Source organism: Electrophorus electricus, chromosome 19 (genome assembly GCF_013358815.1).
Source record: "Electrophorus electricus isolate fEleEle1 chromosome 19, fEleEle1.pri, whole genome shotgun sequence".
Taxonomy (NCBI): Eukaryota; Metazoa; Chordata; class Actinopteri; order Gymnotiformes; family Gymnotidae; genus Electrophorus; species Electrophorus electricus.
Genome location: NC_049553.1, coordinates 2771514 through 2843602, shown reverse-complemented (window position 1 = coordinate 2843602; position 72089 = coordinate 2771514). Strand labels below are relative to the sequence as shown.

Here is a 72089-nt window from a genome sequence, read left to right as displayed (position 1 = left end):
TAATTTGTAAGTCTTGTTTAACATAGCACTATATGCTATGTCACTATTCTCAGGAACTAGAATGTCTCTTTATTGCTTTAAATAGCAACACTGCAGTACTTTTTCCTCTAATATGAAACTACAACATAGCAGTTCCTCTATTAACTATTGGACCAAAAAAGCAGGTGAAATGTGAAGGTGAACAGCTATTAGGCTTCATCCTTACCCACCTAAGATTATCATTTATCTTCCCAAGCAACCACCAGGTACACAGCACAGTAGTTGTCAGCGTTGTCATGTCATGTCTTCCATGTATGCTCTAACCTGAGGTAACCGGAAGCCATTGTGTAGCCACTCCACACCTACAGCCCACTTCGAGGCTACAATTATTAGCTCCATCTCCACTCTAAATGCTATCGGTGAACTGGAACAACCAGCCTTCATGACCATTTCCAATCTCAGCCAGGATGTAACCAACTCTGCTGGATGTAATCAACTCTTACCACCAATTGTGTATTTTGCCAGTTTCCACACTCTTAGACTAAAAGAAATCTTATCATCCACATTAAGAAGACATATAGGCTGAAAATATTCTATACCCATGGAATCCTTTTCTTTAGGAATAAGGATACCTCCTACACTTCTCCACTCTAATAATCCCTTTCTACCAGTTTACGACCATCATCTTCCACAAAAATATCAAGACATCAGATGCCTTTTCATACACCTTGTGCAGAAACTGCCTTTGCATGATACAACTTGTCTTGAATCTCACTCCATTTTGGTGGGCTAGCATCCATTTGCTATTCTGTTTAACCTCCAGATGAAATACGTAGTGGCATCTCCACCCTCAAAATACCCCTCTAATTAACTTTTTCATACTTTTCAACTCCTTATTTCTCCTTACTAAATAAGGTCACATAATTTAAAGAATTCCTAAAGAAGGATGCACTAGTACACTCCACTCTTTCTGTAGTGTTTTAATATTCTCTTTCCTCCTCCAATGCATGCCTTCATTGCTTTGTAAGAGACCTTAATTCCTGAATCAGACTGTTTCTACATGCCATCTTGATTTCAGTACACATTGTCCATTTTCCTTTTCCTGGAACCTACCAAATCTTGCCATTCCATATTCATAAATTATTTTATAAATACATTTCACTGGTCTACTCATGACCTCGCCATATCACAGCAACAGCTTTGAGAACCCTTTATAACCATCTAGACATACACGAGAATGTTTTATAAAATGTGTCCATTCTTAATCACATAATCTAATATTGTATACAGTCAAGGTGTCTGCTATGGTTTTCATGATAGAACTACTCTTTTTTTTATTAAATGCTCTTAATTCTGAAATACTGATCGACCAATGTATGCTAATATAAGTCAATTATTGGTAGACATGATTGAGATTATTTTGTTATATAAAAATCAGTTACTGATATAAAATTATCAATTTCAATTATATCGATTTCAAACTGGTCAAAATGATCATCTTGGTCATTCTACTGTTAAACATGCAAGGCCATTAATTTGAAAAGTATGTTTAATCCAAAATTTAAAACGGTTATCAGTTACTGTAAGTAACCCCCACCAAACATGTCCTGCATCTGCTGATCGGTTCTGTTCCCAGTTAGGAGGTACTGTAACCTGCATTCCTATATGCAAAATTATTTCAGAAATGTATAGTTTGGGGATAATTGCCTAGGATTTCAGTGCTTCAGAAGAGACCACATCAACAAAATGGGATTAATGTCAGGACTTTGACTTGGCCATTCCAAATAACAGATGTTTCTGTTATTCTGTTTGACCTATGCTATTGTTGATTTACTCATGTGCTTTGGATCATTTTGTAAGAGCCAACAGGTAAAGTTGACCTACAGGATTGAGTTCAACCACCACATCACACGCAGACCTTAGTTCAACATTTAAAATGCTTTGTAATTAGAGCACTTTGTTATGGATTACCTGACATGATTGTTTTCAAGGCTCACCGTGCCTAAAACAAAAGTCTAGTGGTTTAAAACTTGTTAAATAAACTAAGCTGACATAAATAAACCAAATAAACTAAGCTGAACATTTCGTGTGACAGCACTACAGGACAACATAACTCTTCTAAAAAATTTTTTGTGCCTCATTTTGGCTCGCCTCTTTACTGCTTTAAATAGCACCACAGCAGTACTCTTTCTGTAATGTGAAACTACAACATAGCATTTCCTCAAAGCTACTGGACCAATCAAATCTGTTTATAACTTTAAAACATCCATTCAGAAAACACAAAGCCTCTTTTGCTGTTGAACAGTTGAACAAGGTACTGATTCATTAGATTTTACTATCTCAACGTCTAAACAGTAAAAATGTTTAGTCATTTTTTCTCTCTTTGCTTCTTCATAACTGGTAAGTCATATTTTAAATAAACAATATGTTTATCCTACAATCTACCTGTTAAGTACATGGTACATATAAATAACTGGTGGATTCTAGCCATTAAAAATGTTCTTTTTTTTCTCTCCAGTTAAAACCTCTGCAGTCAATGAAATTCAAGTACAAACAGTTAGGCAGGGACTTAGTGTAGCAATTAAATGTGGCCAAAATATAGTCCAAGACAGAAAAAATCCCAAGCATTTTTTTGTTTGGTATAAAATGAGTTTAGGAAAGGTGCCTCAGTAAATTATGAGAACATTTGAGGATAGTACAAAGTACAGATTTGCTCGAGCATTTGAAAATGGCCACTTCACTGTTTCTGTGAGTGAAGTGATGTTTGACCTCATTATTAATGATGTCTCAGAAGATGACATTGGAACATACTTCTGTGGAACAGTGAAGGCAAATGTTGTAGAGTTTGGATCTGGGACCCTTCTGCTATTTCAAGGTAACTGCTTGCACAGGTTTGCTGTTTGGCTACTTTTTTTTTTCATTGCAAGTAATGAGAGAGAACCATGAATCAGAATTCATGATTCTCTCTCATTATTTCCTGTTTTTACACATTTTTCAAGCTGAAAAGATCAAGTGGCAGCTTCAGACTGAAATGGTTTTCAAGGACAGAGAATATTCTACAGTCCAGTGTTCACTACAAGCTGTTACTGAGAGTTGCTCAGGAGAACACAGTGTCTACTGGTTCAGACATGGCTCAAACAAATCTCGTCCAGAAATCATTTACACTCATGGAAACAGGAGTGATCAGTGTAAGACAGACTCTGATGCCGGATCTCCTACATGGACTTGTGTCTACGACCTTCCCAGGAGTTACACCAGACATTCTGATGGTGGAACTTATTACTGTGCTGTGGCTGCATGTGGGGAAATACTCTTTGGAAATGGAACTAAAGTTGATGTTGAAGGTATGAATTTTTATAAAACAGGAGATCTCCTAGAATAACGAAATAATGACTACATTGCATAGTTTTAGTTAGAGGGCACCTTTGCCCCTACATTGTGTGATATTGATCCACAATATTTTTCATGATTTCAGAATATAATCTCTGGATTGTTATTGCACTGGCAACATCCAGTATATTTAACATTATTATGGTAGTTTTGGTTGGAATTCTATTTAAAAATCAACAGAAAGGTACGTTTTCTCTTTCACTACTGCTATTTTGTAACAATCTGCTAAATGTAAACACTTACTAAAGGTAAGTATTAGTAGGTTATTACCAGGAATATTACTAATAGTCCTATTTTTTCATAAAGGTGCTTCCAATTACAATCAAAGTCACATAAATCAGGTAATTGAGTAATCTGTCATGCCAATTCATGCGTTCATTTTCTTAATAATATACATGGATCTGTCCACAATAATGTATTTGTACAAAATACAGAATTATATTTTTAGCTCTGTGTGTATTTTGTCCTGTGAGTAGTTTGTAACGGCTCTTGTTCTGCCTCAGGCTGAGGACTTTGATGTGTCAAACTACACGGCTGTGAGATTTACACAGAAACCTTTGCGATATCCAGAGTCAAAGACAGTCAAGATGTTGAAATGCTTAATGATATGAGTCAAGTTCTTTGAATGGTTCATGTAAACAACTATATAACAGCTTCAAAGATAGGTAAATAAACTTATAACCCATTGTGAGAAACTGTTATCAGGGAGTAACTATCATTTTAAGGCATCTAAACTGTGGTATGCAGTGTGCCTAGACTGCACAGAGACCTGAGGCTCACCCAAATAAGAAATGTTGCTCTGTGAAAACTTTACCAGATATTCATGAAACCACACCCTCAATGAACTCTGATCTTACTTTTAGGTGCTTTGATATATTGTAACAACTATATTGAATCTATAAATTTTTACTATGTTGCACGAGGAAATTTAATATGAGATTAATTTAATGTGTGAGTACTTAACCAGTACACCTAAATAGCAAACTAAAAATCCATGATGTCAATTGAAACATACAAGCATATCTGACAAATTTTGCAATATTCAGAAAACACGTGCAGTACTGTGAATTTTTTGCTAAACACACTAAGCAAATTATTCTGCCTGTTATTGTTTTCACAGGTAATGTGTTTTCTGATACAATTTACACAAAGCAATAGAGGCATGATATGATGCATAAAATATCCACATTAGGGTCACGCATTTGATATGGTTCAGTGTACTTTTATCTAACATGCAAGATGACCAATTATAGAGTGTGAGCAGGCCATCTGAGGCTGAGACTATTACTTCTTATCGTAAGATAAATTAACATTATCACCCACATTACACACATCTGATCTTACCTTACTTTTTGGAGTGACAGAAAGGGTAGTCTGGCAAAACAATCAATGAGTCACGTCAAGTCAAATTTATTTCTAGAGTACTTTTTACAACAGTTATTTTCACAAAGCAGCTTTATAAATGTCTGAGTTCAAGCCCCAATGAGCAAGCCAAAGGGGACAGTGGCAAGGAAAAACTCCTTAGAACATGAGGAAAAAACCTTTAGAAAAACCAACACTGCTCTGTTCTCCATCTTGCTTACTGAAAAAAATGTCTTATGTCCACCTAGAAAACATATAGGATCTTTTAAAAATGGAGAATAATATGAATCAGCTACAAATGTGGCCTGTGTACCTTTCTGCCAGTAAATTTATGTGAAGCTAGTTTTAATAACTACCATTATGTTTAGTTTTGGTTTAATTTTCTTTTCTTGCTTTTCTCTATTCACTACTAACCTACATCCACAGTTTCACACACCATTTTAATATGAATTATTATATTGAGTAATGCCATCAAGCAGGCTTGAAGAGATGGGTAATTCAATTTTATTCCAGTTTAGGTAGGTCAGGGCTCTGACTCTAGTGTTAGCCAAAACCAATAGTTATTAGCATAATGTAGAATAAAGCTTCATTTTTACACTAGATTGATTCTACTATTTATTTTCAAGAACATCATCATAAATGCAACACTTCTAACCTCACTACATCATAACCTTAACCAGAAAAGTGAATTAATAATAGGTTCTCTGTAACACTAACTTTATACATGTAATGGCAATGGTGTAGGGGCAAGTATCTTCTATTCATGGTAAGAAAAATGAATGTTCTACAATAGTGTCTACAATGTAAACGTTAACATTAACATTACCCTTGTCATTGTTTTGTGTGTCATCATTGCATCAGTCACAAGAAGTCTGAGATTCAAAGACAAAAAAGAAAAAAGGAGGTGGAGTTTGTTAGTTTGAAATTTGGTTTGGCAGGGCAGTGTATGCTACATTTTGCCATTTTTAGTCCTGGTGAGTGAATTTGTGGTTATATTTTACCATGATTTTATTCAAAGTTCACCTAGTAATGTGAATTTGGTATTAGAAAAGTTGCAGGACTAATAAAAAAGCCCCAGGGCTACAGCTCCATAGCCACAGGCTAGGCAGGCCACTGGCTGTATGGTTAGCAATATGTTTCAAAATGAGTTATACGAGCATGTACAAACTGAGCTGGTGTGTTGGGATAAAGTGTCGCCCCTTGAGGAGTTCATTTGCATGGTGATTTGTTTCAACGATATTCTAAAGTATGACAATAGAAGACCAACGTCCCACTTGCAAGAGCTAGTGGGGTTATTATTTCATTCCTCATTATTCTGCCTTTATTTTCATCTTTTACCTCAACACATTATAGGTTACATTTGATTTATGAAGTATAATTTATGAAGTATATACTTGATTTATGAAGTATAATTTATGAAGTATAATTATTTTAATTAAATTTAATTAAATCTCTTTATATAATATTCTGTTTTATTCCTTTACATTTAGTTTTCTATTTAAATCAACAAAATTTAATATTTTATATTTGGTGAAAACATTCCCAAGTTGATAAATATCTCATTGTCATGGTTGGCCAGCCATCCAGCAGGAGGGACACGCCCACTGCTACTAGGGATTACACCACTCACTCACACTGCTCTCAATCACCTGCTTATTAAATGTTTTCACCCGTTACCTATTTTCTTCTCCACCTATTTAAACCCACAGATCCAAGAAGATTGCGCTGGACTACAGATCAGAGAGTCTCTACAAATTGCTGCGCTGTCTTTGTGAAAAGGGATTGTTTTTTTGTTTATTTTATCAGTGCTTCTCTTAGTTATGCTCTTATAGAGAATAAAGAGCACTTGTTTGCTACCCCACCTCTTGCTTCCTCTGTGCTGTCTATGTCACACTCCTGGAGATACCTAATTATATCCAGAAGTCTATGTGAAGCACTAGAATTGTCACCATGTTTGAAACGTGCTATACAAATAAACTTGCCTCACCTTGCCTTGATGTTGTTTCAGATCATAAGGTTTCTGTCCCAATTAATGTTTTGAATTAGAGATCCTTCACTCCTCTAGCTCTCATAAATTCTGGTGAAGTCAGCACTTTCATAGACGAGAGCTTAATGCGAGAACTACACATTTCCTGTATACTCCTCTCTCATCCTATAAATATTAGAAACAATGACAGCAGACCTGTCGGTAAAGGCTATGTTACGACCCTGTCTAGATGGTGAGGTCACAACAGCACTTTGAAAAGATTGGTAGCAGGATGGTAGGTGGGATGATTTATCACTGGACTAAACCAGTAGACGAGGTGAAATTTTGTGTATTTAAATGGTGAACAAAGACATACATCTATATACAAACACTGAATAGCTTCAGGAGTGGTTATTTGCCAACATAGCAAACAAAACCCACACTACCAAAAGAAACACCACAACTAACTACACTTTACAGGACAAAAATAAAATACAATCCTACACTAACTCCCTGACAATAAACAGACAATAACCCCAAACCCAAACCAACAGGCACCACTTCCTACAATCAGTAATTATATGTAAACATACAGAAAAACCTTTCAACTATCACAGGGATCACAATCATATATAAACACAGGGAATACTAACATACAAATCTACACATACACAAGCTAACTAGGCATATCAAGACAAGGTAAGCACAGCAAAACACTAACACAAAAAGGAGCTTGGGCAACCGCCGTTTTCTTGCAGCAGTGTCCCTATATAAGTCACAGCAAGACCAGCAATCACTCAATGAGGAGCGGGGCTAGCGACAAGGTGCACAGACAGCCCCAAATCCCGAACTGAATAAGGAGCACACTGCAGCACTCCTGGAGTGTAACAGTTATATTCTTCATAACATAATCCACCTTCACAAATTGAAACCTGATCATTTTTATCACATATACCCCAATGCATTGAACATCAACCACAAAATCCAGTGGACTCATGGTCTGCTAGAGTAAGCATAACCTAAAAGGTAAAAATCACTGACCAATTTTTCCCTCAACCTACATGGATTTCAGGGATGGGTTTACAGAACCAAAGCCACCTCAGCACCCACATCAACCCTGGAATTTTCAGTTGATCTCAGTGCAAATACAATTCCTATTAGGGCTAGGTTCTAGCCTCTCTTTTTCTACCAGAATCTCAGGCCATGGAGGGCTACATTGACGAAGCCTATAAACAAGGCTTCATTTGACCATTCACTTCCCCTTTGTCCACAGGGTTTTTTGTTAAAAAGAAGGATGTTGCTCTAAGGCCATGCATAGACTGTTGTGAAGCTTCACCTGCACATTATATATAACTTCATCTTCATAAGGGAAAGAGTGGAAGGAAGAGTTCAGTACAATCTGAAGCCACTTTGAGTACCTGTCTATACTGCATGGAATCTCCACTGAAAAGTGGAGAGGGCCAATTCCCACAAGATTACATCTCCTTCCTGGATTATATCTGAGGGAATACAGATGGATGACCACAAGATAGAGGCAGTGCACTCATGACCCAAAAAGCTCTCTGTGAAAGCACTGTAACACTTCCTTTTTTACCAAAAGTCCATCAGTTTTAACCACAGGTCCATCCAAAGTTAAATTTGGATTGCTGTTCCAATCACTTCCATGTTGCAGGGAAAGAAGTTGGATTGGACCCCCAAGTCAGAGAAAGCGTTCTCTATGTTGACAAAGAGGTTCAGAATGGCCCCTCTTCTCAAGGACCTGGATCCCTCTTGACCATTTATGGTGAAGGTGGACATCACTGTGTGTTGTCCCAAAGACAAGCTGAGGTAAGTGATCTCCAACTTCATCTACAGAATCCTCAAATGGAATTGATAATATCAAATCAAGAATATCAACTATCCATTTACTTTCAGAGTACAACACCATGTTTGGCCTCAGCACAGTTAATGCAATAATACTGTGGGACCTGTAGTTTTGACCTCTGTCCACCACCAATTACCAGTCTTACACGTCACCCTATCTACTCATATTTATAGCTTGCGTTCACTCTCCAACATGTTGCCCCTCTGGCACAAACTTAATTGCTTTATTACCACTACCACTCTGTGATGTATTAACTTATAGATGCTTATTATCAAATAAACACTCTAATACTTTAAACACTTTATTTATTTCTCCACACTTTCCCAGTAAATCCATTGGCCTTGTTTTCCATGCAATACTCTGCTGTGCACCATGCATCTTCTTCTTGCTAAAATGATCCTTCATACACCTTCTTTCAGGCAATGTGGCCTTATTAAATGCTTTTCTGGAATCACTTGACCCAAGGCCTATTTTTCCATTGCACTCATCCAATGGCATCCTTTTACTCTAAGGAACTCTTGGCTAACTGCTCCACCAGTTGTGAATTCCACTTCCTCCCTGATTTCATCACTAGTGCAACTGTTTTTATCACTACATCATTCAATCCATAAAAAAATTAACTCAAGAGCCACCTTAGCACATTTAAGTTCCTCAGTTAAGATTGTCAGTGGTATCTCCAGCACTCCCATCCAATACCATGCTATACTACATAAACAATGCAGCCTATTTCTAATGTATTCAGAATCCTCTACAGCCTCTCTACTACTGTAATTGGGACCTCATACACACATTAGTTAGTGGCCATATAATATGTGACAGTATGCCAAACTGGAAACACCACTACCACAATTTCAATTTGCTTGCAAGATATAATTATTTATGCTTTTTAACAAACTCTAGCACTTATTGTTTATAGCACTTATCATTGTTTAAGATAGAGCTTATGTATTTTGCACTTCTAGGTATCAGCATTTATCCCTGTATTCTACAGTATTCTAGTTCATTGGTATGTTTAATTCTAACCTACTACACTGTACTTGGATATATTCTATGAGTAAATAACAAAGCAGTTTTGTAAGTCGCTCTGGATACGAGCGTCTGCTAAATGCCATAAATGTGAATGTAATTACTCAGTACTATTAATAGCCTTCAACAATTCTTCCTTTAGCCTGACAACCTGCTCTTTAGCATTTAGTGCTGTACTGTACCATCTACCTAAACTCATCACTTCTCCTTCCATTAAGAAATTTTCCTGCACAAGTTTTCCATTAACAATTATTAGACTTCTATATTTGTTAGATTTAACCTTCATCCTTGCGTATCTAAGATTATCATTTATCTTCTCTAGTGACCACCAGGTACACAGCACAGTAGTTGTCAGAGTTGTCATGTCTTCCATGTATGCCCTAACCTGAGGTAACCAGAAGCCATTGTGTAGCCACTCCACACCTACAACCCACTTCGGGGCTCCATCTCCACTGTAAACAGTAACGTAAAATGGAACAACGAGCCATCATGCCCATTTCCAATCTCAGCCAGGATATGCTTAACCATTAGTAATTTTATGTGCAACCTGTAAGAATTCACATGCTTTACATAAGAAGTTATGTGGCACTGGACCAAATGTTTTAGCTAAATATAAGAAAACCACATGTAGGTCCCTATTCTATTTCTATCCTGCCTGAATCAGATGCCAAATCATATTACTATTCTCCAAACAACCTGCAAATCCAGAAATGCCTGCCAGTTGTATTGATATACCAATTAGTTTATTTGTCTTCAAGTATGCTTCCAGTCTCCACAATGTAGGAAAGAATCTTACCTTCCACATTAAGAAGATTACTAAATAAGGTTTTAACATAATTGAAAGAATTCCTAAAGAAGGCTGCACTAGCACACACCACTCTTTCTGTAGTGTATTAATACCCTTTTTCCTCATCCAATACATGTCTTCATTGCTTTCTAAGAGACCATAATTCCTGAATCAGACTGGTTCTGGTTTAATTCATATGATTATGTAGCATTTCATTGGGTGGAGGGTTTTGGGTTGAAGAAGCAATAAACTGAGAATAGCTTTGTTATAAACATAATATTTGTTTTCCACTATTCAATTGGTATATTGTTGAGTGCTAAATCTTACCTTCAGCCAAGTCAGCTGTCAAAGTATAGGCACATGTTAACTGGCAGCAGGATGAACATAGCAAAATGCAAAAAATAAAATAAAAATCACATCAATAGACACAATTTTAATAGTAGTGCCTGACTTGTTAACAATTTCAACATTGTTGGTGAAACCCATGTTAGGCAAAACATTGTGTTCTAAGTATACAGTGTATAAACTCAAAATATTTATTTTACCTCACATTAACTCAGAAAGATGATGCGTAAATGTAAACAAATCAACTTAAGTTGATGTTATTAGCTTTTATCCCATTCAGTTGAAAAAACAAACAAAAACTCACAAAACACCACAAAATTCCGCAAGGTAACGTCAACTAGGGGAGAGCCTATTAAGGAGTGTGTTCCGGTTCCTTGATTTGACAGCTGTTTTTCCAAAGCCTCCAGATTGTTTTTCTTTTTCTTTTGCACCTCTTTGATGTCCCTTGGACTTTGAGACGAAGCACACTTTTCCTTCTGACTCAGCTCAGCATTGTGATCAGCAGTCTTAAGCAGCACATTTATATCCTGCTCTATTCTCTTCTTTTTTGCTTTTATCTCAATTATCTCCTCCATTAGTCCTTTCCTCTTCTGTGTTTTCTGCTCATCTTGCTTTAGATGTATTTGGTTATCAAGATACATGTGATATTTCTGGCTGGCAGCAACTGCAGATAGGAGTAGATTCTTCATGCTGACTATGTTGAGTAGCCCTCCAACATTATTCACATGGTCATGAACGATCCACTGAGAAATTAGTGAATGCTCTTTTAAGGTTCTCCACGATTACCATCTTCTTACCTGAAAAACCTCTGTCAACAGCGAATGGACCATTTGAGAGGACCAGGAGTTTTATCATGTCCAACAGATGGCAAAACTGTTGGATAAATGTGTATCGTCAAATTCATCCAACCTTCCACTTTGTTGGTTGAAGTTCCTGAAGGATTCTGACTCCGAAATGAGGCTGTGGTCATAAAAGTCACAAAACTCCCACAGAATGTAATCACAGCATTTTTCTTAATTGAAGCCAGGGTCACAATCTTTACTTCAACCCTCTCAACTCCCTCATTCTATATCCCCATTGTTGTGATTCCGGTTCCCTCCTCTGCATCTGTTTTTAAATTACCTGCCCTATTTAAGTCAAGATCTTCAGTTTTGAAGTCACCACCATATTGCTACTACCCTCTTTGGATGCCTGTCAGGACTCTTGTTTGCTCATAACAAACCTACCTTGTGATTATGAGTTTGTCTATGCATTTGGAATATTGCCCAATAATATATATGCATTTCCATCCTGACTCTCTGGTCGTTTCTGACAATAACAGACCCATAAGTCATGAATCTTGTCTTCACATGCAAAGATGATACTGAAAAAATTGTGTGTGTTCTTTGATTGATCTCAGATTTAATAAACAAATCAATTATGTGGTGAAAAGCAATATTTTCCAATTTAGACCTTTTGTGAAGTTTAAGTGTTCTGCAATCATCGGGAGGTCATTCATGCAATCGTTTCTTCATGAATTGAATACTGTAACATATATTGGGATCAACCATTCCCTATAGCATAGCTTACAGATAGTAAAGAACACTGTAGCTAGGTTACTTACTAGCACTAAGTAAAGAGATCATATTACACCTGTCCTATTTTCCACCTTCTAGCTACAGTTCAGTTTAGCATTCAGTGTAAATGCTTTTGTTTCTTTTTAAAGCACTTACCAAACCAGCTCCCTCTTATATCACTAATTTATTCTATTCAACCATGCAGCAAACCCCGAGGCCTTCTTCACAGATTTTGTTGGCTGTTCCAAAGGCATGCTCTAAGCTTAGATGTGACTATGTATTTGTTGTCTATGCCCAAGAAGACCTTACCATTTACTGTTCACCAAGGCTCTTCTATTTCTGCTTATAAGGCAAGTCTTAAAACCTACTTGTATAAATTTGCTTTCATGAGAGGATAATAATGTGTAATTTTGTGTTTGTGAAATTAAGTCTTGTTTAACATAGCACTATATGCTATATCATTATTCTCAGGAACCAGAATGTCTCTTTATTGCTTTAAATGGCAATGCTGCAGTACTTTTTCCTCTAATATGAAACTACAACATAGCATTTCCTCTATTAACTATTGGACCAAAAAAGCAGGTGAAATGTGAAGGTGAACAGCTATTAGGCTTCATCCTTGCCCACCTAAAATTATCATTTATCTTCCCTAGCAACCACCAGGTACACAGCACAGTAGTTGTCAGTGTTGTCATGTCATGTCATGTCATGTCTTCCATGTATGCCCTAACCTAAGGTAACCGGAAGCCGTTGTGTAGCCACTCCACACCTACAACCCACTTCGAGGCTACAATTATTAGCTCTATCTCCACTCTACATGCTAACGGTGAACTGGAACAACCAGTCATCATGCCCATTTCCAATCTCAGCCAGGTTGTAACCAACTCTGCTGGATGTAACCAACTCTTCAAGTATTTTGCCAGTCTCCACACTCTCACACTAAAAGAAATGTTATCATCCACATTAAGAAGACATATAGGCTGAAAATATTTTATACCCATGGAATCCTTTTCTTTAGGAATAAGGATACCTCCTACACTTCTCCATTCTAATAATCCCTTTCTACCAGTTTATGAACATCATCTTCCACAAAAAATATCAAGACCTCAAATGCCTTTTTATACACCTGATACGGCACTCCTTTAGGTCCTTGTGCAGATACTGCCTTTGCATGACACACCTTGTCTTGAACCTCACTCTATTTTGGTGGGCTAACATCCATTTGCTATTCTGTTTAACCCCCAGTTGGAATATGTAGTGGCAACTCCATCTCCTTTGACTTATTGTTATCTTTATAAACAACCTCAAAATACCCCTCTAATTAACTTTTTCATACTTTTCAACTCCTTATTTCTCCTTACTAAATAAGGTCACATAATTTAAAGAATTCCTAAAGAAGGCTGCACTAGCACACTCAACTCTTTCTGTAGTGTATTAATATCCTATTTCCTCCTCCAATGCAAGCCTTCATTGCTTTCTAAGAGACCTTAATTCCTGAATGAGACTGTTTCTACATACCATCTTGACTTCACTACACATTGTCCCTTTTCCTTTTCCTGCAATCTACCAAATCTTGCCATTCCATATTCATAAATAACTTTTATAAATACATTTTACTGACCTACTCATGACCACAGCATATCACAGCAACAGCTTTGAGAACCCTTTACAACCATCTGGACTTACATGAGAATGTTTCATAAAATGTGTCCATTCTTAATCACATAATCTAATATTGTATACAGTCAAGGTGTCTGCTATGGTCTTCATGGTAGAACTACTCTTTTTTTTAAATACTCTTAAATCTGAAATACTGATAGACCAATATACGCTAATATAAGTCAATAATTGGTAGACATGGTTGGGGTTATTTTGTTATATAAAAATAAGTTACTGATATAAAATTACCAATTTCAATTATATCGATTTCAAACTGGTCAAAATGATAATCTTGGTCATTCTACTGTTAAACATGCAAGGCCATTAATTTGAAAGCTATGTTTAATCCAGAATTTAAAACGGTTATCAGTTACTATAAGTAACCTCTACCAAACATGTCCTGCATCTGCTGATCAGTTCTGTTCCCAGTTAGGAGGTACTGTAACCTGCATTCAAATATGCAAAAATTTTTCAGAAATGTATAGTTTGGGGATAATTGCCTAGGATTTCAGTGCTTCAGAAGAGACCACATCAACAAAATGGGATTAATGTCAGGACTTTGAGCAGGAATGAGGTCAACCACCACATCACACGCAGATCTTAGTTCAACATTTAAAATGCTTTGTAATTAGAGCACTTTGTTATGGATTACCTTACATGATTGTTTTCAAGGCTCACCGTGCCTAAAACAAAAGTCTAGTGCTTTAAAACTTGTTAAATAAACTAAGCTGACATAAATACACCAAATAAACTAAGCTGAACATTTCGTGTGACAGCACTACAGGACAACATAACTCTTCTACATTTTTTCTGTGCCTCATTTTGGCTTGCCTCTTTACTGCTTTAAATAGCACCACAGAAGTACTCTTTCTGTAGTGTGAAACTACAGCATAGCATTTCCTCAAAGCTACTGGACCAATCAAATCTGTTTATAACTTTAAAACATTCATTCAGAAAACACAAAGCCTCTTTTGCTGTTGAACAGTTGAACAAGGTACTGATTCATTAGATTTTACTATCTCACTGTCTAAACAGTAAAAATGTTTAGTCATTTTTTCTCTCTTTGCTTCTTCATAACTGGTAAGTCATATTTTAAATAAACAATATCTTTATCCTACAAGCTACCTGTTAAGTACATGGTACATATAAATAACTGGTGGATTCTAGCCATTAAAAATTTTCTTTTTTTTCTCTCCAGTTAAAACCTCTGCAGTCAATGAAATTCAAGTGCAAACAGTTAGGCAGGGACTTAGTGTGGCAATTAAATGTGGCCAAAACATAGTCCAAGACAGAAAAAATCCCCAGCATTTTTTTGTTTGGTATAAAATGAGTTTAGGAAAGGTGCCTCAGTACATTATGAGAACATCTGAGGATAGTACAAAGTACAGATTTGCTCGAGCATTTGAAAATGGCCACTTCACTGTTTCTGTGAGTGAAGTGATGTTTGACCTCATTATTAATGATGTCTCAGAAGATGACATTGGAACATACTTCTGTGGAACAGTGAAGGCAAATGTTGTAGAGTTTGGATCTGGGACCCTTCTGCTATTTCAAGGTAACTGCTTGCAAAGGTTTACTGTTCGGCTACTTTTTTTTTTCATTGCAAGTAATGAGAGAGAACCATGAATCAGAATTCATGATTCTCTCTCATTATTTCCTGTTTTTACACATTTTTCAAGCTGAAAAGATCAAGTGGCAGCTTCAGACTGAAATGGTTTTCAAGGACAGAGAATATTCTACAGTCCAGTGTTCACTACAAGCTGTTACTGAGAGTTGCTTAGGAGAACACAGTGTCTACTGGTTCAGACATGGCTCAAACAAATCTCGTCCAGAAATCATTTACACTCATGGAAACAGGAGTGATCAGTGTAAGACAGACTCTGATGCCGGATCTCCTACATGGACTTGTGTCTACGACCTTCCCAAGAGTTACACCAGGCATTCTGATGGTGGAACTTATTACTGTGCTGTGGCTGCATGTGGGGAAATACTCTTTGGAAATGGAACTAAAGTTGATGTTGAAGGTAAAATCTATAATAAATTATGATACTTTTTATAATGGATTTTAACTGTATACCTAACTATAATGAATGGGAAAAATATACCATTGTCTATGAATGAATCTGCTTTTGACCTATCGCTTTTGATAATTTTAGAAAATAACAGATGGATTGTTACTGCTTTGATAATATGTAATGTGAGCTCTGTTATCATCATCATGGCTCTGTGTGGACTTCTATATAAGAATCATCAAAAAGGTTAGATAAACTACAATGTAATTAAAGATTTGTCTTTAATGTTGGAATTATTTTGATTTAAAAATTTTTGATATTGTCACAAATATTTGAACATTATTACATTTTTTTGAAAGGCTCAGTTAATGGTCAATCAAGTCCCTCAAATAAGGTAAATTGTGAATTAATTGGCCTTCAAATAAAAATAGACTTAAAATCTACAAAATTACTTTTACTATACTCTTATTTTCTGCTTGGTTTATAACACCTCTCCTTCTCTGTCAGGTTGAAGACACAGATGGCTTGAACTATGCTGCTTTGAGATTTGCTCAGAAACCTTCCTCCTCTGGAATTTCCAGAGTTAAGGACAATTCAGATGTTTATGCCCGGGTCAGAATACAATAGGCTATTGATATGTTTAAATTTACATTCTGTAGGACAGACTTCAACTGGCAATAAAACTGAACTTCCTTTTCATACTGTGGCTCTGAATCTAACCCACTTTCTGAGACGCATACTTAATCCTAAACGGGGGTTACAGCCACATGCAGAAATGCATAAACTGCAAAACAACATGTACATTCTACAGCACAATTACGGGCAGTATATTAAATTTACAGTATCTGAACTGTACATTTAATTTACAGCTTGTTACTGTATTATGTTATTACAGTATTTTCTTGCCTACTTTTAACTGGCAGCAAAGACTTCAGTATAGCTCTGTACATTTATAGAAGCTAAATAAATTTTACATTCTGTTACTGTATAAACAGTAAAATTACTACATTGCATTATATTGCACTTTACTGCTATGAGATTAATGTAATTTTACAAAATCTGTGGTTATTTTTAAGAGACTGTTGCTGCATACTTACAGGCAAATTACTATCACAACTGACATTACATTATTCAGAAACTATATCTTCACGGCTCTGATGACTAAATTAATAATGTAACTGCTGTGATAAGTATTTTGAGGCAACAAGCATGAAAACAATTAAGATTACTAAATAATTTTTTTTAAACTTCACTTATAACTAATTTAGATTTTCATGCAGATCTGTCCTCTCCACAATCAATTATATAGTAAAAAAAACCTTTTCTTGAATATCAAGACTTTTGTCTTATTTCATATTCACATACAATATCTTTCCAAACTCAATGCATGGGTTTTTAACACTACATAATTGTTAAAGAAACAGTTTAATAAATCTAATTTTCCACTCACACTAGATGTAGTGAAATGTGAGCTATTTGGGTGACTATTTCTTCCAGTGTTTGATAGCAACACTATCTTTGCAGCTTCACTTTTAAACTAAAGAAGCAAACTCTGGACTCCAAACATATCTTGGCTGATCAACTACATTTAGGTAAATTGTGCAAATTGGATTATTGGCCAAAATGGTGCTTTACAAATAACCAAAAAATAAGGTCTCTAGGAATGTATGAAACATTTTATACTAATAAATATTATTTATGGACAGGCTGTCTGGTCCTCTTGCTCATTACTTTGCCTCTGCTTGGCTTTGATCCCCTCTTTGGGTTCATCCTAAAGAAATGTATGGGGGAAAAAGAATGAAACATACACTATTATGAAATAAAAACAGGAGCACTGGCAAGTTAACATTGGGTCTGAAGACCCATCTATTTGCAGAATATTTAAAGGACAACTGACACTGTTCCCATATTGACTGAGTAATTTAGTACTTATTGTAAGGTATTGCTTATGTACCCTAGCACTTATTGTTTATTGCACTTATCATTGTTTAAGATGGACCTTATGTATTTTGTACTTCTAGGTATCAGCATTGATCCCTGTATTCTACAGTATTCTAGTTCATTGGTATATTGGACTCTGACCTACTGTACTGTACTAGGATATTGTATGAGTAAATGACAAAGCACTTTTGTAAGTTGCTCTGGATAAGAGCGTCTGCTAAATGCCGTAAATGTAAATGTAAATGCTATGGCCTTTCAAAGTAGAACTGCTCATAATATATTTGTACTCCAAAATACTAATAAACCAAAATATACACTAATATAGGTAACCTATTGGAAGACATTGTGTTTTTGTTGTTGTTGTTAAGGCTATTATATGCAATTTCAAATTGCGATTTTCAAATTGCAATTTCGAAATGATCATCTTGGTCATTGTAGTGTTAAACAATAATTGAAAAAGTATGTTGAATCCTGAATTTAAAAGAGTTATCAGTTACTATAAGTAATCTCCACCGAACAAGTTTTGCATCTGCTGATCAGTTCTGTTCATGTGTAAGGAGGTACTGTAACCTGTATTCCTCTATACAAACTTCTTTCAGCAATGTATAGTTTTGCTTAGTAATGTATAGTAATGTATAGTTTTATTTAGGGATAGTTGCGTAGGATTTAAGTGGTTCAGATGAAAGCAATAAAATTGAATAATGCTCAGGGCTTTGATTTAGCCATTCCAGATAAGATATGTTGTTTGAGATATGTTTTCTGTTTGAGCTATGCTATTGTTTATTTATTTATCAGTGTTTTAATCATGTTTCAGTAGCTAATGGGCAATGCTGACCTACAATGAGTTCAACCTATATATCACACTCAGATTTTAGAAAATATTTACTCAAAGAATACATCCTAGACAGTACCGTAGGTTAGAGTCCATTATACCAATGAACTAGAATTTGTACTAGAGTTTCTTAGTCAAAATCAGTGTAAAACAAAAGACTATTGATTTGCATGTTAAACATATTAATACCTTAATACCCTGTGTTAAATTGAACCAAATAAACTGAGCTGAAGGTTTTATGTAACAGCACTATAGGACAACTTTTAAAAATATTTTCTGTGCCTCATTTTGACAAACCTCTTTACTACTTTAAATAGCAACACTGCAATATATCATCTGTAATATGAAACCACAACATAGCATTTCCTCAAAACTACTGGACCAATCAAATGAGCGCATGACTTCTATAAGCTTAAAATATCTATTCAAATAACACAAAGCCTCTTTTTCTGATTCACTAGATTCTACTAAACAGTAGAAATGCTTAGTATTTTTTTTCACTCTTTGCCTCTTGATAACTGGTAAGTCATATTTTTAATAACCAGTATGTTTATGCTACAGTATCAACTGCATATAAGTAACATGCATTCTTTACTCTCCTGTTAAAACCTCTACAATCATGGAACTTCAGGTACAAACATTTAGACAGGGACATAGCGTGGCAATTAAATGTGGCCAAAACAAGGTCAAAGATAGCAAAGGTATTTTCATTTGGTATAAGATGAGTTTACGAAAGTTGCCTCAGCAGGTTGTGAGAACAACTGAAGATGGTACAAAACACAGATTTGCTCAAGCATTTGACAATGGCCACTTCAGTGTTGCTCTGGGTGATGAAACGTTAGACCTCAACATTAATGAAATCTCAGAAGATAACATAGGAACATATTTCTGTGGAACAGTGAAGGCAAATGTTGTAGAGTTTGGATCTGCGCCCCTTATGCTATTTCAAGGTAATTGTGTGCAGAGATTTACTGTTCTGCTTCTTTTCCTCTTTGGCCTGATTAATGGTTCTCCATTGTTACTTTGTTTTTAAAAATTTTTCAGGCTGAAAAGATCAAGTAGCAGCTTAAAACTGAAATGGTTTTTAAGAACAGAGAATATTTTACAGTCCAGTGTTCACTACAAGCTGTTACTGAGAGTTGCACAGAAGAACACAGTGTCTACTGGTTCAGACATGGCTCAAACAAATCTCACCCAGGAATCATTTAAACTCATGGCAACAGGAGTGATCAGTGTAAGACAGACTGATGCTGGATCTCCTACACAGACTTGTGTCTACGACCTTCCCAGGAGTTACACCAGACATTCTGATGGTGGAACTTATTACTGTGCTGTGGCTGCATGTGTGGAAATACTCTTTGGAAATGGAACTAAAGTTGATGTTGAAGGTAAAACCACTAATAAATAGTGATTCTTTTTTTTGTAATACATTTTAACTGTATATGTATATATATATATATATATATATATATATATATATATATATATATATATATATATATATATATAACTGAATGGGAAAAATAGACCATTGTCTATAAATGAATTTGCTTTTAACCTATTGCTTTTGATAATTTCAGAAAATACCAGATAGATTGTTACTGTTTTGACAATATGTAATGTGTTCACTGTTATTATCATCATGGTTCTGGGTGGACTGTTATATAAGAACCAACAGAAAAGTTGGTTAAATTACATTGTATTTAAAGACTAATCTATAATACTGGAGTCATTTTAAATTTTAACATAATATTTTCACAAATATTTGAATATTATTACTTACTTTTTTCCCTTCAAAGGTTCACGACAAAGTCAAGGTCACTTGACACACAAATAAGGTAAAAAAAATAATAATAAAAATTTTCTTGCACATAAAAGTAGACTAATTTTACTATACTCCTATTCTCTGCATGGTTTATAACACATACTCCTATTCTCTGCATGGTTTATAACATTTTGTTCTCTGTCAGGTCGAAGACACAGATGGCTTGAACTATGCAGTTTTGAGATTTGCTTGAAAACCTTATACCTTTATGAACAATTCAGAAGTTATGAACAATTCAGATGTTTATGCTCAGGTCAAAATACAATGTATAATTGAAATGAGAACATTTTTATTCTCTGTTTAATACCATATTAGTCTCTCTATTTATATGCAACATGACAGCCATGAATGGGCAACAAAACTGAACTCCCGTTTTGGTGATTCTAGGCTTGTTTCAAATAAAACTCAAATGAGACAGACAAAGTGAACAGCCCTATTGTCCATGGTGCGCAATCCTACTTCAGTCATGCATAGCAAAAACTCTCCCTCTCATGGCCAGAGGGGGCCTCGGCCTGGTGCCAACCCTTACAGTACACCCCCTGGAAGGGGCAGCTCCTGACGTCACAAGGCCAGCCACACGATCCCCTCGAAAAACCCAAACGAGTTTGCGGTCCAGGATGTGATGGGAGGGGACCCCAGAACACTCCTCTGGCCCATATCCCTCCCAGTCCACCAAATACTGGACTCCACCATGAACTCGTAACTCCAAGAGACAATTGACTGGGTACGCTGTTGCCCTGTCTACCATGCGCAGACCCGGTGGGTCAGAGGGGTCCACTGAACACAATACAAGCCTAGGGCGAGATACATGGAAAGTGGGGTGGACATGCAATGACGGGGGAAGGGCAAGGCGATAAGAAACAGGGTTTATATGGCGAAGTACCTTGAATAGCCCGATGTAGCAAGGGACGAGTTTGTGGGTATAACCCTGCCAACAGCCAAGCCTGCTGTCCCGGCTGATAAGTTGGTGCTGGTCGCCGTCTCTTGTCGCCATAATGTTTTTGAGCAGCTGTAGCAGATAAGAGAGCCCTGCGTGCCCTCCGCCAGGCCAAGCGGCAGTGCCTGACTGTCTGCCCAGCAGACCAGACACCCATGTCAGCAAACATGAGTGGAGTATAACCGTACTGGCACGCGAATGGTGACATGCCTAAGGAGTTCCACAGAGTGTTTTGGGTGAACTCCACCCAAAATAGATGGTCAGACCAAGAGGATGGGCAGGAAGAGGACAGAGAGCAGAGGGTGTGTTCCAGGTCCTGGTTAACTCAGTCTGGCCATTGGATTGCGGATGGAAGCCAAAGGAGAAGCTGGCTTCTGCGCCAAACAACCGACAAAAGAGCCCCCCAGAACCAGCTAGTGAATTGAGGCCTGCAGTCTGACACGATGTTGCTAGGCAGCCCATGAAGATGGACAACTTGAGTAAGTAATAATATGCTGTCGCTTTCGCAGATGGCAGTTTTGGCAGTGCAACGAAGTGGCCAGCCTTGGAGAATCTGCCAATTAACACCAAAATCACAGTGTTGCCCCTTGATGGGGGCAGCCCCGTGATAAAATCGAGCAACAGATGAGACCAAGGGTGCCAAGGGACAGCCAGTGGGTGCAACAGACCAGCGGGCCTTGTCCTGGGGTCCTTGCACTGAGTGCAGATGCGACAGGACTTCACAAATGCTCAGATGTCGGGTTCCATGCGTGGCCACCAAAACTGTCTATGGAGAAATTCAAGCATCCGTGTGACTCCTGGGTGCACTGAAAAGGGGGATGCATGTCCCCACTTGAGGACCTGAGTTCTAACCACCTTAGGTACATACAGCCATCCCGGTGGTTCAGCCACAAGAGCCTGACATACTGCCTTCTCCACTGGATCGATGCTATGATGCGGGCCTCTGGGATAATGGTCTAGGGAGGAGCAGAAGGCAGCGAGGATTCCCACCGGCGGGAGAGGGTATCAGGTTTAATGTTCTTAGTGCCCGGCCGGTATGATAAGGTAAAATCAAACCAGGCAAAGAATAGTCCCCATCTGACCTGGCAGATTAAGTCACTTGGCCTGCATGTTTATAGGCCAAGATTTTATGGTCCATCCAGACCAGGAAGGGGTGTTTTGCCCCCTCCAGCCAGTTTCTCCACTCCTCGTACAAGCTTGACTGCCAGTAATTCGCGGTCGCCCACGTTGTAGTTCCGTTCTGCTGGGGACAGACACTGGGAAAAGTAGGCACAGGAATGCAGTTTGTCCCCTCCTGATCGCTGGGACAGAACTGCACCAACACCCACCTCAGATGCATCCACCTCAACAATGAATGGAAGGTCTGCATCGGGGAGCCAAAGAATAGGAGCCATGATTAGATGGCGCTTTAGTTCTTTGAACGCCTGCTGCGCTTCAGTGGACCAGCAGAACCGACCAGGCACTTTCCTGGTCAACGCGGTCAATGGGGCTGCAAAAGTGCTTCATGAACCTACGGTAGAAGTTTGTGAAGCCCAGGAAGCATTGGACCAGACGCACCGAGGTGGGTCTGGGCCAGCTCTCCACAGCCCGTACCTTGGCCGGGTCCATACGTAATGTGTTAAGGGAGACGATAAATCCCAAAAAAGAGATGGTTTGTGCATGGAACGTGGACTTCTCCAGCTTGATGAAGAGGTAGTTCTCGAGTAGGAGCTGGAGGACACGCCTAACATGGGTAACATGTTTGTCTTCCGTTTGGCTGTAGATCAATATGTTATCCAAGTAGATGAACACGTACCTGTCAAGGGCTTCCCTTAAGACCTCAGTGATGTACTGTTGGAAGAGAGCGGGTGCGTTCCTCAACCCAAATGGCATGATGAGGTATTCGTAGTGCCCAGAGGGGGTGATGAACACAGTCTTCCACTTGTCTCCCTCCTGGATTCTCACCAAGTTGTAGGCACTGCGCAGGTCAAGTTTAGTAAAAATGGAGGCCTGCTGCAGTTTCTCGAATGCTGATGTCATGAGGGGCAAGGTATAGCAGTCCTTGATGGTTATTTTGTTAAGGCCCTGGTAGTCTATACAGGGGTGTAGCCCACCATCTTTCTTCCCAACAAAGAAGAACCCCAGGGAAGTAGACAGCCGGAATAACCCTAGGGTCAAGGACTCTTGTATATACTCGTCCATTGCCTGACATTCAGGCCCTGAAAGGAAGAACAGGCAGCCTCTAGGGGGACTGGAGCCCAGGAGGAGGTTTATGGCCATGTCATATGGCCGGTGGGGAGGCAATAGTTGGGCTTTCTGTTTACTGAATGCTTCCCCGAGGTCCTAGTATTCCTGGGGGACTCTAGACAGGTCTGGTCCACCGGGACCATGACCGGACCCAGAACGAGGCTTGGGTAGCTGCAAACAGGAGCTCTGACATGACAAACTCCAAGACAGCACTGACTGGGTCAGCCAGTCCACATGGGGATTATGTTGCTGAAGCCAGGGGTACCTGAAGCATTGAGAAAGTTGTCCACTGCTCCCGAGTCCACAAATGCCTGGAGACGCGTTTCAGACATTCCTCAAGCAATTGTGGTACTTAACAACCCTTGAGCTCGGGGAGGACTAGTTGAGTCGGTCAAGGGTCCTCCCATCCCTGATGGATGTTGTCTTTTCCCCCGGAGCTCAGGACAAGCTGGGTGGAGATGACCTGAGCTTCCGCAGTACAGACACCTCCCTTCCTGAATCCGTGCATCACGCTCACTTCAGGAAAGGTGGGTGTGTCCGAGCTGCACTTGTCAGGCACATAAACAGGGCTAAAAGTGCATGGAGTTCCACGAGAGCCTCCACTGATCTCTGGTCCCCATGTTCTGCCCCTCTCCCGTACACGATTGTCAATTCGCAACACCAGATCGATCAGGTCATCGAGAGAGGCAGCAGTATCTCAGTGGACCAGATCATCTTTAAGCTCCTCACTGAGGTGCTGGTGGAAAGTAGCAATCAGAGCTGTTGAGTTTCATCCACTCCCGGTTGCCATAGTGCAAAATTCGATGGTGTAATCAGCCACCACTCTTTTCCCCTGGGGTATATTAAGGAGACAGGAAGCCATCTCCCCTCCAGCAACTGGATGGTGAAAAGTCTGCTTGAGAGCAGCAGTGAACTCCACCACAGTGGAACATACATCTGTTTAGTGCTCCCAGACCAGAGTGGCCCATGCCAGAGCCTGCCCAGTCAGAAAGGAGGTGATGTATGCCACCATAGCTCATTCAGTGGGGAACCGAGAGGGCTGCTGCTCTAAAGCCAGTGAACATTAAAGGAGTAAACCCCTACAGCATCCTGCCTCACTGGCATAGCACTCAGGGGCAAGGAGCCACAACTCTGAGCACGAGGTACACAGGACTTGGGCTGGCTCTGCCGATGCCACAGCCACAGAGCCAGCCCTCAATGCCCTCCCACAGCACATGCAGCAAAGTCTCCCGTGTTCTTGGGCAACCTCCTGACTCCAGGTGTGGAAGCAGTAGAGTCATACGGAACCCCGGTGGACGAGCGAGACTGGTATAACGATTTCCAGTCCTTGGAGTCGGACTCTGTGGACCCCTACGTTCCAGCGGTAAGACCTTCCCTCATCCTGGCCTCACTTCATGGAGCTACCAGGAAGGAGGAACCCACTGATCAATTTTGGGGGGGCCCTTTGTATGGTCCAGGATCGGATGGTGCAGAGTCCTACGGAGAACAGCTGGACCAAGAGGACCAGTACTCGGAGATGGACTCTGCTGGGTCCTATGATCCCTACCTGGATGATCATAGGGGAGACAGTTTACGGAGAGACAGAGGAGTGCAGCAACATCTGTCTGCAGTCGGATAGGGGTTCCGATTGTGAGGAGGAAGCTCCAATGGAGGTAGAAGAGTACCCTCATAGGGATCCTCCCTCCCACGGCGACGCCAAAAGCTCAGAGAGCAAGGAGCCTCCAGCACCCAAGGCACTGCCTAGGACATACTGCCCAGGTGCAAGCAAGCTAACCTGGGTGGCTAGCAGGGAGGCACCGTTGTTGGATAAGGACACTCCCCCGCCTGAGGCGAAGAGCTCCAGAGCATATGCACCTACGCTGAAGCCTTGTGCAGGAAAAAAGGCAGCGGTACCAATACCAGAACCAGGGCAGTCGCTGCTACCAAGGCTGGCGAGGGACACTTCCCGCCAGGCTGGTCAATCTTCGACCCAGCCGACGACTGGGGGACTGGTTGGGGTTCCTTCCCCCTTCCCTGGACTATTGAATGTGTGTGGTGGTGCTCATGTGCCTGTCACTGTCACCGTGTCTGTCCCTATTACGCTAAATGTACCAGTCACTTTGCTCCCCTTTGTGTCTGTGCCCGTGCCCGTTAGTGTGTGCGTCCCTGTGTCTGTCATTGTCTTGCTCCCTGTCCTTCCCCAAACTACCTTGCTCACGCTGGCCCGTGGCAGGTTGTCTGGTCCTCCGACATCTCTGTTGGTCTCGGGGCCAGTAGAAGGTGTGGACAATCAAACGAGGGGTGGAGAAAATGAAACTATTGCATAAACTAAAATACACAAGACAGGGAAAACACAGAACATGGAAGCTGGGAGGAACTAATCGTGACACATCTGTTGGTATTTTGAGAATATAATTGAAATTACAAAGACTTGTCAAATGTCTTACAGGAAATTTTAGATAATATCATTCTTTATATTTACTATGTTTTGTGATATTACTGCAGAATTTCTCAAAATATACAAATGCAAAAACCATTATTTTTACTATAAGCATTTGTCTTCCAGATGTCCTTGGTGAGAATCGGTTCCTCTTCGTTATATTCTTCTCCCCAAACTGCTATTGTAATTTGGACTGTATAATCGCCAAGTTTCACTCAGTCCTGAGTCCTAAAATAATTGCTGAATTTGAAAACAATGTGACAATACTTTGCAATAATTCTGCTGACTCTATACATAATAAAGTATGGCTCCTCCTACCATCCCCTGATGCCCCGCTGTTGTAGTCCACCACACCTCCACCTCAGCCACTTACTTCTCCATTGGCCTAGACAGACAGACATTCTTGGGCCAGATGGGTTTCAGACACAAAACCCGAATAGACTTTTTTTCTCATTACTTATTTTGTTCTCAACTGTTCATATCATTGTAGTGTACATTGTCAGCCAGAGGAGCATGGGTCCCCCTCTTTCTCTAGAGTTTTTCTTGCCACTGTTGCCCTTGGCTTGCTCACTGGGGACTTGGACTCAGATATATGTAAAGCTGCTTTGTGACAACAGCTGTTGTTATTACAGCCCTTTTACCTACACCTTTCATGAGCTCGAATTCTAGGACCAAAAAGGTCACAACATTAAAAAAGAAACATGAAGATGCACTCTATAGAGGGTTTTCAGTGATGTTATTGTTTTCTTTTTTATACTGTAACAAAAACATAAACAAAAATATATATAACAACAACATAATTTGAATCTAAATAGGAGTGTTTCAGCACAACACATTAAACAAACATTTACTAAAGCCCACTCAACCATTAACTTCCCAAAAACAAAAGAAAATAAAATATGTATCTCTTTCCTCAACTCCTTATCACAGAACAGTATACAACCTTAACATTGTAAGCAAAGTCAGACACTTGCAGAGAAAGGCAGGAGTTTTATTGTAATCCAGATCCATAGGGGTTAATCTAGCCAGGGTCAGACAATCATTGATGAAATCATTGAGGAAAACAGTCCAAGTCCAAAAAACTGTAGAGCAAAAATACAAGCAGCCAAATCCAACAAGGGGTAAGCAAAAATCAGAATTGAGAGTAATGGGAAAACTAGATCAAAAACACAGGAGGGCAAAAACAGGAAAAGACCATTCCGTATGCTCAGGTAAACTGGAGGCAATACTTCACAAAAACAAACAGTCTTAGAATGGTTTATATACATGGGAAACAGGTGAACTCAATATACAGGTGATGAGGCTCTGATGAACTGTCGATGATTGGGTCAGTTGCTCTCCTGGAGTAGAACAGCATGATATATATATATATATAAATTGATAAGTCATCTCTGTAGCATTCATGTAAAACATATATTTAAATACCACAACATGAACAACTTGCCAACGTAACAGTTGTAAAAAGCGCTATATAAATACATTTGATGTTGACTTTGACTAGTGAAATTAACTATGGGTATTTTCTGATAGAACAGCCATAGGATAACTTCTTCAGTTATGCCTTTAACCAGGTGAGATTAATTGATGGTTGAGGACAGGACAATACACTGAACTATGACTTACAAAGTGCTGTCATCTACTCATAGAATGTATCCTAGCCAGTACAGTACAGTAGTACAGTACAGTAGTGGGCAACTGTGCCTCATCCACCCTCACCCTCAGGTTTAGTGTTGTGATGTATGTGCATTTAAACGGCTGTTGGTGTGTGGGTCTTTATCAGTCATTGTCATTATGTTTATTCATGCTTGTGTTCACATCATTCATGTTTGCTGTAGTTGTGTTAGCGTTCACTGCTTATGTTATATGTGAGTGGTGTTGTCTTTCACGTGTGTAAACAAACGTCTATTACTATCGAGGCACTGTGTGTCCTGCTCCTCACCTTACGGCACTGTTAAACTTCATGAGGCTCTCACACAGTTTCAGGCACAGCAACAGGACGCTGCACTTATCGTGGTTGGGGATTTCAACAGCGCTAACCTCAAGCATGCAGTGCCCAACCTTTATCAGCACATAATCTTCCCCACCAGGGGAAATAGGACACTCAACCACTGCTACATCCCATACAAGGACATGTTGTTCTCACTAGCCATTATTCTGTGCAAATGAATATATGGGCAGAGTTAAAGGATTATTCCACCAAATCCTTATACAAAGAGCATGTAAGTGGAACAAATTTGTTTTGTACATGCCTCTCTGAAAACAGATGCATCTATTAAGTACTGGAATGATACAAAGGTGACCATCAGAAGAATCAAGTATTTGTGATTTTATGTGGATATTATAAAAGTGAAATTACAGACTAAGGCTTGTTAAACTGTTTAGAAGATCTGTCTTTGAATTCTACCAGTCTGTTAATATAATATGTTTGATAAGTACACTTGCATAAATTCACTTGCAAAAACATATATATTTCTACAAAATATGTTTTTCTTCCAGACTTCACTGAGAAATGAGGTTCCTGTTCTTGATTATATACCTTTACTCAGACTGCTTTTTTAAGTTAGATTTTCTATTTTAGTTTTTCATATGATTACAGTGTCCTTTTCAGTGAATGTTTATGCATATATTCTCTTTGCGTTTTCAGATGCACAATGTCAGGTGGTGGGGGTTGTGCAAAAGGACCCTCTCATAACGGCTGAACTTGGAGCCAATCTGGCAATTCTTTGTAATTATTCCTCCGACTTTATGCATAAAGTTTCATGGTACAAGCAGACTATCGGAACAAGACAACTACTAGTTGCAGACTCTCAGCGCTACTCAAAAGAAGCCACATTTTATAATGGTTTTGACAAAAACCATTATATTGTACAAACTGAAGACAGCAGTTGTGCTTTGAGCATTGTGAAAACAGAGCAGTCTGATTCTGCGACCTACTACTGTGCCGTGGCTTTTTTGAATATCATTACTTTTGGAGATGGAACAGTTTTGGTGATCAAAGATTCTGAAGGTTAGTTACACTTTCAACCAAAATGCTAATGCAGAAATAAGAATTTTAATTGGACATTATTGCAGATATTTATTATCAGACATTTTGGATCAAGGACTTTTTATTTGGTAATATTTTATGTTACACATTAGTTGATTACTTCATTTTTAAAGTTAGAGTTTATACTATTTACATATCAATTGTATTTGTTACAATTAATTTCATTATTACAATTTTTCTCTTCTAATTCTTTACTTTTTAAGGTGCACATTATTCCAACCACACACTTCTCCAGCAGCCTATGTTGGAACCAGTTCATCCAGGAAACTCTGTGACTCTGCAGTGTACAGTCCTCACAGAGATCTGTGTCGGAGGACACAGCGTCTATTGGTTCAGACATTGTTCAAATGAGTCTCAACCAGGAATTATTTATTCTAATGGACATAGCAAGGGTCAGTGTCAGAAGAGCTCTGTGGCTGACTCTCTTACAGAGAGCTTTGTGTATGAGCTCACAAAGAGGAATCTCAGCCTCTCTGATGCTGGTACTTACTACTGTGCTGTGGCTCTTTGTGGAGAGATACTGTTTGGGAATGGAACTACACTGTTCTTCAATGGTAAGGATTGCAATATAATGTCAGGTGAAAAAACCAACATTCAATTACTACTACTTGGTGTTTTAACACCAGGTTAAATAGATTAAAGATAATACATAGTATACTTAGAGATAGCATACTATTAAAAATTATGGATATTTATAGACTACTGTAAAATACTGAGTGGAGTTACAGTTTCCTCCCACATTCCAGTGTTGTGCATGTTAGCATAACTTGGTATCTCAGCTTAACATGCATATGGGCTGGTGCCCTGTCCAGGGTTGGTCCCAACATTGCGCCCTGTGCTGCTGAATTGGATTAAGTGGTTTGAAACATGAATGAATTAAACTGTGTATTCTCAGCTATTTATGAATACATAAGATTACATCATCTATAATTATTCAGTTTTATTCCTTTTATTTATTGGAAATAAACTATTTGGGGGAAAGTCTAAATTACTGTTATTGCATATGACTGTCAATATGCAGTACAAAGAAATACAGTAAATAATTGCTGTTTTCTTTTCCATGCAGGTGGAAGTTGTATTGAACAGATGAATATGTTGTCCGGGCTCTCCATTTTAAGATCTCTGATTCTTGCTGTCATGCTTATTACTCTTACAGTGTTCCATTGTTTCTTTAAATTAAATAAAAAATATTAAAAACATGCCTTACAAATATTGAAAATGTTACATATATCTTTATATATCTTCTTTTCACTTTTAAAAGTCTGTTAAATTATGACCACATGATACATGTCACTTTATTTGATTTCTTCTGGAGATGCATTATAATTATTGTCATTGGAAAATTCAATTTCCCTTGCTTCACTGAAATAAAGAATTTTGAAGTAATATCTAAATATGCTTTCAAGTTTCAAAACACACTGTTCACACAATGTTAGTCAATACAGAAGCTGCAAAAACAGCCCATTTTTAAATAACTGTTTCTCGAGGAAAAGCTTATTTACATATTTCTGCCTATTCAAGGTATGTCCACTCCAGTCAAGTGTGCATACAAGTGTAGCAGTAATTCACTTCAACCCCTCTTATCCTATACAGAAAGGCCTCTTGAAGTGATTAGTTGTATGACAATGAAGGGCTGGCTCATATATCAGCTTAAAAATGTATTCTCAAGCACTGTCATGTTATTTATTTCTTATTGAGGTAAATGCATTTAACTTCTGTGGTTAATAATGGTTTATTTTGGGGTGTTTAGGATTGAAATACATGTTTAAATACATGAACTAAACAAGGTAGAAGGTGTGGACAATCAAACGAGGGGTGGAGAAAACTAAACTATTGCATGGAATTAAAATACACAAGACAGGGAAAACACGGAACAAGGAAGTTGGGAGGGACTAATTGTGACACATTTATTTTGAGCATATAATTGATCCAACAAGGGGTAAGCAAAAATCAGAATTGAGAGTAATGGGAAAACTAGGTAAAAAAACAGGAGGGCAAAAACAGGAAAAGCGCGCTCAGTATGTTCAGGTAAACTGGAGGCAATACTTCACAAAAACACTCTTAGAATGGCTTATATACATGGAAAACAGGTGAACTCTACAGCATGCTTATTGTGTACTAACCTGCCATTCACAAAGTCTTTGCACTGGAAGGGTAGAAAATCTGTTTCACTTAGGGGTTTGTGGCAAGTAGCACCAACTGCAAACATTCACATTGTTCCATCAGTCATAGATGAGGCATTTGCTGTCTGGTCTAGAAGAGGTGTAATCTCACTCTTTGATCTCTACTGACTACTATATATGCAAGGAATTATGTTAGGCAAATAAAAAATTCTATACCATCTGCACTGGTCTAAAGTCAGACTTTCTAATGCCATCATAGACCCCACATGTGAACAATGCAGGCAGGTCTAGCCTCTCTGCTGCACATGTTTTAGAAATGTCTTACACATTCTAGCAAATTTCATGTCCTACGCATTCTGGCAAATCATCTTTGAGACCTTCGCTAGGATATCTGAAAAAGTAGAAGAGCCATCCCCATTCATTGCATTATTTGAGGTGGTCTGGCAGACACCCAATCTGTCATGCTGGCTTTCTTCTTTCTCCTGCCAGGATACTGATATTGTTTAAATTGAGAGATGGAATTAGTTGCATGGTCACATATTTTAGTGGGTTAGATCAACTTCATTTGCTGACTGTGGTGAACCAAAGGTTATGATATGCTAGTGAATTCAGACTGAGCATGAAACTAAATGAAATCTCTGGTTCACTTTTTTTGTGTATTTTATTTTTATGATGTATTTTCAAGATCACAAACTATGCCCCTCTTTTTGGAGAAACAGTAAACCTTTTGAGAACAAATCTACTGAGAACTCTATATAAGATATTTTTTTTACAAACACGAACAAACAAACAAGCAAGCAAACAAATATGTGCACACTGCGTAATAAAGTTCTGATAGAATTTGAAGGCCTTTCTGTGGGAGACAGACAATCAGATAAGGCCTGAAGCCTTGTTTACTTTTACCACAAGCTACGAGCTCCTGGGTCAAATGACAGCAGCACATGACTATACAGTTTGGCAGGGAGAGTGGCATAACTGAAAACTCAGTGACAGAATGTAGCTGTGGTTTCCTGCAGAGTGAGGGACAGGAAGAATGGGACTGAGGCATTTGTAACCTACTCCTGTAAAAGAGTGACTCCTGAATACCATCTAAAGTTCACTGAACATGCACATGATTTACACAACACATTCATAATGCAGGATCATTTTCTGCCACATGCTATATTAATGCAAATGGAGTTGTTTGATTTTATGGTATTTTTCTATGCTCCATTTCTCTAGTCTGGCGTTTTGTTCCTGCTCATGTTCCTTTGTTCATGCTGTTTGCAGAATAACACCTGTAAGCTATGTGCTTAAAAACACAAACAAACAAAAACCTCTTGACACTCCTATGCCATGGATAGAAAATAAAACTACAAATTATTTTCTCATTTAATTCACCATGACTTGCAAAACCTCTATTTGCAGAAACAAAGCATGGGGGGGTGTATTTCTCAGTGACTACAATTGTCATTTTAAAGAGTATTTTTTACTCTTTAAAATTATTAATAGTATTTTTTAAGTTTTATGTATAAAGAGTATTTAGACTATTTTACATTTCCCTTTTGTCAGATTATATCTATATATTCTGTTTGTTAGACTAAGTATTTTTATTTTCAAGATCAATTAGATAGAGGCGGAGGTTTTGTTTAGACAAACCACAAGCTCCTGTTTAAATAACAGCAACAAATGCCCCTATAAGGAGGTGGTGTAAGTGGAACAAAACTGAAAAGGAGGTGTCAGAGAGTGGCCCATCACTTCCTGTTGAATGATAGACAGGAAGAAGCTGTTCAGTGTACAGCAAGAACCGCTGTGCTGAAAAACAATGGAGCAGTACATTTATTGGAGATGTTTACCAGTAACCAGTCATAAGTAAATAACTACATTATTTTTAAATGTTGATTATCACAATTTCTTTGACAATTTTTAACAGTTCTGATAAAAACAGGCATTGTTATCAATATTATTCTTTTATTGAAAGTAACTTTATTTGATTGTTTGGGATTTTAAAAAATATATTATATTTGTCACCATACTAAAATACATGTTAGCATACTTAAGTATGTTTTTAACTGTCTTACTTTAAAAGTTAATAGTATTCCCATTTGGAGAGAATTGCGTTCATTTTACTATACAAGTATAATGTTTTGCTTTTGCAGTCACAAATTTCTGCTGCATGGAACCATCCTCATTACTTTAAATTGAGGTAAACTGGATTACCTAAAATATCTGAAATTTTAAATTGAACCACTAATAGCACAGTGCATCTTTTAGTTGGCCAATAAAATCAACCTTTATTTAAGCTTTATATAACCATACATCAACAGGTTTAGGGTCAGAAACATATCAAACAGATCTAAGGTTGTATTGCCTGCAGACACTGCTCCACTCTTGGCTTTATATCAGAAATTGTTTAAATTATTGAATGGGAAAAATAATTTATTTTTAAGGTCTTCTAAATAGAATAATGCAATAATAATAGAATACACAATACTTTTATTGTGATAATAAAGGACATTTAAAAGCAAGTATTTTTGTGCATTTTACTTTTGTACAATCAACAAGAATTATAAATACTATGACGACTTCTTTACAGTTACTTCTTTTGATTGATATCTCTACATACACATCAGTACATGACTTGCGTACTTTCTCAACACTTATTATTATTATTATTATTATTACTGCCATCATCATCCTCTCCACTGATTAATTCATCCAGCTAAAATGTTGCATGTAATTGCACATACAGAACAAAGGCCCAGGCTGCAGATGTGCATTTGTATGGCTAGACATGCAGGTTTGCATGAGAGGGCACCTTGGTTTGAATGTTTCCACCCACAAAATTGACTAGGCCTGACTTTTTTCACACCCCGTGCTGCAGCACAAAGTGCACTTTGTTTCTCTTTCTTTCCATAACCACAGACCAAAATACAATGACTTGTTCACTCCAGCTAAATTAAAAACAACTAAAAGGAGAAGCATGATGCTTTTTGTTTTGCATTTAGAGTTTAACCATACTCAACACTGTTTTGGTAGCTTGTTTTTTTTTAGAGTTGGCTTTCAAATATTTTATTGGTTTAGAACCTTCACACATGTTTGTACCTAAAATATTACTGCTAAATATTACTTTAGCATCTGTCATTGTAACAAACTATTATATCATTATTTCACATCTTTATGACCTTTTAATCCATTTATATCACATTTTTTACAAATATTTTTGTAAACATATTGAAGAGAGAAAAGTAGTCAAGGTGTGGGAGGGCAGGCTTGACTGATATAGGCTTATAGAGCTCTCACCAAACACCACTCCCTGCTGGTAACAGCAGGAAAAAATAGGGTAGCTGAGCACCACACACCAAAAAGATCCACAATTAAATATCTATTAAGCTAAAAATGTAAAAGCTTTTATTAACTTTAGGGAAAGCTTAGATGAATTCCAATAAGGTTGTCAGTCCACATATGTATCTTGAGTTAATTCGACTGTGAACTCTGAGTAAGTGTGAACTATAATGGAAAGACAAGAGAGATAACCCTCAGAGGTAAACATCTCTGTGCATTAAAACAAGGGAATAAACACATGTTTATATATTTAAACTTTAGTTATCCTAATTTGGTGTACAGAGGCAAGGCAAGGTGAATTTATTTGTATAGAACTTCACACAGTGGAACAATTTAAAGTATAGGCCTACTATATAATTGGACTATAATGAAATTACATTTATATTTGCTTGTTGCCAAGGATAAGATTTTAAGAACTGTCTCTAATAAAATGCATCAATATGACAATTCTCACTAAATTCTACTAAATTCTTCTAAATTGTAACAAATTATGTCACACAAAAGTTTTCCAATTTATGAAAGCAAAATGAAAAGTTCACTAATCATTTTTTTATGAGGACACAAATTTATTAGAATTGTGCTCCATAGCTTTTTTTTTTTTTTTTTTTTTTTTGATTATTGTTCACCACAGCTTCACAGGAGGGAATTTCAGGACCATGGACAGGGACATGTACACATTATTCCTGCACAGGAACGAAACCTGGATTGTAGATGCCTTTCACTTAGTGAATATATAGAAAGATATTTACACAATAGATTCATAATTCCAGATCTTTTTTCCAGTTCTTCCTAGCATTATGTCAAGGTGAGTGTGTCTCACCAGCTTTGACAAAAAAAAAAAAAAAACATACAAAAACAAATGCAGTCCATGCACTGACATAAAATCATCCCCAGCATGTGTTGCTATATATTATTTAAGATAAATGGAACAATAAAAAATATTGCTTGTCATCACAAGCACAGGCAAGATCTGAAATTCACATATTAAACGGTGATTCTTTTCGTTTTTAAGGGAAACCAGTGTGTGAATGGCAGAGGATCAGATAAAATTTGAGGTCTTGCTTACATGTATAATACAAAAACCACAAGCTGTTGGTCAAATAACAGCAGCAAATACCCCTATAAGGCGAAGGTGTGAGTGAAGCATAACAGAAAAGGAGTTGTCAGAAAGTGGCCCTTTATTTCCTGTTGAGTGAGAGACAGGAAGAAGCTGTTCAGTGCACAGTGAGACCCAGTGAGATAAACTACAGCGGACCAGCATATTTTCAGATTTATAAGTGACACATAACCAAAGAATAACATTTCTAATGGTCATCAACATAAAACACTCTTACATTGACTGATTTATGTGTTCATCTGATGTAAAATATAGATTTTTATAAAACAGAATAGCAAATAAAAATTCATATTATTAGGGGGGGGGGGAAGTGTATTTTATTCATCATTAAACAATTAATATGTTTCGTGTATCAAGAGCGTACTCAAAACATAGAAGCCCAGTATGAGTGTGTGGGTGTGTGTATGTGTCATAGTTTGACTATTTTCCTGTCACAGAACTGACCATCAGCTTTTCTTTTTACACACCCATGACAGTGAAACCACAAGAACACACTTCCCACCAGAGACCCTAGACCTTTTTCCATAAACAGAAACAAAAATACTTATCTTGTTTACTGCTGAATGAGCTCATCTGTTAAGCCTTAAAAAAAAAATATGACAAAGGGTAAATGCAACAAAACAAAGGCTAAATGCAAACTAAATGCAATATTTATTAAGCTTCCATAGACAGAAAGAAATGAAGAAACACTCTTTGTGAAGTAAAGTTTACATTTGTTATGCAGGATATTTGCATGCTAGCTTTTAGCAGGCACACACATTTAAAAAACACTGGGCAACACAATTTGACCTTTTTTATTCAAACTGTATATAAATATATATCATAAAACCCAAAAACCATGGAAGAAACATTCTAAAAACAGAATGTTTAAAATTGATTCTCTACAAAAAAGTATTATAACATGTATCTATTTCATTATAATATATAAGGCTGTTTTTACACTTCTGAAATGTACAATAGATTTACATATTTCTGTCATCATAGACAGCTGTGATGTTGTTTTCACTGAGCTAAGATATGATTTTAATAACTTGAATGAGTTTAACAATTCATAGTAGTCAGGTTTCGTTGTAAAGTTTGCTGTTAATATAAATGGTTACTGTAAAATATATACGTTTCACTGTTTCAGCAGCAGTTTGTTCTTTTAAAGAAGAATCACACCTAGGCAATGGTATATCCAAATAGTTTCTTATTCAAAAATAGGCATTTGTTAAAGCAACTTAAGAAAGAAGAAGTGTAGGGTGAAGAGGTCAGCAGCTGGCATAACACTGATAATCTTCTGTAGCAAAAATGTTTGTTTGCCTAGATACTGATTATCTATCTCCCCCTGCTGCTGAGAGCTGGAAAAACAAAGTTCAATAAGAATAAAATGACACAAGTGAAATTTGAGCTTGATGGATGTAAAAGTGATGCATTACTGTCAAATAAGGTCAACGCTGATAAAAAAAATACTTTTATATCCTTTTAAACTGTGTGCAATTTGTGTTTTTTGTAATCAGAGAAATTACACAATCTTCAGTTATGTATTAATATACTCTTTCAATGATTATATCGACATAGCTGTGGTAAAGCACCCAATTTTAATTGATCTGTGATAATTGTGTGTGCATTGAAAGGACTTTGTGCAGATCAGCAATGAGGTCTCATATCATCTGCAATGCAGGCTGCAAACAAAAAGCTGCCCTCAGGGACTACAGGTACTATAGCAAAAGCAATATCTCTGGCAAATCTGCTTACAAATTGTACAAATTATATATTGCATCTGAATATTTTTATACATTCAGTATTGAAAAAACATGTATGGGTTTTCACATATGCACCTGCTCCAGGGTTACTGATGATCACTGTTTTGTGGTGGTGTGTTCCGGCCAATTTTTGGCAGGGATGCTGAGCTTGAGCTGCACATCTTAGTCTGCGGTCACCCTGTTGCTCTAAAAATGGAATGGAAACAAACAGCAGGTGGGTCTGCTGTGTCTTACGCACATCTGTGGTCAAAAGTTTCCAGAAGTGTTTTCAAAGGGACAAAATGCAGGTACCAAAAGCATACACATGCTGAACTGAACTGCTGGGCTCTGCACATGCTACGTATCTCATTAGCCATTTTGACTTTGCTAGTCTAAACCAGGTTCTTACCTGGGAATAGGCCAATTTAGGGTCAATTTAGAATACCTATATAAAAGCTTATTCTCACAAGTCTATTTCATGCATCACTGTTGTTTACTGCAATGAAATCCTTTGCCTTTGCCAAGGCAAAGACCATCATATATCAATATTCAGATGCAATATATAATTTGTACAATTTGTAAGCAGATTTGCCAGAGATATTGCTTTTGCTATAGTACCTGTAGTCCCTGAGGGCAGCTTTTTGTTTGCACCAATAAAAAGCCACCTCAACCTGCAAGGTCTCACTCTCACTTTTCTTGCTATCAGTATATAGTGGGTACAGGGGTAGTCTGTAAAAAAGGGATCTTCAGATATGCTTAAACTGGTTAAACATATCCTAACTTTTATGGTTTCCCTAAGAGCAAGTCGGTGATTTTATATTAATAAATGCAATTAATTCATTCATTAAATTAAACAACTGCTGTAAGGTGTACTTTCCCATTTATGACAGAAATAACACCTGGACAACATTCAAAAGACATTATTCTTATTGTGACTTATACTGTGTTTTTCTCTCAGACATTGCCACAGGTATCACTGTAATTCAAACTGAAACACTGAAGACATTTGTGCCAGGTGCTATAACTTTAAACTGTATAATCTGAAAATATCATTAAAACTACTTCTCCTGCTTCAGGCAGGAGAAGCACCAACATGTATCATCACTCTTTATGCTGGCTCTGTTCCTGTGTTTCATGGAGACTTTACACATGATAGAAGATTCAAAGTAAACAAGAGCGAAACTCAATATACTTTAACGATTTCAGATTTAAAGCAAGCAGATGCTGGAATCTATTATTGTGCTGTAAGGGACTATAACCTTGTAGTTTTCAGTAATGGTGTGTTTCTCAAATATGAAGGTTAGTAATCTTAAGTTTAAAAAAAAACATCTGGTATTTGAATTTTAATGCTTTTGGTTAACTTTATCCAATTTCTACCTGCAGGACCTAATTCAAAGCACCACCATTATATCAGTGGATTTGTATTACTTGACCAGACAGATAACAATCTGAAATTGAAAGAGACAGTTCACCCAGGAGACTCTGTGACTCTGCAGTGTACAGTCCTCACTGAGAGCTGTGCAGGAGAACACAATGTCTACTGGTTCAGACATGTCTCAGGAGAATCTCATCCAGGAATCATTTATACTCATGGAGACAGCAGTGATCAGTGTAAGAAGAGTTCTGAGGTTGGATCTCCCGTACAGACCTGTGTCTTCAACCTTCCAAAGAGTAATCTCAGCCTCTGTGATGCTGGAACTTACTACTGTGCTGTGGCCATGTGTGGGGAGATATTGTTTGGGAATGGGAGTAAGCTTGAATTTGCTGGTGAGCAGAAACATGAAACCAGTGTCAGCATTTTACCAAATGCATAAAATGTGCTTTGTTTCTTTTCCGTATTAGGGCATATCACTGATGCAGAGCAATCTGTGAATTTTAGATCCTTTTCAGAAGTCAGAACTCATTCAAATTATTGCCTTGGCAGTATCCAGTGTGTTTTGCCTAATTATAATTTCTGCCCTCTTGCGCATGAGCATAAAGAGAAGGAATGAGCCCACATATCTGTAGCAAGTCTCCCACTGAGTATTAAATGCATGTATGTATATGAATAAAAAAACACTATATTTGACCATAACCTAGGAGAAAGACTGCTTCCCTATAAACTGTTAAAACCTTAAAATCTTAAAACCCCAATAATTGCAATTCTGTCAGGATTTGTTAATAACATTTGTGACATTTGTTCTAGAGAATTAACACAATCATTTACTAACAAAGTTTTTAAACTGACATTTATGATATTTTACTACTACTTAATAATTGTACAGACTAATGCTAATATTAAACATGGTACCATTTACAGTCATGGCAGGATGTTCTAATTTTACATCCAACATGCAGGTGAACCTGAGCAATATCATACTCCATCTGTTCCTTTCATTTCTCCCATGAATGAGGTATGATATTGATACTATCAATGAAAATCTGTAACGTTGGAGGGTTAAACAAGGTTGTGGGGATGAGGCACGTTGAACAAAAACATACGTTTCAATTTACATCTAACATTCAAGACTCAACACACACATACACGCTACTTAGGTCAAACATCGACAACCTCAACGATAAGACACGAGACTTATATACATGCATGAAAATTACACACAACAAGGTGAACGACATGAGCTGGTGTAGCAATACAGACACACACACAAACACACACACGGAGATGTTTGAGGGGGAAGGGGCTGTACCATGACAGAATCAAACTATGAAAAGTAAACAATGAGTTGTTTTAGTTTTGATTGTATTACAATTAAATTAAATGCAAAAATATTTTAAGATAGAAAATGTGTGTATTTAAAAAATATAAAAAAGTAGGACATTCAAAAGCTAAAATGCTGGTATAAATCTGTATACAATAATAGTGAGCTAAAAATGGTTTCCAGAATTTTCAATGCAAAAATGTTTCTTCCTTAGAGTGTGGAAAGAGAAGAGTTGAGCTATGCTGCAATGCATTTCCCTGCAAGGAAATTCAAGTGGCAAGAGACACAAAGAGACACGTTTTCAAAAACCATATACTCCTCTGTTAGTGGTTTAAACTAAGCATGGGAATGACATTAATTGTAAAATGAAGATCTTAACCTTTCACTGAGGAAAAAAAGGCAAATTTAATTATATAGTGCTTTTCACAACACCTGTTGTCATAAAGCAGCTTTACAGATGTCCAAGACCAAGCCAAAGGTGACAGTGGCAAGGAAAAACACCCTAGAGCACCAGGAAGAAACCTTGAGAGGAACCAAGACTCAAAGCGGGTAGACAATGGACACCACAATAGCAACAATATAAACAATAAAGAGTGAAATAAGTAATGAGAAAAAAATAAACAATGAAAGCTATTCCAGTTTTCTAGAAGACCTAGTCTTGTTTCAATGAGTGTTGATGTGTCCGAAACACATCTGGCAAGCGGCAATGCCCAGGGCAATGTATAAGTATGTGGCTGGGCTGAAGGGGTGGGGTAGTGGGAAACACAGAACAGTGACTGTTAACTTTGAAAGAAAATCACTGCAAATTAATATAGGTCCTTCAGTGACATTCATGTGTGTGTTTGGGCAATATATAAAATACCTGACCCTCTAGAGAAATTAAAAGTTGATGTTTGTCAGTCCTATATTCATATATATTAAATTAATATTTTAATATGGTTAACTTTCAAAAGTAAATAAACTTCAGCATTAATAGACCATAAGTAATGGTAAGAAAGTAAGTGAAATAATTGGGCACAGATTCATCTGCCTTTCCCATGTAAATTGCTACAATTTAGAAACAGTTTTTTTCCCCAATCATCATGCCTATCATAGCCAGTTTACAGCACTTATAATTTTGCTTCATTACTTTTTCTTTTGTGTTTGTTTCTTTCATATTGTAAGGCAACCTTTGGTATGTGAAAGGTGCTATACATCTTATAAAATACTACTACTACTAATAATAATACTTATAGTTGGTTTAGTTTTGTTTATGTATGTTTCTGCATTTTAATGTGAACTTATTCCATAAATTATGTTAATTAAGAAAACAGGGATCTGAGATATGAGAACATATTAAAATAAAACAAGGCAGGCAACTCCCTAAGGCAAGTATTGGTAATGTATTGGTAGTGGATGACATTTGTTAAGACAAACACATCACAAAGTGCTCTTTGCTTGTGTGTTCACTCCATTTCAATCTGTTGCCTGTGTTTGTATTTCAGGGGCAATTAACTTTCATAGTTAGCATTTACCTTCATACTTACATATTTTTTTTTATCATAAGGTCACCTTTATCATAATCTTCAGTCTTTGTGAGAACAATTTTAGCTGATTTTTTAGTGTCGGCCACAGTATATACTTGTGATTCTTACAATTTGTCTTCACTTCTTGTTTTTGAAAAAAAAAAAAAACTGTCTTAGAGACATGTATATGTAGCAAAAATACATACGTTTATGAATTATTCAAAGTGGGCACAATCCTAAATATAGCGAAACATCTATCAACCATTACTGGTTTATTACTGAAAGTTTGTTATATCAGTCTCATTTCTGAATTAGTTAATATTTTGTGCAGTGACCGAAGGCCTTTTCTTCAAATATACTTGCCACGATGACCAACTTAATGAATAAATATGAAGTTTATTGATTAATGAATAAAACTAGTTATTGACATTGTAAGACAGGTGCTATACTATAGCACACTTGGATCAGGTCTACAGAATCCCTAACATTTACAATTAGCTGATGCTTTTATCCAAAGCAACATATAATTATGATTCAATACAACTTGAGCAATGAGGGTTAATGGCCTTGCTCAAGGGCCCAACAGTTGCAGTTTAGCACTAATCAAATACCTTAACCACTGAGCTACCACTACCCTGATATAGCTATGAATAAAACTAAGGTTGGCTAAACTAAAACTACTCATTTCAGATTTAAAGTTACTGATGGGGGTTCAAACTGACAAAAATCTGTTTGAGGCTTGATTTTAACTACTAGTCTCGAGGGGGGAGATATGAGAAGAAATTATTCCTGGGTCTATTCATATCTTTTCTGCTCTATCAAGCTGCTAACTATCTTTAAAGGGTAATTTGGAAATTTCGAATGCTCTTCTTTCTCCTCTTTCTGTTGTATTTAGACCTATTGAGTGAAGTTAGGTGGATCTTGGCTTGATTCCATGAAGCTAAAATGCATGATGACTTCCTAATTTAGTTTAGTTTCTTTACTTCCTTTTTTATGTGTTTACAAATAAAGAAAGCATTTTGACTTATCTTAAGATGAAAGTAAAAACATTCATACAGTATACAGTGTATAAAATCAGTCCATATAGCAAGAACATAGAAGTTAGCCATAACAATGCTGCACCACAGAATCACCCAGGGGACTGACTAGGGTAGGTTTGAGGTGTACAAAGATGTACAAAGACATATATATTATTTGTATATATATTAATATATTTTATTATTATTCTCAATACAGGTGGCATTGTCCCATGTCAAGAATTACACGAACGTCCTGTGTGCGCAACTTCCCAGGAGCGTTGTGTCAACCCAGACGATAACAGTGAGTTCTTTATTCTATGCCTCAGTCTGCTGTCCAATATAGTAATAAAGGGTCTTTTATCACATTCTTTCTTACATGTTCATGAATCATGTACATATTGACTGACTACTGGCAAGCTTGGCATGCCCTCACACAACGCATAGCATGTACTGGAGGTTGGGAGCTTGGGAAGAGTTTGTTCAGACATTTAAGATTTAACGTGGTGAGCAGACACATTTCACAACCCAGTAAATAAGTAATAATCCAAGAAGAAGTTTTGATACATGTTGGAATATGAACAGGGCAAACAAATTCAAACAAGGCTAGGCAAAGAAGAATAATCCAAGAAAACCTATAATTGATGATAACAACAAAAAATGGAACTGTGAACTGTGATCAGTACATAATGGAACTGAATCTAATGGAGGGGATCACATGAGTTGGAGTTGAGCTGGTAGGGAAAGCAGGTTAAATGGTCAGAGCAGGACTTAGAACTAGAAAATTACACCAAGTCCATTATCATTTTAATGAATCCATCCAATGCTAGAAATTTTCAGTGTAATCCAGTTGAAGCATTATTTACTCAATCCTGACTGTGCTGTTAAAATAGAATTATTTTTATCCCCTTGACAGCTGTCACTCAGTTAATACCAGGATTACGTTAGTTGAAGATTTAATTCAATTGAACTTTGGCAACAGAGTGAGAAAGAGATGCAGGTGAAAGATCAGAGACATATTTAAATGGTTGAAAAGGAGACTGATTAACCAGAAGGTACAAGAGAATAAAGCATGTTAGATTGGACAGAGATGCACAGCAAGGAGTGAGCAAGAGAAAAGAGAAGAAAGTGAGGAAGACAGCAAAAAATACACAATATTCTTATGTAGTCCTTATAGCATTTCTTTGTAAAAGTTGGGAGGCAAATATTGTTGGCCCTACAAGTTCAGGCTAGGAGGGAAAATAATTTCCAGTGTTGTTTAAAACGCTTAAGTCAAGCAGGCTTAAGGACATTTTGTCATAACGCACATAGACAAAGTTCTGAACAAGCAAGAACAAGCAAGAACAAACAGCAAGAATCAGAACAAGCAAGTTTGAAATGTGTAGTTAATAAACCACCAAATACGGAGACACGTTAACTAGCTTTAACAAGTTTCATATGGACTGTTTGGCTAGCCTTTGGAATTTGTGGAATCATTATGGGCATCTAATGTGGGACTACCTTTTTCAACATTGGTAGGTTATATATATATATATATATATATATATATATATATATATATATATATATATATATAAAAAAAACAGTGCTCCTGTGTTTTGTAAAAGCACTGTTACACCTTGCTGTCCATTCACAGAGAACCCAACTACAACTTGTAGTGAAGTTAGATTAAAAATTATTCCCCTGATTAAGTTTTAACGTGGTCAGGGGGGTGGGGGGGGGGCTCTCTTCCACCCTTTGGCCACAAACCAGACCTGGGACATACTGGTGCCTCAAGGATTATCAACAAAGCCATAAATGGCCCAGCTATCAAGATGACCTAGCCCCTGACCCTCAGCACTCTTCTCTATAAGGTTCATAAACTAATGGATGGTAAGGTGAAAAGCTCTTACCAGCCTGGGTATAGTAAGGAAGACCATCAATTCCACTCAAATAACTACCAATTTTGCTCATCCCACATATTCACAAAGTGACAATTTACCATTATTACCATTACCATTACCATTATGATGTCAAATATTCAACCAATAATGTATGGTGATATTCATATAATGATAATGCTGCTGTAAATAAAAACCCCTTATATCCACAAGCATCTGACAAGTTTGATACTGGCACACCTATTTTGCCTAATAATAAACCTTAACAAAACATAATTCCAGCTCTGGCCCAAGTACAAAAGCCAGTTAAGAGTTCGGATAGCCTTAGAAATTTTTTTAAATAGATTTAAATTCATATCTAGTGTTCTTTTATTACATCAGTGATATTTCATTGAATAAGGTCCATGCGTACATATTCAAAGAATTACACTGAATATGTTAGCTAGGGAAGATAGTGTTAGTAACACTAATAGTACGCCACACATTATTTTTCCCACTTTAATTTACTACTGAATGTAGGGGAGAAAGGAAGTTAAAGAATTGACACAGTTGTTTTTTAATATCTGTTAAAATATAATTCAGTTACCTTCAGTATATTTTATTTACCATCTGATTTTTTTCCCTCTAAAATTAACATTAAATTGTTTTTTGCTGGGCCTTTACAGTACTGGTACAAAGGAGTGTAAAGCAGCTATGACCCTAGAACCGCAGAGGAATACCACCAAGATAGACCCATAACTTTTAGCTGTTTATTTGTAGATCACACTGGGGCTCCTCTCATGTATTTTGTTCTATGAGTAAAATATCAGTCATCCTCATTTGAACTTACAGTAGCAGGTCTTCATTTAAATTAATTTTATTTATTCATCTTAAAATATAAGAAAATATGATAAGTGTATGCTTTTTATGGTGAATGCAGAATCTGTGTAATGCTACATTCAAATTTATATTTGCCTTTTCCTTTTCATTACAATGGTATGGTACAACACATATTGCACAAACAGAGTCTATGACATCTGATTTAGCACACAACAACTGGATAAGTTAGTGCTGCTGTTTATGCTGTTCCCCGGATCTTCATTAAGTGTCCCTTGAAGAGATTGTGAAGTTATATTCATTCACTGAATCATTTTCAGCATCCAAACCAGTGTACATACTGTATGTACCACATAGAGATCTATATGTTATGAAAGTGCAATATAGTCAATCAGTTAGTGGCAGCCAGCCAATAAGCTCTCAGCACATGAAAACACGACTCCTCCTTTCTTATCTGACAAGGCTTTGAATTTTAGTTGAATCTACATTAGAGGAAAGGAGGGTTTTGTTTATGCCACTACGAATATACATGGATTATTACATTTAACCTTTCTAGGCATAATCAAGTGTGAGTATATACCTTTATCATTTGTAAAAATAATTATTCATTCATATAAATGATTGGTGGGCAAAAGAAAATGTTTAAACAGTAAAATTATTAGAATTTTGATGGAGACTCTATGTAGTTTATGGAGAATTATTTAGTTGATGGTATGATCCTAGCTTCACTGTATGACATTTAACCTCCCTACATTTGTGCATCTTATCATTTTAAGGTGTATCTGCTGGGGTTCTCTCACAGCTGGAATTCACAGTGAGGGTAAGGTCCGGACATCCCACCACTCTTCAGTGCCATGTTCTGCCGGAAGGGGACTTTTCAGTATTCTTGATTAAGATTCCTCTGAACAAGGCCCCAGAGGGTATAGCCACTGCTAGATCATATGTGGATGCTGTGAAAATGTACAAACAATTTGAAAACCACTCCAGAATCAACGTCACATGGAACAGAGTTACCTTCAATTTGTCATTTCTATCAGTCGAACAGACAGACACTGCAACATACATCTGTGGGTGATATGAATATAGAACATTTGCATTTGGAAATGGGAGTAAGCTCATTCTTGAAGAGGATGCTGAAGGTAAGATTAAACAAAATATGGAAGAGCTTAAAATAAAGACATATTTTGTCTGTTCATGTAAGTGGATTTACATTTACAGCATTTAGCAGATGCACTTATCCAGAGTGACTTACAGAAATGTTGTCATTTACATAGAATGTATCCTAGCCAGTTCAGTAGGTTAGAGTTCAAGATACCATTTAACTAGAATACTGTTGAAATAAAAGCATCAATACTGATGCCTAGAAGTGCAAAAATACACAAGCTCTATCTAATAAAACAAATAGTACCCTACAGTAAGGACTAGAGTTCAGGTAGTCAATATAGGAGCAGGATCAGTGGTTTAAATTTAAATTGGATTGAATTTTAAAATAAAGACTATGATCTGTGACTTCACAAAAGCCATAAGGCTGATCAGTGCCAAAACAGCAAGTATCCTTAGTGGGTTCTGAGGTGTGCAATGATTGATGTATGAAAGACGAACGTAGCTTGAAAACAGTACAAGCAGAGGTGTCTAAAAATGTTTAAATAATAAGAAGAATAAAAATTAAATTATAAAGAAGATTTTATAGAGTAATCATCCATGGTGTGAGAACCATGTTGCTGAAAAGTCCGATAAGCACAAACAAGTTAGTATTAGACCAATAATACATGAAGGCTTAATAAATGTTGCTTGAAAACTGTACAAGTTGGATGAACAAGATGCTGACTTCATCAAGTCAATATTATAATAATCAATATAGGAAGAGCAAAATATTGTCTTTGTCACACCAATATAAATAGACCATTAATAGATAAAGGTTCTTTACATTAGTTCTTCAACATTAGTCCATTCACTTTGCATAGTTTTAATCTGTCACTGGATATTTTCAAATACAGTGTCTTGTCCTGCTTAAGTTTTATCCATTAATTTGAACTATTTTTAAAATGGTTTTCAAGGTAAATCTTGGGTGGACAAAACCATCCCTGAGGCTCTGAACTCTCGCACTGCTGTCTACAACACAGAGATCATCAGCGGGAACATGGACAAGTACAAGTCTGCGGCATACGGAGTGCGGCGGGCAGTGAGGGAGGCAAAGCGGTGCTACGGGAAGAAACTAGAGACCCTGAATCAGGGAAACTGATAAACTGTGGGGACCACCACCACCATGTAACATAACTGTATATATGTTCAATTACCACCATGTAACATCTGTAAAATCTGTATGTCATTTGTCAATATGTCATTTTACAAGATGGATCTGTACATTTTGTACATTGTGTACATACATATATACACAACCATAGACATTGTACATTGTGTATATAAACATAATATACATATATTGTACATACATTGTTAATATATTTTTGTACACATATAGAATATATATTTCTCTATGCACCCCTGTTTTCTTTTTCCTCAGTTTGGACAGAGCACTCTCAACCATTTCACTGCGAGTTGTACTGTGTATGACTGTGTATGTGACAAATAAACCAAACTTGAAACTTGAAACTTGAGTGGATTAAAATAACCCTATGAGATGGAAAGGGGAAGAGCTCCACATCCTGCTGAACAGATTAGGATTACTAGAATGAAGAGGGACAGAAAGAGCACCACAACCTACCAGACGCAACAGGATTACAGGTGTGGTAGGTCAGAAACTGACAGAGAAGATGGCTGCACAGAACCAGATAGAATGGGGCTTATGTACATGTGTACTCATAAACTCATACAGTGTTTCCACAAACTGACTGATTGTTGAAATCAAATTAAGGAAAAAATAAACTGGAGAACTGTATTGTAACCACTATGCCATGGAGGGGGACTGCAAGGTCTGCCAGTAATTCCTGCACTATGACAGAAGCAGATGGAGAAACATAAAGGGAGACTTCTGCCCAAAAACAACTGGAAAAACAAAAAAGTTGGAAAGCTTTCCCTCACAGAAAAGGTACCGAAGAAGAGGTCTTTCATACAAACCTCCTATTCAAGATACCATTTACCAACAAGGCTATTCACACCAAATCTCTATAGCCAAGGGTTCACAAAGACTGGCCTTTGTGAAGCCCTTATATACACAAAGATCACCTGCTGGTAATTCTGTTTATTATTGATTAGAAGCACATGGCCTCCCTTTAGTAGTGAGAGGCCAGCACCACAAGTGGCCCCTTACACATTAATTACTTTACCACAGTAGATAAGTACAAGGAGCAATTTTGATTAGTAGTGAGAGTTGCTAAGCAACTGTCATTTGATTAGTAGTGAGAGTTGCTAAGCAACACCTTTCACATGGACATGGACATGCACCACAACTGGTCATAGCTTTACTTGGTACAACAAGCATAACCACCTCTCTAAAAAATAGGCTTAGCTATGCCCATTTTATCAATTATGACCTTGTAAGTTAAGCTCTGGTACTGAAAATGGCCCATGGTATTACTTTCCTCTTCTTAATCCTAGGAACTGGGAAAGCCAGATATGGATTCTAGTCAAGTTCTGCCTCTATTTGATCAACTATTTCTTCCATCCGGAACAGTAGTCTCCTATGGTATTCAGGCTTTTGCAAACTTAATTTGTTTTGCAAGTTTGTGTATTGCTAGTACTCATTCCCTACTTCCTGCCACCCTACGGTAAAGTCAATTCCAATGTGTGAGGTCCAAAGTTAGCCATAGGAAGGAGAATGCCAGCCTAGTGGTAGCTGAGGGAGAGTAAAGATAAGTGGTATAAGACAGGGAAATATAATAGTGAAGGATATCCCCTTATGCCTTATGACTTCTCCCACCTTTTTCCCTTGTTGTTCACATGATTAGTGCCCTTATCCTGGTCTCATCAAAATGGAGAGAAAAAGAGACACAACATTAGTGTCACTCCATACATGGTTGTACCAGTAACTGAACTGGCTCCAAAGTAACATTTATTATGGCAGCTTGAGGGGGCCCAGTAAGTGCACATGGGTGCATTAATTGGCCTCCACCCATAATTCCTTTCAGGGTTGCACCCACAGTATTTCGAAGCTGTATCCACCAGCACATGGTTCCTGATGTCTAAAACAGGTGCTAGCAACTTTTTATCATTTGATCAGCACCTTGGACAGCTGCCTGCTACTACAGTGACTTATATGCTGATCAATTTGTGTGGTGACATATCAACTTGTCTCCACAATCCTCCATTCTTAGTCTTCCCAGGCAGTTGGTCATAAAAGTAAAGGACTTACCCTTAGGACAGAATCTGATTTCCTTGGTGGTCTATTTGATGGCCAAGGATTCAATTTGGCCTTCTGCCACAACTGACAAAGTGCCAACACATAGCTCCTATTTTAACAGATTAAACTTGAATGTCTGACAAATACACTACCTATCTATTAATCTTGGGATATCAGCTCTAACTACAATTAGTGTTGCTTTAAGAAAGTTTGGGAGATTAAGTTAGGTGTGTCCCATGTTACTACATTGAAAACAATGTGAGTTAATGGACTTTCATTTGGTCAGATTGCCTTTAAAGACCAGATGGGCCAAAGCTTATTACTGAGTAGGTGAAATAGGTTCATGTTTTTAATGTTTCACTCACAATGGAGGAGGGGATGGCCTTTCAACCTTCACATAGTGGTAGAGAGCATTTATCTCAGTTGTTTGGTCCAGAGGTTAACCTATACCAGAATGGAGCTTGTATTCTAAACTACATGTATCCTAATAGTATATAGTAAGGTGAAATGGTAAAGTATGGTGCATACTTAAATTATTGGGAATATCTTTTCTGTATAAATGAAATCCTGTCACTCTTCATTGTATTATTCAATTCAGTATTATTAACCTGCTGTTTTAACAGGGTCCTTTTTCCATTGTTTTCTTGGGTTTCATGACTGTAACAAAGGCGTAACAAATACATAACAAAGACCATGAACTAAGGCATGTTTTGGTGCTGTCGTCCAGTATATTCTTAAATTGTGATAGTCACTTGTTTAGTGAGGGTGAATTTATTGGTAACATTAACAGAAAAAAGGTCATTTGGACATGTCAAATGCTGTACTTACAGAGCTGTTTTTAGTCCTCCAGCTCTTCATAATTTTCAAACTGAGAGGAGGAGGCTTCAGATATTATCTGGAGGAAGACACCAGTCATGCACATTGCACTCCCTCCAGTGAATGCAATGTGAGAAGCATCTAAATTCCTAAATCTTCTTGCCTGGGTACAGAAAGAATATTTAAAAGCAGATTACAATACAGTGTAGCAAAGGCAGAAGGCAGCAACCAGGCTTGTCTTCAAGCTCAGATCTTCTCCCAGAGTGAAGTGCCAGCTCCTTGACATAGCCACCAGAACACACATTTAACCTCTTGAGTGACATTCTTTGGATACCTTAGGGTTTCCAAAAGTTACTTTTGAAGGCCTTGGGGTGTAGACTTTTGGGGACGTGACTCGGGGGGGGGGGGGGGGGGGGGTACCCCTGTGACAGAATCGCCTCCCAGGGGGTGCAGCTCCCTACGCGTCCATCCCAGGACTGTGAATCCCAGGCCGCCATGTACAAATACATACACATGACACGGCGATGCCCGGTGCCCATGCAACACAAGGTGGACTAGGAACCAGTGGCCCGGGAGACCTCTCAACAGGAGGGAGAGAGGCAGGATCTCGGCCTCCTTGAGGGCAGTCTGGCAAGCTCTTTGAAACATGCGGGGGGGGAGACATTCCCTGACGACGACCCCTCTCTAGGGATGTGGTTCCCGACACTTTCCCCTTCAGGGAGAGCGAAGTCCAGGCTGCCGTACACACACACATACACACACACACACACAGTATGGCTATGCCCGGTGCCCACCCAGTACAAGGCAGGCCAGCAAGCTCCCACCTGGGAGACCCTCACCAAATAGGGAGAAAGGCAGGGTGCCTGCCTCTCTCAGGTCAGTCTGTCGCTTTTCCCGTGCAGCGAAACACCTAAAGACAAACAAGAAGCGGAAACATACACAACCAAAAGTGCCTTCATACAAACACTTTCGGCACAGTGCTGCAGTGCCTTCAGTCAGTGCAGGCACTGTAAACGTGTCCCTGACGTCAATGGACACACGGGGGTGCACGTCCGCCCGGGTTCTGGCTGTGCTCCTCCCCTGAATGGTCCTCCTTATTCTTGCCGCTCTAGGAGCATGCCAGAGGCGGTTTCCTCCGAGGCTTTGGGCAGACCCCTCCAGTCTCTCCGGCATGTCTGCTGAAGGGAAGGGATTCAGGCTTCAACTCTTCACACAACCACCCTCTTTCTGGTTGTTATGGGGCTATTTGGGTAATCACGTGAACGTGTAGTTGCACAGGTATTCCATGGCCAAATAGTGTATATGCACAGTTGGAGACTACTGGCAGTCTGTGGTCAAGCATAGGTTGTATGCTGATGTCCTAGGTTTTTATTAAGGGTCAGTTTCTGGCCAGAGGGCTGATTTTGTCTGTGTGCATGGTGGCTCCCCCTTACCCTAGTAATGACAGTGTCATGTGAAAATTCCAGCTCCAGTAAGTTGGTTGAAAATGTTCTGGCACCCAAATAATAAAATGTAATCCTTTTGACACAAATTCACCACTGATGATATGTTAGAGGGCACCCTAACAAATTGTTTATGGTATCAGACTATACTTTGTTTTTGTACACTTACTAATTGTAAATATAAGGAGGTGATTCTAATTAAATGGTCAGTGAGTGCACATCTAAAATGCCCCATGAAGCAGCTATTAGCTCAACTTCAGATCAATGATGGAAACACTCAGTTATAAATAATGAATAATTGATTGGTCATTTTGTATCCACTGGTAGAAAAGGATGGGGTTCAAGCTCAGGTAACTGATAAAACACACAGTTAGCTGAAAGACTGGAAATAGCTAAAGTTATTACCTTTGGCTGACAGATAAGTTCAGATGGTCTTCCACTGTTAACCTAAGCTTGTTTTTTTGCCCTGAATTACACCTACTGAGATGGCTGTAAATTCTTAAGGCTATTGAGAGGCTGACAATCATCTTTCATAAAATGTGGGTAAGAGACAGTGTAGAAAAGAAACAAAGTCCACTCCTAGTGATAGACCAGTTAGAAAAATGGTCATCTCAGTTGAACTTACTTAATATGTACAAAGCAGGCTTGCCTATGATTTATGCTTGTGTTGCTTCCATTTTCAAACAGGTGCTTAGCATTCATTCATTCACTGATCACATTTAAAGAAGACTAGGTTACAAAATACATGCACACTTCTTTGTGAGCTGGCCTGTGATGTTAGTGTAATATTCATAAAAGCAAAAATTACAATTTGGAATTTTCTGAAGCTACTTCAATTTACTGTAAAGGAATTCACTGTAATTGAAATATGATTTTAAATTATTGTACTGACAGTATCGCCGATAGTCAGTGTCACAGTCTCATATTTTTACAGTAATATTCAAGCAACTATTATCTATTAAGTCAGTTTTAAAGCAGAACTGCATAGGATTATCTTGTTAAGGTTTAAGAAGTTACTTCTAAACTGCAAATATTAAATGACAACTCATGACATTTATTTCTGTGCCCTTTGTTCCTCTTTTTAAACTTGCTTTACAAAGGTTTTAACTAGACACTCCCAAAATATTAGGACTTTGGGAGCCCCCCATATAACACCTCCATATACCTTCACCTCTTCTGCTATTCTGCCTGCTTCTGCTCTGCCATGCTCCACCTCTACTTACAATCTGCTTACAACTCCTTACAATCATGGCTCCTCCCAAACAACACTATAAATAGTTTAGAGCTTCCCATAGGTCTCTGTGAAGTCCCTGTAAAATGAGTTGCATGCATAACACCCTATGTAGAGACTATGTTCATTAGATATTTCAGCCTACATTTTCAAGTCACCTTACCAAGCTTCCCTACCAGTCCCACAAAACAGTCCTGGTGAAAAAAGGTCTTGCATAAAATTATGGAGAGCAAAATGATGAGCGAATAGAAGAAATGTACTTTCTCACTGTCACAAGTGTGCAGAAAAATACAATTATCCACCATTTCATGAATGCATTAAATTTACGGATTTTTTTTTTTTTAAGTACCAATTTGTTTTAAGTACTAACCGTCATATGAGTGTACATGTATTGCAATCAGTTTTCCATTGGATTTCTGCCTGCCTTTTGTTCCAAATCTACTGCCATGGGAGATGACAAGGTGACAGCACCGACAACAAACAAGACTTGCCAATGTTTAATTGTCAGATGCATCTTTGTGCTCAGTACTAGCAATAACATCACATAGTCATTTTGAGCATGATGGAAGAAATAGTTTATTTTGGCAGAATTAGATGTTAATCAACCAGTGAATTTCATGCAAGGCAAGTTTTATAACCTCTGGGGTTTTTCACTTGAGATGCTGAACTCATAGTTTAATTCAATATCATGTTTTTAAAATAAATATCAGCACTAAGCTGTTCATTTTGAATTCTAAAATATTTGAGTTAACATTTGTAATTCTTTAAGGTAATGTGAATAGTGTTTTGTATATTTAAAAAATAATTTGTAACAATATACTGCACTATAAAATGCATATAATTATTCTCTCTCTCTCTCTCTCTCTCTCTCTCTCTCTCTCTCTCTCTCTCTCTCTCTCTCTCTCTCTCTCATGGAGTATCAAAAAGTCCCACACTTCTAAAGCAACTTGTGTTAAATCCTGTTCATCAAGAAGACAATGTGACTCTGCAGTGCACAGTCCTCACTGAAAGCTGTGCAGGAGAACACAGACATGGTCTGTTCTACTGGTTCAGACACAGCTCAGCAGAATCTCATCCAGGGATCATTTACACTCATGGAGACAGGAGTAATCAGTGAGCTCTGAGGCTGGATTTCCTACGCAGAGCTGTGTGTACCAGCTCCTCAGTGTAACATGGGGAGAACAGGGATGGAGTGTGTGCAGGAATACTGAACAATTTAAGAATAAAGGGCAATCCAAAACATAGACTGAGAAACAGGCAGGGTAAAAAGATCCAATACGATAGGCAAACAAATCCAAAAAGGGGCAGGCAAAAGATTAATCCAAAAACACGAGCAAAGAGTTAAGAGACCAGAGAAACAATACAACTATACAATATCACTTAGAAATACAAAGAAAGCAAATGAGACTTTGTAAAGATTGAACAAAGTCCTAGGAATGTATATACACGAAGACCCAACAGATTAATAAGCCACAGGTGCAATCAATATTCAGGAGAATGGGATCGAACAGGGGTTTTCAGGGTAGCACAGTCCTTGTCAGATAATGTTGCTGCAGCAGGAGAGACACCAAGAGACTCCTCTGATATAGGAATTTACTACTGAGCTGTGGCCATGTGTGGGTAGAAACTCTTTGGAAATGGGACTAAAGTGAAGATGGGTATTAAAAGTGAGTTGCATGTGATTTTATTTAAAAAAATATATATAAACTTCCACTTCATGTTTCTAAATAAAAATGTGGGATAAAATTATCATTTATCAATTATCATGATATCATAATATTGTTTCAGGTGTGGGTTGCTCTGCACACATGAACAACTTGGTTCTTTTTTCTATTTTAAGAACTTCAGTACTGCTCTTTAGTTTTTGCATTATTGTAATATACTGGATTGTCATATTCTGCACATGAGGGTATAGGAACAAATATATATATACTTCAAATATTAAACAGGGAAAAAAAAGTGTGCCCCTCTAGACATATAAATAGCTAAGTGACTGACACTTGCATAATTTCATTTGCTTTAGAACTTTAGAAATTGTGATGGTGGTGGCACATAGGGATTGAGAGGTGAGACTGAAATAAAGAGGTCTTTATTTTCCATCAACTTAACGGCTGTGAAGCAGTGACCATAAGAAAACAAAACAGGCATTGAATCAGTGTTGCGCTTGGTCATCGTGCGTAGCTCTAAGGTCCGCTAATAGGCAAAGACCCTATAGGCCTAAATAAGATGGGGAAAATAAGGAACAAGTGAATGTAATTAGTAGGCTAGTGACTGGGACTGAGGCAGGTGCTGTGCATGGGTATGTGCAGGTGTGGGCATGTCCCTCCTGCTGTATGGCTGGCCTACTGTGACAGTAGCATTACTGATGGGTTGTGGTTGGTATGCAGTCTCTTAGTTTTCAAACATAATCTTCACCTATCTTGCAAAAAAATGTTATTTTCTACTGGTGTAAGACTTACTTATGACTGTAAGAAATTGAAATATCAGTTTCTATTGCATATATTTATCTAAACATATCTCTACATTAACCATGTGTATCTTAATTATTCACATTCTATATCAGGCTCAAGACAGACATGCCTTGAATTATGTTTCACTAAGTTTTGCTCATAGACGATCCATCTCTAGAACAACTGGAGCAAGTACAAATAAAGATTGCTCAGGTGAAAATATGCTGGCATGAAAACTATAAAATCAGGCCTCATAGAGAATCAGAGACTGTATGTATATATACAGTTAAATTTAATTAATGCAGAAAAATAAAATAAACAGTGTCTTGCATTCATTCATTGGATTAGTTTCTTTTATACTAAAGCATATTGTATTCTAGCAAACATTAACGACTTACAAATTTAGCTTAGCTTTTTAAATGTCTAACTGAAAACTTTCACTTGTCAGAGAAAGGGCTCAGATGAGCAACCAATGTTATATCTGAGTAAAAGTCTTCTTTCTAAAGCTTAATCAGTGGTACAGCTATGGCAAGATTTCTTCTGGCAACCTTTGAATCTTTATAAAATGTGAACAGGGTCTTGTCAACAACCTTGGTCCTATATTTTAATGCCACAGAGAAGCAACTTAGGCTTGGTTGAGGTAATTAAACAATTATTATATTTTGTAGTTTAATTTTGTCTTCTGTTTGGATCTTGAATGAAAAGGATCCTGAATTTTATTTGAGTGTTAATTTAAAATCATTCATAGTTTTAAGGTTGTAGGCTAAATTATCATTTGATGCATAAATGTTTGTATGTGTATATGTTTGTGTGTATGTGCGCGTGTGTGTGTGTGTGTGTGTGTGTGTGTGTGTGTGTGTGTGTGTGTGTGTCTGTGTGTGTGTGTGTGTGTGTGTGTGTGTGTGTGTGTGTGTGTGTGTGTGTGTGTGTGTGTGTGTGTGTGTGTGAAGATGTGTGGGGGTGGGATTATGGTCCTGTAATAATATAATTGTAATAATAAACAAGCTAAACAAATCAAAACTAAGCAATTTCCTGGCTAATTAATGTAGAACTTCTGTTGATGCATCTGATTGTATATTTGAAATGTAGTCAAATAAGAGGTCATGTTTCTAACAAGAAATGTATCAGGATTTTTTTCAGATTCAGAAGATGGGTGTGGCTGTGCAATTTTGAAGTAGCAAAGAACGAGTGCAGGAAATAAAATGGGGAGTAAATTATTTTGCAGATCGAAAACAATTGTATAATATAATTGTTTGCCTGAATTGCAATAGGATTTTGACTCCTAATAGCTAAAAATTAGTAAGGTATTTTTAAACTGGGCTAATGAATATGCAAAAGCCTCAGAATTTGTATTTACCACAAGCCAAATTAGAGGGGCTGCTTTCAACCAAAAATAGCCCAAGAATACAGAATTTAAGGTAGAACCTGAACGCAAGGTAGAGAGCAGGATGAAACACTGGCCAAAAACAAACAAAAATAAACAAATACACAAGGTCTAAGCAACAGGGAATAAGGCATCAGCAATCATGATCTCCATGCCCTAATGTGTAATATATCCATCTCATAAGCCTTTGGTTGGGGTTCTGTAAGGAATGGGGAAAAGTGAGAGGGTTATGATCTGTATATACCACAAGAGGGCTAGCACATAGACCTTGAAATGCTGCAAAACCCTTTCTTTAGATGATCTTTCTCTATCACAAAATAATCCAACTGATACAAACTGAAGTTCCTAGTGAAAGAAAACCCATCAGTGCCAGTGTCCACTCAAGCTTAAACCTTTGTTCCTAGGTAAGAGGTGCTGCCACCACTGAAAAATTCCTGATAGTACCCTGCCAAACCCATAAATCTTAAGGAGTACAGCCGAGTCACCGAATTCATTATTTATTACTTTTGATTTAGAAAAAAAAAAAAAAAAAAAACTACAAAAAGAAATCAAAACACACTTACATGAACACCAAACCAGGCAAGCAGAAAGGAAACTTAATTTACAAGACTATAGGGCTAAAACACTGTACTTGAATGACATATATTACTCTTTTGAATGTAAGTATGTATGAGACAAGCATGAGACTTATTCTTACAGTGAAAATACTTAATCAGTTTTTTCACCTTCAAAGCAAAATAATAAAAGTTCTGGCTACTCATATGCACAATGGAATCATTGTAGTTGTTTTCTGAAATGTAAGCGAGCAGCACATATGACATTTGCAGTAAGAAGTGTACGGACTAGGGTGCTGGATCCTTGAACCATACTTTCAGTGTTTTCTGATGATATAAAAGAAGAGAATAAAGACCTATTATTAATGCAGTTGCATGAACATGAACAGTTTTACTAATAAGTGAATGCTAGCCCATAGGCTTCTATATGAATCTTTTTTCAAATCTGTGGACTATGACTATTGGACTGTTTTGTGGACTATTTGGTGTGGGTTTCGGTGCCGTAGCCCGATAGGCTGTCGCGCCGCTGGGAGGGGGCTCTCTCATGGTACGGCCCCTCCTCCCAAATGTCTCCCTGTGTGTGTTTGTGTGTATTCATCCGTGTGGCCACGCCCCCATGTGTTTCACATCTGCTCCCTGTTGTGATGTTAGTGTGTGCATATATATATATTCTTTGTGTAAACGTGAACGTTGTCGGTGTATGATCCCACAATAGCCTTAGTGCTACATTGTCTTCTGTCTCAAAATAAATGGTATATGTCTTTGCACCCTTCCAAGCCTCCCCTCGTTACATGGCTTGCCTAATCTGGCTATATTCTGTGAATTCTAAATATGATTAGGTTGGTTATGGACAAAAGTGGGTAGTAACACGCTACATTATCTGTTACATTTATTTACTTCAGTAACATTTTGAAAAATTGTACTTTTAAAGTTGTTTTAAAAGACAGTAATTTATACTCGAGTACATTTGTGAGGTCAAAATGTACTTTTATGCCATTATATTTATTAATGTTCCTTCTGTTATATTTTAAAATTATTTTTGAATGAAGCGAATGAAGCAAATTCAAACAGCAGATGATACAGTGAATGGACAGCATGCCTGACCTCATATTGAGGCAATGTTTTCTTTACAGGCTTCCAAAACCAATAGTTATGTCATGCACTACCTGTTCAGCCAACCTAAAATTGTGGCTGCTTCAGCATTCAAGAACTCAACATCCAACTTGAGAAAACGTTGCGATAAGTCACAGATTTGGCTAATGGGGAATTATGGAGTTAGTAGCTAACAGTGGCAGATAATGTGGCTAACCAGAAAGCAAACAGTGTCATACATGACACTGATTTTTAAAGTTGTTTTACTATAGCTATGGTATATTAGTACTGTTAAAAGTGACCTTGTATGAATTTTATAATTTATCAATTTGTAATGCTCACTTCTTGAGCTAAGCTTGCTTTCCAGTGCCTTCTGTAGCTGGATAGGTTTTTGATTTGAATTTGAGCAGGCTCATCTTTGTAATAAGTCTACATTTTTACCCTGCAGCCTAAATTTAAACTTTGTTCTTCAACACAGAAGACATATACTCAGTTAACAGTCTAGAATGTCATCAGCTGTGAAGTCTGCTAAGCTCACAAATGCATTTTCCTCTCCATGTCCCAAAAGTAATTCAGGCAATGGTAGAGAAGTTGTTGCTTAATTTTATTTCTGAAGGTACCCAACCATTTTCTGTGGTTAAATTATCATCATTCTAGAGTGTGACAAACATTTCAGCCTTACTATAAAGTAATGACAAGGAAAGTAATGACATTGAGCGGTAAGGAGGTGGACGCATGTGCAGAGAGGAGCGAGATTTATTATGGGCAAATCCAAAATCAGAGTCCTTAAAGCAGTCCAGGGTCAGAGCCGACACGGAAAGTATGTGAATACATGACTAACAAACTCACGAAGGCAAATGAGAAAGCAGGCTATAACTAAGGCTAGGAAAAACACTCGGGGCTAAACAAGACAGGTCAACAAAAATGAAGGAACACAGATTCAAGAAACAACCACAACAAACCACATTCACAAATTCAAATGAGAAGCAAACCACTGTGCTCCAGACAGGGTTTAAATACATGAACTTAATACTATAAATGAGGGACAGGTGTGGAAAATCAAACGAAGGGTGGAGGAAATGAAACTATGGTATGGAACTAAAAAACAAATGACAGGGAAAACACGGAACACAGAACCTGGGAGGGACTGATCGGGACAGTTTGAAAATGCAAGAAACTGTCCAGAAACTCATTTGCCCTGGCCTGCAGACGCATGAAGGGCCCACACACTTTTGATGTTTTTACATCTGCATTAGAGGAAATACATTCAGAGTACCACATCAGGGAAAAGATTACCAGGACAACTACAGACAGTAGCTCAAAGTTCTTGAAGGAATTTTACATGTACGGGGAAGAAAAAGAAGAATTCACATGTCTCCATACTTGATGATGAGTCATAAGATGAAAGTGATTTAGAAGTGGAATACCAAGATGTCTTCTATTTTGAATGATGACACTGGCCTCAAATACCAGCTTCCAAGGGATCAAAAGTGCGCATGCCATCTGATGAATATCTACAGTTGATATCTACGGCTGAAGCCGGCAGAATTGGGATTTTTGGATGAGTACACTACTGTGAAACATTTTTTCATGGCCTTTGACATTCTCCAAGAAGAATCCTTTTGTACATGTGGGTTTCATTCTGCCAACTCATTCTCAACTGCAGGGGATGTTGAAGCTTGAATCATCCTGTAAAGTCTGTAGGCTCCTGCTTATAGCTCTATAGATAGGAATTCTGAAGAAGTTCAGATAGGTCATAAAAGATACTGAGCTGATTGCTGTAGCTATACTTCTACCAGAATTCAGAACATCTTGAACCACAGAGAAATTCTTATTGAAGGTTGGTAATTTATCTTTAATAAAGAAATTCAGTGCAGTGTGCATCAATAAATAGCAAAAAAAGTGAACAGAACATTTGTACAAATGGAACACTGAATAATAACACTGAACAATAATGTGAATGTTTTTCTAGTCTTTACAAAAGCAATACATCACAGATTTGTTACTGAAACGCTGTAGGCTTTCTAATAGAGATGGCTCCAAAATAGTGCCCTGCTAGCCTATATAATAATTGAGTAAAATTTTGAAAATGATGTCTTGGCACAGGGCTTGACTACATCCGGAATCACCTTGAGATGAACTTCGATAATGATGAGGTTCTTGCAGACAATAGCCACTCTGATGAAAATTTCTTTGCATCTATGAAGTTTAGGAACTTGTTTCTAAACAGGAGAGCTGGCGTGGTACATTTCATGTTCATCTATGAAGGTATCAACATTTTGCATTCCTTTCCTTAAATCAAGAAATTGTCACTCAAATTCTGCAGCCTGTGAGAGACTGTTTAGTAATGCTGTACTCCTATTTTATAAAGTGGGCTTGAACTCAGGTCAGCTAGATGATGACACCAACAGCCTACTGGGTGAGCAACCACACTAACAATGGTGGGCCCATGTGCAGGTCAGTTAGATCTTGGTTCAGGTAAAACAAAAGGAAAAAAAAACTAAACCACACAGGGTGTGGAAAAATAAAGAACAAAGGAAGCCATGGGAAGAAATGGCAACCCTGATGCACTGGGGAAAACCAAACTAAAACTTCCCAAACAAAAGCAGAAAACAGGAAGACACTTGAATGGCTAAGCGAAGCCTCGGGAGAGAAAACTGGAGAGGAGACATATAAAAGCACAAACATTCCCACAGACAAAAAGTGAAGTATAGCACAAGGGCTCACAGACCTCAATACCTAAAATTACTGGCTAGGAACTTGTCTTAAACCTTTAGTAAAGACCCAAGAGTGAATGATTGGGTCACTGAGCTTATATAAGCTCTAGCCTAGCTGTTGGGTGTTAAACCTGATTAGTGGTACAGTTGACTCAAGGCCTTCCTCTGGTGGCCGGATGGGGCCTCGGTCTGGTGCCAACCCTTACATATTCACTGCAAAATGATCAAGAATTCACAACAAACATCTTGAAAGCCAACTGCTTTTAAAACTTAACATGTGCTAGATGATATATGTCAGAATGCAAATTTGCTAACAATGACACACTTCAGTAAACATGTTTAAGCTATGACTGAAAGATAAGTAAAAGAGTTCAGAATTGTTAAATAGGTATACGACATTTGATTCTAAAGCTGTGTTGTAAAAGAAAGTGACTGCAGAAAATGTTTTTGTTCGCCTTGCATTTAAAATACAGAGCATAAATCTAAGTGTAAGTTCAAACCTACTATAGTAGTGTTTTTTGTGGATCTCATATGTGTAGCTGATTTTCTTAAAGATTTTTCTTAAAGATATGTTGTTTCTTAAAGATTTAATTTGATGTGGTGTTTGTATGTGATGCAGCAAGGCTGCCTAAATAAGGCTGTGATTTTTGCCGTTCTGTTTTCAATATTAAATAAAATCTGATAAAGGAACTCCCTACTTGAGTGGTCTTTTTACTAGATACTTTCTTACTTTTACTGAAGCAATAATTTAAAGGACTACTTTTACTTCTACTTGAGTAATTTTTATTGTAAAGTAAAAGTACTTTGACTTGATTACAGTTTTTAGTTACTCTATCCATCTCTGATTATGGCCAAATTGTTATACCAGGAAAAGTAGATCAACTGAAAAAAACCCAAATTATGTTGGTTTACTACTTAACCAAATAAAATCACAAGAGTGTTCTTCAGTTAATATTCTTATATCTTCTTATTCTTTCTTATTTTAAATGATTATTTATGATACTAGCTGCTTGCCACATTTGGTACACTTGTAAATTTCTTTACAATTTCATATGTACACAATGTGTTTACATTTTTGTCTGTTGTAATAGACAGTTCTATACAGTTCTAAAAGATAGAAATTAAGTTAAAATTAACATTCAAAGGCCCTGAGGATTAACCCTAAAAAAAAACATTTAGTCCCCACTGTTAGAGGATCTTAATATCTGTTTTGGCATAGAGGCAGCAATAGAAGCAGCCAATTGCTTATTTGCCTCACTAAATGCTGAAATGCAACCTTGATATGGCAATATGACAACAATTATTACTAAAATAAGCAAAAACAAATGAGTTCTCATGTTTCTAAAATGGACAAAAGGCACCAGTGAATCATAGTAACGTTAAACCTCTTTTCCTGAGCACATTACAAAAAAGGTTTGCCCTCTAGTGACCAGACATGTCCTCACTCTGACCTACAGTGACAGTCATAGAATTATATCCTTGCACACTGTAGGTAGTTGACTTGCATATTTGCCTTGCATATTTGTTTGAGAATATTCAGCCAGGACATGTGGTTACTGTACTCTTCTAACATCTATGTGTTTCCCACTGTATTTTTAACATAAATGCGTTAAATGAGTTAAATGTGAATTATTTGTGTAACTTTTAGGCAACACATTGACTAACCATTTTGTTTTTGATAGATCACATTGTGTAGCTTTGAACATGAGGGGATTGTTTTCATTCTGGCCTTTAATTGCTTTACCTTATTTTAATTTGGGTAAGTAATATTTACCATTATCTTTACTGTTTGTACTTTACACCTTTAACAAAATAAATAATTGTATAAATTCTGCAATATTTGTTTTAAGTGGCATCTTTATCTGTGTTAAGGAGCAATAAGTACAACAGAGATTAGGAATTATTTAAGTATTAAGTATTTCCTTAAGCGGTCACAGTAAGAAAACACAGTCCAGTAACAATGTACAGGAAAAGGTAAAAACAACATGCATGTAACAATAGAAACACACACACACACACACACACACACACACAACTGAAAAATGTTTTCATTGCAGTCTTATGGAAAGTCTGACAGTTTTTGACAACGTTAAATAAAAATTCAAATAACATTTTGTTTGTGTGAAGTCAATTTTCCAAATTAGTAAGTAAATATATGTCTTTTAATTATTTTTGAATTCGTATGACACACCATAGTTACCTAATTTGTTTTATACTTCTTTCCAGATCATGGCAGAACCCAAAAAGTCCTTAATCAAGACAGCACTCTGCTGTATGTTAATGAAGGGGACAATATCACAGTTACTTGCCTTTATCAAAGTGATATTGATATGCATTTCTCATGGTACAAGCATGCATTTAGTCAGAAGCCTGAACTCATTGCAACTATCTACAAATATGACACGAAGGCCACATTCTATGATGGATTCAAGAATAATGCTCGTTTTATCTTGGTGATCAGAGAGGATAGAAATCATTTGGTGATAACAGAGTTAGAGGTCTCTGACTCTGCTACTTATTACTGTGGAAATGCTCAATCCAACATAGTGAAATTTGGGAAAGCAACAAAATCGATTGTAAAAGGTAATTTCTGTTTATGTTAGCTATATTTACATACTTTCATTTAATATATTTTTTGGCTTAAAATAATATTTTTGTATCACTGCTTTCACATGAAATTATGGCATTGTTTTAGCTTCACAGTCCCATAGCCTGTCTGTTCTGCAGCAGCCTGTGTTGGAGCCAGTCCATCCAGGAAACTTTGTGACTCTGCAGTGTACAGTCCTCACTGAGAACTATGCAGGAGGACACAGTGTCTAGAGGTTCAGACATGACTCAGGAGAATCTCTTTCAGGAATTATTCACACTCATGGAGACAGCAGTGATCAGTGTAAGAATAGCTCTAAAGCCAGATCTCCTACAGAGAGTTGTGTATATGAGCTCCCCGTGGAGAATCAAAGGTAAATAAATTCATTCATTACTGAGTCCATCTCATCAAAGTGTGTTTACTTTTGAAATTTAGTCTATATTGCTTTATAAATTCCCCTTTTTATATTGTTAAGTATTTTGGAATTTTTAAATTTTGATTTTTTACTACTATACCAGAGAATTGTACATCTTGGGATTCAATGATACTTGCTTTGGCAACATCAAACATAATTTGTGTCTCTGTGATTGTTATACTTGGAAGACTGTTATGCAAGCACTGGCTAAAAAGTAAGACAAACTTCAAATTGTATATTTTTCAAAAGGTCTTTCGTAAAAAAAATTTTACTGGCATAGTAAACTTGCTCATTAGAAACATATAAATTGTCTTCTTTTCATAAGGCGCTGCTCACACTTCTCAGCTGAATCAGGTAAAAATGTTTGTGAGTGTGTTTTGCATTTTTTATTTATTTCTTTTTAGGTTTGGTATTCTCTGTTATATGACATTTTTCAAAGTGGATTATTTTAATATAAGTTCTGATAATTTTAAAGGTAATGGGATATTAAGAATATCAGGATTTTAAAGAGTTTTCTTGCCATTAAAGGGGATCTCAAGGTTATATATACCAGACAGTAAGAATTTTTCAAACATTTTAATTTTATTAGAATCACTAGCTATGTTCTGAAAGGTTTATTCATTCACTTACTCCCAGCAACTTACATCACAGAGACATAATTTCCTATCCAGCTAGAAATACAGCATACATAAACTGACAAAATGTCACCCTTTATATTAGTTATATCTTAAGGAATTGTTTGTCACCTCAGTTTACATTGCCTAGCTCTTGACCACTTATTCCTATACAAAACAGCCATCTTTGATGAACTACCTTCACATCACATCATAATAACCATTATAAAATGTAGCACACATCAGCCGTTCACTACAATTTTTGAATATTTGAAAGTGAACTCTATACATTGCCTAATTTACCATTTTTGAGATTTTGAACCCCACCACAAAATGGCTCATACACATAATAGTTTCTGAAATAGAGAATAAGAGAATGATTTCATTCATAGTTAGTATTTCTGGATGCATATTGACAAGGTGATGTGTAGTATCTTCCCTTGTGAAACGACAGAAAACAGAAAAGTCAGCTGCCTGTGAATGCCAAATAGGATACATGAGGCCTGAGCATGCATAATGTGGTGTGTAAACTGTGCATGCACAATGATGCTGGGGGAAACGTCTGAGCTCAAAGAGAAAAATGATTGATAAAAAGAATGATTGATAATAACTGTGTAAACACAGAACTGAAGGTATAATATAAGTACCCTGCATGCAACATTATTGGCTACCTGCTTGATAAGCTTGTAATTGGTGTGAATGTGTTGCATGTGCACTGGTCCAGGAACAAAGTACTTGTGGTTTTCTAGAGTAATTCATGTAAAGACCATCCAATGCTTCATTTAATACATCTGGTAGCAAACCAAGACCATCTGCATTTATGGTGATTCTTTCTTTATTGACAATATAGAGTAAGTAGACAAAATCAGGAGTATTACTTGAAAGAACATGCTCAAGCCTTGTCCATGTGACAAGGGCAGCAGAGAGGAAGCAAGAGGCGAAGTTCCATTAACAAGTTCTTTATTGTTCATACTTTCCACGTCACTTCGCCGAGTCTAGTGGGTAGGTAGGAGCGAAGTAGCTTCTCTCCAGTAGGCTCTCGTGGTTCGGCTACTAATGTGCAGCCCCTTCCTTCGGAACCAGTGGGTGTATAAATACACGTGCAGGTCAATGAGGTGCAGGTGTCTCCTGTCAGAAGACAGGTGATTGTGAGCCAGGAAAGTGCGTGACATGGTCCTGGTCCTGCGAGGGTGTGTCCCCCCCTTTTGGGTACTGGTCTACCCTGACAGAACCCCCCTCCAAAGGCCCTGACCGGCACCAGCCCATGGGGCCAACTCGGGGCAGGCCTCAGTGGGCGCCACCTATGAAATGAGGCAATGAGGTCGGGGTCCTAAATCTGAGAGGCCGGGATCCAACAGCGCTCCTCAGGACCGTATCACTCCCAGTCCACCAGATACTGGAGGCCCCGGACCTCCCACGGGAGTCCAGCAGAGAACGTACACTGTACGCCGGTCCCTCCTCCGTCACCAGAGACGGGGGAGGAATTTCTGGGGAATCCCTTTCCTCCGTGAGATGGCCCTCCCTCACGGGCTTCAGTGAGGAAACGCAGAAGGGCCTGGAAGCCCGACTAGCCCTGACAGGCCTACCTGGTAGGTCACCTCATTAACCCGGGACAGTAATGGAGTAGGGGCCCTTATATCTCGCCTCACGCTTGCCTGTGGTGCCTGCTCGGCCGTCCCTGGTAGAGACCCATACCTTCTGCCCGATCTCATACTTGGGGGTTTCCCCTCTTTTTTTTTGTCGGCCTTCCTCTTGTAGACAGTGATCGCCCTACATAGGTTCTGGTGCGTCTCCTCCCAGGTCCGTTCGCTCTCCTGGCACCATCTCTCCACTTCTGGTTGGTCCAATGTAGGGACGTTCCAGGGGTAAAGAGGCAGCTGTTTGCCTAGAACACACTCAAACGGGGTGAGGCCAGTTTCTGTTTGTCGCAAGGAGTTATGCGCGTATTCCGCCCATGGGAGGCACATACTCCATGTTTCTGGGTGGTGGTTAAAATAGAGGCACAAGAACTTACCCAGCTCCTAGTTGACCTAGCAGACCGAATTGCCTGAAGACCTGGCAGAACAGTAGATCGGCCAATGTCTACACTCCACAAAAGCTAGCCTAATCGCCAGGAGCTCACAGTCCCCAACCCCGTAGTTCCTTTCTGCTGAGCTCAGCTTTTGAGAGAATTTAAGTGATAGGCTGCAGGCCACCTCTTTCTCCCGTGTGTTGCGAAAGCACCGTGCCCACTCCTATGTCAGAGGCGTCTACCTCTAGCATTGAAGGTCTCTCAGGGTCCGGTTGTTGCAAGACGGGAGCAGTTGCGAAGGCAATCTTGAGCTCCTCAAAGGCCTTGTTGACCTCCTGAGTCCATTTGATCTTTCTCACAGGTCCCCAGAGCTGATCTGTGAGAGGCCCTGCCAGTGAACTGAAGGATCTAATGAACCTCCTGTAAAAGTTGACAAAGCCCAGAAAGCGTTGTAGTGTCTTGCGTGTAAATGGCCTTGGCCACACCTTCCCTGCCTCCACCTTGCCTGGTTGAATAGCCACACACCCTTGTTGAATGACGTACCCTAGAAAGTTTATCTCCTTGCGATGGAACTAGCACTTCTCCGCCTTACAATATAGGTGGTTCTCTAATAGGATCTGTAGCACGGCACGTACGTTGCTTTACATGTTGGTTCCGGGAGGGGGAGTAGATCAGAATGTTGTCAATATTTGCGACAACAGATCTTCCCAAAATCTCCCTTAGAACCTCGTTAATGTAGGCCTGGAAAACCGACAGGGCCAATGCCAGACTGTATGGCAGAACTAAATACTTATAGTGGCCCGTGGAGGTGCTGAAAGCTGTTTTCCATTCATCTCCCTCCTTGATCCCGATTAGGTTGTATGCGCTTCGTAAATCCAGTTGCGTGAAATACCGGGCTCATCTCAGTTGCTCTAGTGCAGCTGGTACCAGGGGGAGGGGATATGGGTACTGCACCAAGAGCTTGTTGAGTCCTCGGTAGTCCACACAAGGTCTCAGGCCCCCGTCCCTCTTCATCACGAAGAAGACTCCTGCTGATGCCGGAGAGGTCGAGGGTCGGACATACCCCTGTTGCAGCGCCTCTTTGATGTGCTGTTCTATAGCCCGCTCCTCTTCCTGAGAGAGGGGGTAGATCCTGCACTGAGGGGGCACCGCTCCCTCCTTGAGTGTTATGGAGCAGTCCCAGTCCCGATACGGCAGAAGCTGCATGGCTTTGATGGGGCTGAAGACCTGCTCCAGGTCCTGGTACTCCGAAGGAATAGGCACCCGCCTATCAGCATCCGGGCTTTCTATTGAAGTAGGCTGGAGGGGTGTAGCCTTGTTGGGGAAGAACCTCCAATGGCAGGATGGTGCCCACTGCAGGATTTGTTTTTTTGCCCACAGCATCTGTGGATTGTGCGCACGCAGCCATGGCAAGCCTAGGGTGAGGGAGTGAGACAGACCAGGCAGGAGGAAGAAACTGATGCATTCCGTATGCCCTTCCCGGGTGACAAGGAGAACCCGGGGAGTCACATGGGAGATGTATCCTGGGTCCACCGGACCCCCATCCAGAGCCTGTACACTTAGCGAGGAGGGTAGAGCAATGGCCTTGATACCCAGCTTCCTCGCAAAGCCCCAGTCCATGACATTACCTGCAGTTCCCGAATCTACTAGGGCATAAGGTGAGAGTACACAGTATTTTGTGGCATTGATTTCAAATATTTCCCCTTGTATTTCCCCTAAACCAACACAGTAGTATAACCTCATGTTTGACTACAAGTAAAGCATTTATTTATACATGTAGTAGCCTATAATGCAAAACCTTTAGAAATGCATTTGAGCAATTAAGAAAAAAATTGTAATGATCCTTTTCTCATAGTGACATCTGTCCACTTGACAGAGCAGTATGAACAGGTTTTCAACCCAGTTAAAGTAGTTATATGTCCCACCGTCTGATGCCCATGACTTTACCCCCTGTTCTGACCATGCTGCACTCTAGTAAATCTACTGCATGAAAGATGCTAATGTGAGAAAAATGAAAAACACTGCAGTGAAGTGAAATGCTTGTTTCAACTCCTGCTGGCTGGTTTGGGGGAGTGTCACTAAAAACACAAGCAAGTTTCTGTCAGGACCATCCCATACCAATTAACAACTTTACCTGGTCAACTCTCCTCCATCTTGTAACAACACTGGTTTCAACTTATGGCTTGATGTGATATGACAAAATGCACCAGATGGTGCTGGCGTTCTTAGAAATGAATGAGAGATGGAGCAGAAATTGCCTCATTTCAATGCAATGCAAATGTGCCATGTGTGTGCATTATTCCCTGCCTATAACGTCTGCAGAAGCATGTGTTAACACTTAATGCGTTATGAAATTGTCAGGCAAAGAAACCACCTTAACTGACAATGAAGTATATAAAAGGATATTGCTATGTATATTTCATTTAAGTTTGGTTCATCAATTATTTTGGTATATAAACATAAAAATGAAATAACCAAACTGAGAATTAAATAACAGAGTAATTATTTTGGCATGATTTTTGTTTTTCTAAAATAAATGTTTGTGGTACCCTCAGTAACTGCACACAAGGACAGCACATAGATACATCTAAATACAGCTATAACCCTGTATTCATCCACTGGACATTTTATTGGAATCATGTTGTATATGTCTGTTGGCATTTTTTTTTTTAGTCAGCCCCTAGTCATGAATACTCAGTGTAGTGAAGATAAGACTACCATTTATTCCCCTGATGAAACTTTGACCTGGTCAAAGGGGGGCCCTCTCTTACCCCCGGACCACCAACCAGACCCAGGACCCAATGGTGCTTTGAGGTTGAGCAACAAAGCCATAAACAGCCTAGCTGTCAAGATGGCCTTGTGTTCTGACCCTCAGCCCCCTGTCCTTTGATGTCATAAACTCATGTATGAGAAGGAGAAAAGCTTCCTAGCTTGGTTATACTTCAAGAAACTGTGATCATAAATTCCATCAGACTCACTCAAATCCCTACCAGGGCAAATATATTTTCTCATCCCACAGATTCACAAAGTAACAACTTGCTATTTACTCTAATATGATCTCAAATGATAATCAAATAGTAATATATGGTTATTTTAACATAATCTCCAAATCATGACATTTGCTCCTGTTATTTTATATGTATCTATTGTCACATTATTCTGTTCATTATTTGTTCCTTATTAATTTGCAGTACTCATCCAGATTACTTCATCTGTATGTTGCATAACCTCATGCATATTGTAAACAAATTGTTACTCACTCCTAGTTGCGTTTACCAGAAATCGTATATGAACCAATTAGACAATACATTACAGTTAGTAGTTTGTAACTTCTGGAAAATAGGAAATTATCCAATTGCTCTACACCTCTCAGGGTTTGTTTATAAACTTCATTCTAAGATGAGGAGGCAGAAATGGGTAGGAATATGTGATTTTGTTTATTTTTCTTTATTCATTTATTTTCTTTATAGTTGATTCATGGTGGATCCTATGTATTCCTGTATCTCTTAAATGATTTTTTCCTCAATTTTGAACACAAAGGCTTTAACTTTGAGCGGAAAGGAGCGAGCGCATGCGGAGAAGAGCGAATTTTATTATGGGCAGATCTAGAGTCCTAATCGTTTGTACAGTCCAGGGTCATCAAACCAACACAGAGTCTGAGAATACATCTTAAACAAACAAAAGCACATGAGAAACAGAGGATGCAGCCTCTAACAAAGAGGCTAGGAATCACCAACAAGGCATGGACTACAAACAGAGGCTTTGATTCACAATAACCAGCCAAACCACAGGCAAAAAGGCAGGGTATACATACACAGTGTAATTGTTAGATACTGGAGCCTTTATGTCTTCAGGCACCCAACGCAAGGTCTCTGCCTATCAGCCATGACATGGCGGCTTGACCGCGAGCCGGTCGCCCGAGGTCATCCGCTCCCTCTTCTTGTCTCCTTTACCACTCCCTTTCTCTTTCTTTCTCTCCCTGTCTCTCTTTAAGCACAGGAGTGGCTCATGGTGGGCACAGGAACAGCTCATGGCTCGTTCATACATAGAACATCTAATCTTTACTAATCTTGTCTCTTTCCTTTCTAGGTAAACCCTTAGAACATGCTTCACTTTTCCCCGTCATCCTGTAGAATTAGATAGTAGATATAGGACACATATATACTGTGTGCTTTCCTCAATAAAGTGGAACTCTCTTGATTCACTACCTTGATGTCAGTGTCTCTTGACTTCCCCGGATCCGGCTACAGAGGATGGAGGGCAGAGGGTAACTTGGAGGAGATCGAACCTGAAGGGCTGGTCACTTTGAACCAGTCTCTAACAGTCATGAGGACTTAACAAGACACAGGTGCTACAAATGAAGGGTGGAGAAAATGAAACACAGAAGCAGAATAATTACACTAGACAGGGAAACCAAGACAATAAGAAAGATAGGAGGGGCCAACCATGACAAAGGCTATTAAATTTGCTTGAACTAGGCATGTATCTCCCCCCCCCCCAAAGATATACCTGTCAAACTCAACCCCCTCTTCAGTCTGTTGCAAGTTGCAAAGAACTACTGAAAAAAAAAAAAACACCAGAGAACTTCAGCAGAAATTATTTCCTAATATAAGTGAATAACCTATTGGTTAGCAAGATTCAAATCCAGGTTATATTAGTTTGTTTTACCATATTTTATATTTGCATTTTTTTTGTTTATTTTTGTTATTATCTTACTAATTTTTTATTGTTGTTGTGTAATTTGCCCATCACATCTTATATTGAGCAAACTTATCTGCTTAAGTCTGGAGTTCCAATACACTGCCAGTAATGAACCAACAACCCTGCTTCATAAATGTCTGCCCACAAGGGCCTATATGGCTCTACTTCGAGCAAGCTATGAAGACCCAATTCCCCCTGTCCAAGAATCCTGTTCCAGTCACTGTCATCAGTCTTCATAAATCATGCACTGCCATTGAGATGATTTCAAGGAAATGGACTCTGTCTGCATGAGCCACTCTGGCGATGTGATGGAGACTGAACTTCTCCCTCAGAGCCATCAGACAACTCCAAGGAAAGGGGTTACCCATTTATGATTTTCTCTATCCAGACGGCTTTGTT

General features: G+C 38.2%; 3 protein-coding genes and 1 pseudogene across 3 annotated transcripts; all 4 read left to right on the top strand.

The window, feature by feature from the left end:
* Positions 1–2341: 2341 nt before the first annotated feature.
* On the top strand, positions 2342–3980 carry LOC118240123. Its single transcript, XM_035519962.1, has 6 exons — positions 2342–2379; positions 2498–2854; positions 2979–3323; positions 3455–3553; positions 3676–3710; positions 3873–3980. Exons 2-6 carry the CDS (start codon positions 2656–2658, stop codon positions 3978–3980), a joined length of 786 nt encoding a protein of 261 aa, XP_035375855.1. The 5' UTR covers positions 2342–2379; positions 2498–2655.
* Positions 3981–14909: 10929 nt separating this feature from the next.
* On the top strand, positions 14910–17241 carry LOC113568711. Its single transcript, XM_035536694.1, has 6 exons — positions 14910–15014; positions 15133–15489; positions 15614–15958; positions 16091–16192; positions 16306–16340; positions 16454–17241. The coding sequence occupies exons 1-6, from the start codon at positions 14975–14977 to the stop codon at positions 16571–16573; spliced, it is 999 nt and encodes a 332-aa protein (XP_035392587.1). The 5' UTR covers positions 14910–14974; the 3' UTR covers positions 16574–17241.
* Positions 17242–28262: 11021 nt separating this feature from the next.
* LOC113568898 lies at positions 28263–39274 on the top strand. The gene is given in 8 exon segments (XM_035519961.1): positions 28263–28345; positions 28771–29133; positions 29376–29726; positions 30239–30358; positions 38419–38430; positions 38518–38535; positions 38538–38759; positions 38844–39274. Coding segments are annotated over 8 exon segments (1566 nt in total). The 5' UTR covers positions 28263–28296.
* A 21809-nt stretch (positions 39275–61083) lies between these two features.
* On the top strand, positions 61084–64326 carry LOC118240121 (annotated as a pseudogene).
* The last annotated feature ends 7763 nt before the right edge of the window (positions 64327–72089 follow it).

Bases quoted from the DNA above. Each gene is read 5' to 3' on its own strand.
- LOC113568711 (XM_035536694.1), top strand. From the start codon at position 14,975: ATGTTTAGTCATTTTTTCTCTCTTTGCTTCTTCATAACTG. The intron at 15,490-15,613 runs GTAACTGCTTGC...ACATTTTTCAAG, and splicing joins GACCCTTCTGCTATTTCAAG to CTGAAAAGATCAAGTGGCAG. The intron at 15,959-16,090 runs GTAAAATCTATA...TGATAATTTTAG, and splicing joins AACTAAAGTTGATGTTGAAG to AAAATAACAGATGGATTGTT.
- LOC118240123 (XM_035519962.1), top strand. From the start codon at position 2,656: ATGAGAACATTTGAGGATAGTACAAAGTACAGATTTGCTCGAGCATTT. The intron at 3,324-3,454 runs GTATGAATTTTT...TCATGATTTCAG, and splicing joins AACTAAAGTTGATGTTGAAG to AATATAATCTCTGGATTGTT. The intron at 3,711-3,872 runs GTAATTGAGTAA...GTTCTGCCTCAG, and splicing joins ATCAAAGTCACATAAATCAG to GCTGAGGACTTTGATGTGTC.